The sequence below is a fragment of the Miscanthus floridulus genome, chromosome 1, assembly GCF_019320115.1.
Source record: "Miscanthus floridulus cultivar M001 chromosome 1, ASM1932011v1, whole genome shotgun sequence".
NCBI lineage: Eukaryota > Viridiplantae > Streptophyta > Magnoliopsida > Poales > Poaceae > Miscanthus > Miscanthus floridulus.
In genome coordinates, this window is record NC_089580.1 from 90,841,716 (window position 1) to 90,913,804 (window position 72,089).

At 46.2% G+C, this 72,089-nt stretch overlaps 1 protein-coding gene across 3 annotated transcripts; it reads left to right on the plus strand.

Annotated features, from left to right (window-relative positions):
* The first annotated feature begins 46,155 nt into the window (after positions 1–46,155).
* Positions 46,156–56,821, plus strand: LOC136537598 (F-box/LRR-repeat protein 15-like). Of its 3 annotated transcripts, XM_066529544.1 has the most exons (18): positions 46,156–46,951; positions 50,263–50,282; positions 50,370–50,530; positions 50,626–50,758; positions 51,139–51,238; positions 51,318–51,515; positions 51,780–52,050; positions 52,160–52,258; positions 52,340–52,428; positions 52,509–52,608; positions 52,706–52,876; positions 53,079–53,231; positions 54,053–54,213; positions 54,300–54,498; positions 54,926–55,389; positions 55,848–55,911; positions 56,206–56,295; positions 56,380–56,821. In XM_066529544.1, the coding sequence occupies exons 1-18, from the start codon at positions 46,551–46,553 to the stop codon at positions 56,455–56,457; spliced, it is 2,952 nt and encodes a 983-aa protein (XP_066385641.1). In that variant the 5' UTR covers positions 46,156–46,550; the 3' UTR covers positions 56,458–56,821. The 3 variants fall into 3 exon arrangements, with proteins under 3 accessions (XP_066385641.1, XP_066385633.1, XP_066385650.1); XM_066529536.1 differs by having other exon boundaries at positions 50,263–50,530; XM_066529553.1 differs by lacking the exon at positions 51,318–51,515 and having other exon boundaries at positions 50,263–50,530.
* Positions 56,822–72,089: the final 15,268 nt, after the last annotated feature.

Here is a 72,089-nt window from a genome sequence, read left to right on the forward strand (position 1 = left end):
GCCGACCGACTGCACTTTGGTCTTATCATCTCGCCCCCGTGTCCTACCACACCTGCTCCGGCACAGTGCGTTGCGGGCAATCTACTCGGCCTGAAAAATCTCCCAGCTTCGTGGTCGGATGGTACTTTATCCGGCCAGCTAAATGTAAGGCATGCGTTCAACATGACTCGAGGCCCAACAACGGTTGGTCCTTAATCGACACAGACGGAAACTAATAGCACCCCAGAACCCTGTCTGGTTGCCTCCAACTTTTTCGTCCGGTCTCCAATTATCCATCACACATGGTTAATTCCAGGATATCATTCTTTCCATAGCTAAATTCTTCCAGTAACCACCTATAAATGTAGGTGACCGGATATCACCGATCGCTACCGGTCTAAGCAAGGCTAAGCAGTTATTCGATCCTGACCTAACATGGTAAAAAGGTAATAAGGTAGGCAAGGATAGTAATAAATGCATCAACGGTTTCAATCAACTCCTACAACTTAATGCAACAATATATAACTCATATATAGAAAGAATTGCTTTTATAAATTAGGAGACTTATAATGCTCCGGGGCTTGCCTGAGATCCGACACAAGTCAGTTCAGTTAGGTTGCACCGTCCTGGTGACATCTCAGGTCCAAGCACTTGCATTCAGGGGTTCTTCCATCCTCTGGACAGCCCACCGTTACACCATCGTCTGTCTCCACATCATGCGCTCCACGTCCATGTGCTATACCTAGCGTACCTAGGATGAGATGCATAGATGCAGATGCATGAACATAAAGAATACACATGAAGGAATGCAATAAGCATACTAAACAAGCATATGTTACACTATACACACATAAGCATGTCATACAACCAGCTAGCTATACATGATCAAGTACTTCACAATTTAGCAAAACATTTTAGGCCTGCTACCTTAACTCTAGGTGTCCAAGATAACCATTTGCAATCATACAAACAAGAGCAAGTAGAAGCAAACAATTCTAGATACAAGCAGATTTGGACAGCAGCAAACAGTCACTTGTTTCAAACATAACTTAAGCTACAAACATCCCACAAGGATGATCTAAGACTTTATGAAAATCCATAGAAATTGTCTACAAGATTGATGTTTACATAAAAAGCTAATTACAAAGTTAAACAGGTCAAACATGTAGATGTTTCAGACCTGTCCAGACATGGACATAAAACTGATTGCAACTTCAGAGAAGCATAACTGAAGTTATACAAATCCAAATGACTTGCAAGAAGACATTCTGGAAATCTTATGAAATTTTCTACAATTCATATTTAAACCTATCAGCATGATTCCAAAGTTAACAAGGTTAAACAGGCACATTTATCAAGGCTGGTCCAGAAATTCCAGAAAGCTATAATTTCTGAAGACCAACTTAGAACAGTCATAACTCACAAACTACCTGGCCACCTACCATGAAAATTTAACACAAGCTAGTTAGGTGAGTTATCTACAACTTTCTTATTATCATCTTAAGATGATTCTACAGTTAGAAAGGTCAATTAATCCAATAATTGCATCGCTGTCCAAAACATAGACAGAAACTGACATGCCACTTTAAACAACTATAAATGGAGTTATACAGGTCCAATAAATGTGGTTCTAGACTTTTTAGAAAGCTTATCAAATTCTAAACAACTTTGTTGTAAACACCTAAAGCAAATTCTACTATTAATAAGGCCCCACAATACCAACAAGGTAACCCTGTCAGAGTTTGGGCAGAAAACAGCCACTGATATTTAAGCAAGTATAACTCAAGATCTACTTAACCAAAAATCATGATATTTAGCTTTTTGAAAATCTTAATAAAAGTACTACAACTCATGTATTATCACAAAGTCATGATTCATCACCTAACTAGGCCAATTAATTTAATCTTGCAGGCCTATTCAGAATAGGGGTAAGGCAATACAGGCAATTTGTTATTTTTATAGATCTTAAACTATCAAGCCTAAAATACTGAAATTTTTACCAGACATCACTAATCACATCAGTAACACTCCATAAAAATTTCACATTTATTTGAGTAAAATAACTGCAGTTATAAAAAGGACAAGACATGACTAGCATTAAGAACCTAACTGCCTAAATCTATTTTTACAGCTAAACCTTTAAACTAAAACATGTAATATTATAGATCTAGTGCACAGAGAATTTCACAAGGATTCCAAAAAGTCCTCATTTACTATTTTACGATTTTTCTACAAATTACTACGAATTTTCAAAGTGGAGCATTCAAATCTGTAAAAACCAGAGAAAAAGGGATTGAAATCTTGCATTGGGGTCCCTGCGGAAAACACAAATTAAACATGAACAAATTGATCCTTTTCGGCACTGTTCACTGGAGTCACTAGTTCTTCACAAAACCCCCTGGAAAAGCTTCTATTCACGCGCGTGGTCCATTGCTCCTTCTTCTTCACGGAGTCACAGCAGAGGCTTGGCCGGCCGACTCGGCCAGCGAGAGCCTGGCAGCGGCGGCGAGCGGCGGCGCTGCGCTCTACCCTAGGCCCGCAAGCGCATAGCTTGGACCACGACGACCTGAGACAGCACATCCGCGTACCACAATGGCAGCAGCGACGGCGTACCGGCGGCGGACGGCGACGGCGCTGCTCGCTGGACCTAGCCAGCTGGCTGCGAAGGAGGACCGTGGTCGAGCCGGAGCCCCGGGCTCAGCCAACCGCGTGCAACAGTGGTCCAGCTGCAGCCTGCGGGAGCAGCAGCAGGAGCTGGCCGACGGCATCAATGGCGACCGCGCCCTGGAGCTCGCGTGCGACGCCAGAGAGCGAGGAAGGGAGAGTGGAGAGGCGAGTGGGTGATAGAGGAGCTCGAACACTCGGTTTGAGGAGCGGGGGTGCGACAGGGCAGCAGAACACGCGGCAGCGGCGCACGGCAATGGCATGGCACGAGCTCTGCATGGATGCCACGCGCTCCCCCTTTGGGGCATTCCACCGAGCGGCTGGCAGGTGTCGGAGCAGGCCGGTTGGACCACATTATTGGGCTTGTTCTGGTCCAAACTAAGTCATGGGCCCTGAAGCAAGTTTGTTGTCCACATGATGACCTACAAATTTCATTTATGGACCATGGCCATTTGAGCAATGGATTAGCAGTTAATTAGGCTCCAAAGTGATAGTGTTGGTGTGTTGATAACAGTCACGGGAGCTCGCCTTCGGAGGTCAAAACTCAGTCAAACTCAGTGCAACTTTTTGCATGCTCTTCTCCATAACATAACCTTGAACTTTTATTTTTGGACTAACTCAAGTTTCTTAACAAAATTTGGAGAACGCGGGATGTCAACGTCGATGTCGGTGAAATCCGGACTGCAAACACGGTCGCGTTGATTTCAGCTTTTTCCCTTATACTTTGAGCACTGTTTGATCTACTTTGAAGCTAAATCATGACTTGGTCCTTTAACAAAGTTTGTTATACTCAAACTTTTCTTCAACTTTCATTTTTGGTCAAACCTCATATCTGGTCCAAAAGTCAACTTTATTTCTCGATCAACGCAAAGTCCTTTCTGCTACAAAATATAGGGTTTCCATTATTTTCGGACATTTTCTCCACCTTTGCTCAACACGAACCCTTCATAACTTTTGTTGTAGAGTTCAATTAGAGTTGTTTGAGCAAGGTTACAAGGTTTGGTTGACTTCATATGTTTCCAGTCACTTGATAAAGCAATTCATGCAAAGATATGACTTATCATTTCATGTGACTTTTTGATTTCAAACTTCATGAAACTTTTCCATGGGTCTAGATGGATGCATGTGGATGTAATGTACATGGAAGAAGCATGCTTAGAATTACTCTTGCATAATCTTAACAAGGGTCCATATGTAAGCAGTTGTGTGTGGCCCAAGTTTAAGTTGAAGCTCCATCATGTAGATTGGATCTTGACACCTTGATTACCACTTGACATGTCATGTTTGAGCTCAAACCCATTGCTTAACTGGTGATAAACACCGGGGGTGTTACAGCCCTCCCCCCTTAAAGGAATCACGTCCCGAGATTCGGTGCGAAAGACTTTTTAAGGGAAGAGAAACAGGTCATCTAGTTTCCAATATCAGTGATAGCATTGGGCTAATTAACTTTGGAGCATCAGAGAGGCTAATTTGGTCATGACACTTTCTGATACTTGCTCTTCGTCGTAAGCTATTGTCTGAAGGATTTCCTTCTTCGGCCTTCATGAAATATTGTTACTTTGGGAGGAATCCAAGATAGCAATGTCCTACGTACTTCGTCCTTGATGTACGAAGAGCGATACAAACGTAGACTAAATACTTGTAGCATCTACTTCCCTAGTGGATATAGCATAGACCATATGGACTTTGCACTAGATGATAATCTTCTGAAGGATACTCGTTGCAATGGTTCCATGTGTGTAGTTCTCTTTCTCTGATAACAATATTGTATGGTCTGAGTCTACCGAGTGAGTGGTAAACGTAATAGCTGACTCTATCGTTCTCGATGATCATTCCTTAGGGAGCCTTTGGATCCAGGTTGCAACAGTGATCTAGGTTGAATCTGATGCAACCTCTTGGGTAAAAACACATATAAGATACCAAAGGCATGTCAGCATTGGAGAACCATTGACGCAGAAAGATGTTAGCATGGCTTGGAGGACAACACAAGTTGCAAGTAATCACAAAACTAGGGACTAGTTCACTACCAAGCAGGTTGAGTACAATTTGCCTTCGTGGTGTAGTTGCACAACAAGTTGGGTTGACTTGCATCGTAGCAAAACCAGCCTTCTTACTACATTTGTCGTCGAGGCTTCCATTCTAAGGCCAATCAATATCTCAAAAACCATAATCCAAAAATCTGTGGTTTAACACCCTTCCAATCTGTTTTTGACTTGCAAGGGCACAATTTTGACTTCTAGAACACTTTGACTGCTTACGCATTGCTGATCTAAGAGGGCAAAAGCAAGGCACATAGGGGTGCAATTAGTCTTCTCAAGGGTATGGAGGGTTGTCTAATCAGCAATATACCTACAAGTTGTAATTCCTTGGCATGAATTACAAACACAACCGTCTAATGCAAGGGATGATAGCAGTTACAACGAAATTGCAGATTCTGTACCCTTTTTTTTCTATTCATATCTCACAAACTACGGCTCCCATATGCACAAAATTTGGTGGGCGGGTAGATCCATGGGTCTTCTAACTACTCACCAAAATCAACTCAACCGGACACCGTTGACCATCCAAACAATTTCATCTACCAAAACTGCTCTGTTCTGAAATAGCAGCAAACCGAGCCTGACAAGATATCTCTCAAATCCAACATTTTACTCAACCAATACTCAAACCAACTTAAGACATTGAAGGGCCCTAAGCAAGGAATGAGATCACCAAGTTTGGGGTCAATCCAGCTCCATTTGAGTCATTAACCGCCGGCTTGAAGATAACCGGTTTAGTGCCACAAAATCTAGACAGATTTTGTGTCCTCCCTTTTCTTCGCTCCACACGTTGAGGTGCGTGTTTGGCACTCTCTAACCTTTCTCATAGCAGTAGCAGTCTTTCTCTAGCTGAGGATGGAGGCTAGAGTTTTCCTTACATGCTTCTCTGGTAACACTTCAACCATCGTTCTAGACACCAACTTGACTATGCACAAGCATTGGACTTGTGGGCTGTTTTCGCAGGGCACAAAACATTATTCCACCTGTAGGGCATTTCTACATTGACAAGGAACCCTTCCTATATATCCTTTGGCACTTTATCCAATAGAGTCCGGACACATGTGTTAGTGGCACCTTGGGGCATAAAGATGCTAACTAAAAACTAGGGACATGCTTTCGCTAGCTCCTACCTAGCCGATACCACGTCTTGTACTATATACGTGATTGTCCAAGATGGAATTGACTTGATAGCACATTTGGAGAAGAAGTAGCACTTGCATTGCTGGGCCAGGTTTGCTGTTTCCTTGATCAACATTGTTCTATGAGATCTGGCCTTCATAGTTACCAAATAGTCATTATCTAACTGAAGACTAACTTTCCTACTGGTAACAAATCAGTTGTCCCTCAACACTAAAAAGGTTCCAAATCTTCACTCTTGATAATAAAAATTTTGGTCAAAGCCTACAGATGGTCGCCATTGAAGTCAGCAGAAAGGGGTCACACCAAAGAAGGCCGGTTCGTCTACGTGATCCTTATGCACCTAAAGATTGAGAACTTGGGCATGAACTCATATATACCAGGTGACCTATTACATCACATAATATCCTGGTCCATTTATCATCTGACTGGTAACTTGTTTAACCTTAAAGGTGGTGCATCTTTCTGATCCAACGAAAATGACATAAGTTGCTCACTAGATGACCGATGTCACTACAGGGACAGTCACATCGAGTAGAGTCACTTGTCTACCCTCTTGCAGTCTGTTTAGGTTCCTATTAGTGACCTGCTCTTCAAAGGTTAACCATTGGATGACTTCACAAGGGAGTCCTATTACATCTAGTTCGACATATATATCTCTTGACATGATAAGGAGAGATAACCAAGGAAGAGCTCAAGTGAGAATAACATATTGGTGTAGTTCTATAATGGATCATGACTAGAAACCTCGATACCAACGCGTGCCGAGCAGCACAGCCTTGTGTGTGCACCCACAGGAGGCTCTCGGTTTTGTCGCGGCACCGTAGATCGCTAATTGTGGCACCATTACTAAACATACAACCCACAAGAAATCTCACATGGCATAAATTGGGTTGCATAGGAGCAAGCACTATGCGAAGGAGGGATAGCAAACAAAGGTAGTCACAAGGTTAGGAGTTAACAAGCAGAGGATCCAAAGATCAAAACACAATGCAAGAGAGCATAGCTTAATTGCCAAAGACAACTGAGCAGGGGACTTCTTGCCGAATTTCCATATACGTCTTATGTCCACCCAAGTGATTACTAGATAAAGATTAACATGAGATTTGGTCTTGTTGAGTAGCAACATGAGACCAAGACTGATAGACATCCTGAGACATGGGAAGGTTGGAGACAAAATAAACAAGATTCAAGGGACAGAGCCAAGGCACTGACTAAGGATTCAATTGATAAGGCAACGACATGATCGGTGAGAAAAAGGTTCCAAAGCGGGGTAGATAGCGATTAGCGTTGCACCAGATCATTAGTAGAAGAAGGAGCAATGAGGTCTAACAAGGATTTTTGAGCAAGGTCCTCCCACACAGAAGCGGGACAACCACAAAACATGCGAGCAAATAAGGGGGGCTAAGCTTGGGTCAAAAATCAAGCAAAGGCATGGATAAAAGTCTTCATAGCACAACGTTCAATGGCTAGCAACCACGTGTACAGACTTAGGCTCCTAAGAGAGAACTTAATTGAAAATGACAACCATGAGATTACCAAAACTTGGACGTGGTTCTAGGATAGCACTCCTCAACACTCGTATGCTTACCGAGGACAAAAGGGGTGATAACTATGGCACTAATTAGATAACAAGCATACATACCCACCACTTGGCTAAACTAGAGGACATTATAGGTTAAGCATGTAACCACAATTATTTTTAGCAAGGCTAAGCACACACTTTTCTCAAGCACTTCCTATTCAAGCAACATGGAACAAGGCATTCTTGTTTAACTCCACACAAGGAAGATAGTGCAATACATCGATCACAAGTTACTTAGTACTTAGAACAAAGGAAGGGAAGCATATTTATGCACAAGCACAATCATGATGCATGCTCGTCCTATTTGTCCTCACAAAATTGCTAGCCTAAGGTGGCAATCACGTTCTATGTCGGTGGCATAACACGTACTCTCTCGATATATAGCTAGTCGTCAGCTACATTCAATCTACGCATTCGTGGTTAGCGTACCTGCAGGCAAATTCATTGCAGCCCATCCCCACAAGAGATAAATAAACGCACAATGAAAACAGTAAACTAAGATATCCCCCCATATACACATCCCCAGATATGTATACTTCGGTATCCATAGCTACCCGGCAGATATACCCACAATTAAGTACCTTCATATATACATGTGTGTAACATGTAAATATTCCAGTAACCACAGCTAACTCTCCCCTAGACCGATAGTTGGACAGTCATACTCTCACAATTCACACTTACCTGGGCGTAGAGGCAATTGATCCATACAGTACCATTCAAGCGAATGGCATCCATACAATAGCACGCCGTATGGACGACGAAAGAAAAATTGCAATAAAGTACATCCCTCAAAGTTAGTACTTAGATAGCCACCTAATAGTACTTAACTGGGCATAAAGGAAGATGTTGCTAGCATAGTTTTACAAATAAGTTTTGACAAATTTGCCTGTAGCTAAAGTTTTAGTTAAAATAGACTTTTTAAAACCAAAACTTGGCTTTTAAAACTATGTACCTGACAGTATTATGCTTAATCTCGCTCTGATACCAGCTGTGACAGAACCGCCCAATTTATACAAGATCAAGTATGGTTGTCCCCGCTAACATGTTGACACACCCATACTTTCACTCATATAAACCCGGTAGTCTGCCGAGTGTCTCGAAAGACCTCGGTAAATCAACATCACAACCAAGATCGCGTGATTAAGCAAATACACATCACATACATTGGGTTGCAGCGGAAATAATATTACAAAGGGGTTAACAAATAATAGTACAAGTTTGGGGTTTCAAAACTGCTTAGTGGAAACAACATAGCTTTCAAATGATTACATTAATATAAGTTCCAAATATATTGCTAGCTTAGTGACATCATCCGACAAAAGCATATAGATGAGAAGTAAGTATAGAATCACCGAGCCTACCGGTGGTTAGCCACCATCATCAACAGGTCGAGAACATCACCTGCAACAAGGTGGGATAAACCCTGAGTACTCGAATGTACTCAGCCAGACTTACCCGTCGTAAACCAGAAATAAAGTGACACCAAGGATTATGCAAGGCTTTCTTTAGTGGGCTAGCTGACTTATTTGCGAAAAGCATAAGCTATCATGAAGAAACCATTGTAAGTACTTTGCATCATCTTTATTATGACCTATCCATCTAGGTAAGCACCTGTACTATAGCAATCACTTGATTAACCAATAACATCCAGTTACCAATTTAGATTTAGCATATCCCATACCATCCAGATAACCATCATTGTTCCATAATAATTACTACGATGAAGTAACTCGAGTCAAGTGCTCACTATCCAGGAGCGATGGCGATTCGAATCGATTCCTAACCAGCTGGTGATTTATTCCTTACACAAACCTCACTCACCCACTAAAGTGAGATATTGATCACCGAGTCAACTTTCCAGGAATCTCGAGTTTGCCAGGAACCACATGTACCCGGGGGCCGACCGACTGCACTTTGGTCTTATCATCTCGCCCCCGTGTCCTACCACACCTGCTCCGGCACAGTGCGTTGCGGGCAATCTACTCGGCCTGAAAAATCTCCCAGCTTCGTGGTTGGATGGTACTTTATCCGGCCAGCTAAATGTAAGGCATGCGTTCAACATGACTCGAGGCCCAACAACGGTTGGTCCTTAATCGACACAGACGGAAACTATTAGCACCCCAGAACCCTGTCTGGTTGCCTCCAACTTTTTTCGTCCGGTCTCCAATTATCCATCACACATGGTTAATTCCAGGATATCATTCTTTCCATAGCTAAATTCTTCCAGTAACCACCTATAAATGTAGGTGACCGGATATCACCGATCGCTACCGGTCTAAGCAAGGCTAAGCAGTTATTCGATCCTGACCTAACATGGTAAAAAGATAATAAGGTAGGCAAGGATAGTAATAAATGCATCAACGGTTTCAATCAACTCCTACAACTTAATGCAACAATATATAACTCATATATAGAAAGAATTGCTTTTATAAATTAGGAGACTTATAATGCTCCGGGGCTTGCCTGAGATCCGACACAAGTCAGTTCAGTTAGGTTGCACCGTCCTGGTGACATCTCAGGTCCAAGCACTTGCATTCAGGGGTTCTTCCATCCTCTGGACAGCCCACCGTTACACCATCGTCTGTCTCCACATCATGCGCTCCACGTCCATGTGCTATACTTAGCGTACCTAGGATGAGATGCATAGATGCAGATGCATGAACATAAAGAATACACATGAAGGAATGCAATAAGCATACTAAACAAGCATATGTTACACTATACACACATAAGCATGTCATACAACCAGCTAGCTATACATGATCAAGTACTTCACAATTTAGCAAAACATTTTAGGCCTGCTACCTTAACTCTAGGTGTCCAAGATAACCATTTGCAATCATACAAACAAGAGCAAGTAGAAGCAAACAATTCTAGATACAAGCAGATTTGGACAGCAGCAAACAGTCACTTGTTTCAAACATAACTTAAGCTACAAACATCCCACAAGGATGATCTAAGACTTTATGAAAATCCATAGAAATTGTCTACAAGATTGATGTTTACATAAAAAGCTAATTACAAAGTTAAACAGGTCAAACATGTAGATGTTTCAGACCTGTCCAGACATGGACATAAAACTGATTGCAACTTCAGAGAAGCATAACTGAAGTTATACAAATCCAAATGACTTGCAAGAAGACATTCTGGAAATCTTATGAAATTGTCTACAATTCATATTTAAACCTATCAGCATGATTCCAAAGTTAACAAGGTTAAACAGGCACATTTATCAAGGCTGGTCCAGAAATTCCAGAAAGCTATAATTTCTGAAGACCAACTTAGAACAGTCATAACTCACAAACTACTTGGCCACCTGCCATGAAAATTTAACACAAGCTAGTTAGGTGAGTTATCTACAACTTTCTTATTATCATCTTAAGATGATTCTACAGTTAGAAAGGTCAATTAATCCAATAATTGCATCGCTGTCCAAAACATAGACAGAAACTGACATGCCACTTTAAACAACTATAAATGGAGTTATACAGGTCCAATAAATGTGGTTCTAGACTTTTTAGAAAGCTTATCAAATTCTAAACAACTTTGTTGTAAACACCTAAAGCAAATTCTACTATTAATAAGGCCCCACAATACCAACAAGGTAACCCTATCAGAGTTTGGGCAGAAACAGCCACTGATATTTAAGCAAGTATAACTCAAGATCTACTTAACCAAAAATCATGATATTTAGCTTTTTGAAAATCTTAATAAAAGTACTACAACTCATGTATTATCACAAAGTCATGATTCATCACCTAACTAGGCCAATTAATTTAATCTTGCAGGCCTATTCAGAATAGGGGTAAGGCAATACAGGCAATTTGTTATTTTTATAGATCTTAAACTATCAAGCCTAAAATACTGAAATTTTTGCCAGACATCACTAATCACATCAGTAACACTCCATAAAAATTTCACATTTATTTGAGTAAAATAACTGCAGTTATAAAAAGGACAAGACATGACTAGCATTAAGAACCTAACTGCCTAAATCTATTTTTACAGCTAAACCTTTAAATTAAAACATGTAATATTATAGATCTAGTGCACAGAGAATTTCACAAGGATTCCAAAAAGTCCTCATTTACTATTTTACGATTTTTCTACAAATTACTACGAATTTTCAAAGTGGAGCATTCAAATCTGTAAAAACCAGAGAAAAAGGGATTGAAATCTTGCATCAGGGTCCCTGCGGAAAACACAAATTAAACATGAACAAATTGATCCTTTTCGGCACTGTTCACTGGAGTCACTAGTTCTTCACAAAACCCCCTGGAAAAGCTTCTATTCACGCGCGTGGTCCTTCGCTCCTTCTTCTTCACGGAGTCAAGCAGAGGCTTGGCCGGCCGACTCGGCCAGCGAGAGCCTGGCAGCGGCAGCGAGCGGCGGCGCTGCGCTCTACCCTAGGCCCGCAAGCGCATAGCTTGGACCACGGCGACCTGAGACAGCACATCCGCGTACCACAGTGGCAGCAGCGACGGCGTACCGGCGGCGGACGGCGACGGCGCTGCTCGCTGGACCTAGCCAGCTGGCTGCGAAGGAGGACCGTGGTCGAGCCAGAGCCCCGGGCTCAGCCAACCGCGTGCAGCAGTGGTCCAGCTGCAGCCTGTGGGAGCAGCAGCAGGAGCTGGCCGACGGCATTAATGGCGACCGCGCCCTGGAGCTCGCGTGCGACGCCAGAGAGCGAGGAAGGGAGAGTGGAGAGGCGAGTGGGTGATAGAGGAGCTCGAACACTCGGTTTGAGGAGCGGGGGTGCGACAGGGCAGCAGAACACGCAGCAGCAGCGTGCGGCAATGGCATGGCGCGAGCTCTGCATGGATGCCACGCGCTCCCCCTTTGGGGCATTCCATCGAGCGGCTGGCAGGTGTCGGAGCGGGCCGGTTGGACCACATTATTGGGCTTGTTCTGGTCCGAACTAAGTCATGGGCCCTGAAGCAAGTTTGTTGTCCACATGATGACCTACAAATTTCATTTATGGACCACGGCCATTTGAGCAATGGATTAGTAGTTAATTAGGCTCCAAAGTGATAGTGTCGGTGTGTTGATAACAGTCACGGGAGCTCGCCTTCGGAGGTCAAAACTCAGTCAAACTCAGTGCAACTTTTTGCATGCTCTTCTCCATAACATAACCTTGAACTTTTATTTTTGGACTAACTCAAGTTTCTTAACAAAATTTGGAGAACGCGGGACGTCAACGTCGATGTCGGTGAAATCCGGACTGCAAACACGGTCGGGTTGATTTCAGCTTTTTCCCTTATACTTTGAGCACTGTTTGATCTACTTTGAAGCTAAATCATGACTTGGTCCTTTAACAAAGTTTGTTATACTCAAACTTTTCTTCAACTTTCATTTTTGGTCAAACCTCATATCTGGTCCAGAAGTCAACTTTATTTCTCGATCAACGCAAAGTCCTTTCTGCTACAAAATATAGGGTTTCCATTATTTTCGGACATTTTCTCCACCTTTGCTCAACACGAACCCTTCATAACTTTTGTTGTAGAGTTCAATTAGAGTTGTTTGAGCAAGGTTACAAGGTTTGGTTGACTTCATATGTTTCCAGTCACTTGATAAAGCAATTCATGCAAAGATATGACTTATCATTTCATGTGACTTTTTGATTCCAAACTTCATGAAACTTTTCCACGGGTCTAGATGGATGCATGTGGATGTAATGTACATGGAAGAAGCATGCTTAGAATTACTCTTGCATAATCTTAACAAGGGTCCATATGTAAGCAGTTGTGTGTGGCCCAAGTTTAAGTTGAAGCTCCATCATGTAGATTGGATCTTGACACCTTGATTACCACTTGACATGTCATGTTTGAGCTCAAACCCATTGCTTAACTGGTGATAAACACCGGGGGTGTTACAGGCATCTACACCCCTCGACCAATCACCCCTCGGCACATCGGAGAAGTACACCGCTCTTTCCTGCGAATGGATCTTTGCATAAGTGCATTAGTTCGTTGCTCGACAATGCTTTAGGATTAAAAGTGTCAGGAAAAAACAATCGAGATGGTTACCTGAGGAGGCAGATTTGTATAGTTAAAGGCCCTAGTTTGCTTTGGCCAGCTGAACGAGGTGTTGGGAGCGAATAGCTCTACGGCCCGCTCTAGGACAATTTGTTTTGTCAGTCATTCTGTCCTCTCTCGGGTCCCATCGTCATCGCCTCTATAGTCAAAGCCTGGGTGGGCCCTCTCCTTGTAGGGCTGGATTCGGCACACTATGAAGCTCGCCGCCACTAATTCACCGCTAATCTCTACACCTTCAAGTAGGTCGAGGAGCTCCCTTACTTGTTCCATGTCAGCGCTATTCGGTTTCTCCGACCAACTTTTCTTGTTCTCTAGGATATGGTGGACATCACAGCAGATTGCAAGGTGAATCTGTTTCATGTAGAACCACTTGGAGTTCCACCCTTTTAGAGAAGTGTTCAGTGGTACATTAATGTACTCGCTGGCAATTCCATCCCAGAGCTATAGATATACACCGCCGACCCCCTTGGATCCACCGCCGCCCTTCTTCTTCAACCAGAACAGGTGTCTGAAGAGGTTGAAGTGTGGCAGAACCCCCAAAAACATCTCATAGAAATGAATAAAGATCAAGATGTGTAATATGGTGTTGGGGTGGAGATTGCATAGACTAATCGCCCAGAACTCTACCAGATCCTACAAGAAAGCATGAACGAGGAACCCCAACCCATGCTAGAAATAATCCTCGGAGACTATAGCTTCATCCATGTTAGGCATCGAGAAGGGCTCACCATTAGCTGGCCACCATCCGGCGGTGACACGGTCAGGAAGCACGCTCGCCTCCACCAATCTCTCGAGCTCCACTTTCCCCATGCGCGATGGCACCCACTCTTCATCGCGACTGGCTCACACTCCTGCCTTCTTTGGGCTTGCCTTCTTCAGGTTCACAGCTCTCCTCTTCGGCGCCATCTCTCAGATCTGGATGGGGACTGGCATCGGAAGCGTGTGTGGATGCGAATCTAGAAATGTGAGGGCTGAGGATGGAGACGAAAAGGCAAAGTGGCGAAGGTATGAACGAGGGCTACGGTGGCGCAGTTATAAAGCACTTTCCCCACCCTTTCGCATTCGAGGGTTTTTGGGAAACCATTCCCGTGATTTGCACCCCTCCGAATTCTTCGATGCAGCTTGTTGGGCCATAACATGGGCTTTCATGCAACTATCTCCCACGTCGCTAAGTTATCGCTGCCGATGGCTATCACTCGCTGAATAATCGCTGACTTCTCTGCCATTTATTGGGGCTTAGTAATAGTTACTGTACAGCCATCTCTCCGGTTTTTCCACCATAGTTGGGTTTTTCATATATCTCCATAAACGGCTCGGGGACTGGCTACTAGCTCAGGTGGTCTTTTATTGTTTTTCTATTTCTGACCCTAGCACCATGTGACTGCATCATCTACTGTCAGGCTTGGGGACTAAGTGGGCACACTTCACCTTGCGGTGAATGTGCGCTCTTTCATTTTAGGGCTACGATCAAGGGATGGCTGCCTGCTCGGCTGGTCTTTTATTATCCTTCTACTTTGGACCTTGGCACCACATGACTACATCATCTACTATCAGGCTTGGGGACTAAGTGGGCACACTTCACCTCATGGTGAATGTGCTTGCTTTATTCTCGAAGACTCCGAGCCTCTTGAAGCTGAAGAAGACTATCTCCTTTTCTCGTGGTCGGACTCTAAGTGGGCACACTTGGTCCACTGCGGAGAAATTTTCATTTCTGAACTTGAGCTCCTTACACCCTTATGGCAAGCCATGCTTGGGTTATGCTACTCAGCTATGATTCGTGCTTCACGATGATAGTACATGTTGCTCGGCAAATACAACTACTCACAACTACTCAGCAACTCATCACGGTGATCGGACCGTGTGCTCGGCTACTCGGCTTCATTCGCACTTGCTCGGACAAGCTCAAGGCGGCGTTGCACAACAGGTACAAGGTGCTCGGGGACTAGCTATGGGGGTATGACCTCGGATATCCATGGTAGACCACATGGGTTGTGCCCTTAGGGGCGGTCTAACCCACAAGATGAAGCCTTGTGGGTATGACTCTGCTCGGCGCCTTTCACAAGATATCTGGAGGATATCCTAAAGATACTATGAGATCTATTAGGATATGTATGATCCCAATATTCCTGTAATCAGTTATTACTTTCCGATTATCTCTCCGATCTAACCGACTTGTAACCCTGCTCCTCGGACTATATAAGGCGGGCAGGGACCCCCTCCAAACTCACGCAATATCATACGACAGCTAATACAAACCAATAGACCACAGGAGTAGGGTATTACATCATACTAATGGCTTGAACCTGTCTAACTCGTGTGTCTCTGTTGCCCTCTTGTTCTTGATCTCATGCACCTCTGCCGATCAATCTACCTTCATGGGATACCCCTCGAAGGACTACCGACGATATTCTATAGACAATGGGAGTGCTTCTCCCCAAGCTTGCTCTTTTCGGTGAGGGTTCGGTGTTGTAAGTCCTTCGAACTGGACTTCTCCTTATGAAGTTCATTGATCAAGTACCTTAGTTCACTCTGAAGATGAGGATTCTTATGATGATGCCTCTAATGGTGATGTCACCTTCTTCCACCAAACTCGTCTTGGTTTTGAGTTTGGATTTTGGTTTGGAAGGTTCAGAAGCTTCACTTGTAAAAATTTGGGGAATCGATGAACTCCTCCCACACTTTGCTTCAAGTGTGTCCTGCTCATAAAGACAAGGTAGAGATCAAGTGCATGGGCTCTGTTGATGGGAAAACACCAACAGAACTAAAACTTTACTTATCCTTCTACATCCTTAGGCACATTGAACAAGATGAAGTTGATGTTATGTGCTTCGTTCATTTATAACATGGGTGATAAGATCAGAAGATTGAACATGAATGTAGCATTTAAATACATTTGGCAAAAAGGATTAAATTGCTTAACCGGTGGAAGGATTGTCTATCTACATAATGTATCAATCTTTACAAGATTATGACTATCATCTTCTAGAGATAAGATGTGCACTTTTTAGCTCATTTGGTTAAGACTATGAGACTAAGAAAGTGGTGCTAGGAACAATCTTAAAGAACTAAACGTGTTGAGTTAATCAAGTTGGATCAAGTAAGTTGTAACTCAAACATGTTTGTTTCTTATTTATGTGCCTACCAGAATCAAGGAAATTCTTTAAATAATGACCATTTACCTTAGGATGTTACCTTTATCATTGGAGCATGATGACACCATATGATGAAGGGTAGATGATTCGTAATGGTCCTTCCCTTTTGCTTGAAGTTTTCCTTGTTTGGCTAGCCTCGTAGTTTGAACTGTTCATGAGCTTCTTGTCTCCTAGCTTGCACCCTTTCTATATCATCCTTTTGTAATGCCATCTCTTTTTTATCTTTCATAGTTTGTTGGATCTTCCGCTCCACTCATTGTTTCATGCAGTTCTTCCATCCATGATGAATGAGTTGTGTCTTCTTTGCGCAATGTTATTGGAGTTCATCATGTGCCTTACTTCATCTCCAATTTGAATTCATCTCATGACTTACCCAAATTGAATTGAGAGTTTCCTGCAGGGGTTAGTCCAACAAAGTATCCAGTATCTACTAAAGTATACTATCGGCTCAAAAATCAACCTAGACACCACGTCTAATTCGATTTAGGAAGGCATTTTAACCTAAGCACCATGCTTAATTTAAAAGCCTTTAGAAGTAAAATCAGCACACCTTTTGATTCAAGAATTAAACTAGACACCTTATCTAATTTAATTTAGGAAAATAGTTTAAACTAAGCACCATGCCTAATTTAAAAGGTGTATGAAAAATACTTCAAAGCCTAAGCATATACTATAGCAAACAAAGGTGGTATGAAAGCATATAAGAGATTTATTCAAATGGAGACGAAAGAGCATGATTGTTCTTTAGCAGATTGAGCATGTCAACAACTAAGATAATTTAGCAACATGGCATAAGATTTTTTTCAGAGAAGCCCATCCCCCATACTAAAATTTTGCAAATGCAAAATCAAGTTTGGATGGATGTGATTAAATGTTGCATGATAATTGGTTAGACATACCTTGTGTCATCATCCTTCATTCTTTTTGCTTCAAACCTGGAATGGTTAGTGACAAAAATACCTGAAGGAATATTATCATAATTATATTTCTATGCTCATTTCACAAAGGCATCACAACAAAAGGTGAAAGCTCGTGTTATCACCCGAACGTGCTTGTTTTAGGACAGAAGCTCATCCTTGGAAAACCTTCTAATTGCATTTATACTTGGTGAAGTGGTTTCCCCTCCAATACCAACTTTTGGGTGCCTATCTCAAGATTCATGCCAACAAGATTTGCAATATTTATGATAAACATATTGTCGGTGTTTTGGACCGGCGGGCCCTCAACCAACTAGTGAAAATGTACTGTGTGTCCCTAGTCCCGGATGGTGATGCAAAGAGACACAAGGTTTATACTGGTTCAGGCAATAGGTGCCCTACGTCCAGTCTGAGAGAGCGATCTTGTATTCCTTGCACTGAGGTGCCTGTAGTAGGGGTTTACAAGCAGGGCGAGAGAGGGAGATAGTCCTAGGTCTCTGCGTGGAGCGGTGTGAGTTGCTTGAGATGTTGATCTCGGGCAGTGCGGAGGAGTGTGCGTATTACAGAGTGTTGCACGTTGCTTGCATGTGTGTGTAGGCGATGTCTTTGTCTGTGCGTGCGAGTGTTCCCCCTCCCTGCTAGAAACGGCCTCGGTCTCTCCCTTTTATAGTTGAAATGGGGGACAGGGGTGATACATGTGTTCGCTATGCGGTGTCCTGTGAGCAGAGGTAGCGTGTTCGGGCCCTGTAGCCTGTCACTATGGCAGCATGGTCGACGGAGCGGTCTTGTCCTTAATGCACTAGAGCAACGCACTGGTCACGCCCGATCCTATGCAACGTGGGAGGTCCAGTGATAGCTTGACACACGACATGGCAGACGATGTGTCGATCGTTGTATGTCGACAGCGTAAAGAGCCAATGCTCAGTTGGTGTAGAGGTCGAGCCATCGTGGGGGGCTCGGCGGGCGTGAATCCTGAGGCTGCCAAGACCCTAAAGTGGATTGCTAAGGCTCGGAGGGTGCAGTTGGTCCTATACACTGATTTTGAGACTACAGTGACCCAGACTTGACTCCCCACGCCGTGCGGTCCTTGGAGCAGGGGTTAGGTAGCACAGTGTAGTGCGGGCGTCAGTCGTGGGCATAGTACCGAGCACAGTGGCTGGTAACCCCTGCCCCATCCTATCCCAGACGGCATGGTGCTGATGCGACTTCCCATCTCGTCGGTCACTGCACTGTGTCGAGCTGTCATCCGGTTGACGTCGCAGGAGTGGTTGGTCGCGTTAGTTGGACGTGACGTTCTATCAGGGAGATCGGTCGAGGCGGAGGCGACGGGGTTGTTGCCGAGCCGACCTCGAGCGAGGCAGAGAATCAGCACCTCGTTCGAGGCTTTACGTGCAGGGCCTCGAGTGAGACAGAGAATCGGTACCCTACCCAAGGCCTTACGTGTAGGGCCTCGAGCAAGACGGAGAATCGGTACCCCGTCTGAGGCCTTACTTGCGAGGCCTCGAGCGAGACGGAGAATAAGTACTCCGTTTGAGGCCTTTCATGCGAGGCCTCGAGCAAGACGGAGAATCGGTACTCCGTTCGAGGCCTTTCGTGCGAGGCCTCGAGCGAGGCGGAGAATCGGTAGCCTCAGACAAGGTGGGGGTTAGCCAGTAGTTGTCTCTTGGCTTTGACTTTGACAAGGTCTAAGCAATTTTTTCTGTTTTTGCTTAGGGGACCCCTTTTTATGGTACCTGACAGTAGCCCCTGAGCCTTGGGGAGAGCGTGAGCGCTCTCCCTGAGGTTTTGATGAGACTTGGTTCACGGCAGCTCCTGGTCGGATGGTGTTTCGTACTCGAGGCCTCGGTGGGTGCGCATGAATGCACCCACCGGGTGTAGCCCCCGAGGCCCTGGAGGAGTGAATTTATTCCTTCAGGGGCTTTTCATGTGTTGAGCGAGGGGTTTTATTGTGTTTGCCGAGCCCGTGAGTGCGAGTTTGGGTCGCTGGGTCTCGGCTTGGTTGCAGGAAGAGCCCCCGAGCCTCTGCATGGAGCAAGAGAGCGATCAGGAGTTTCCCTGTCTTTTTTGTGCGGCCCTCACGCATCCTTTTCGTTCAAAAGGAGGGGTGGAGTATGCCAGGCTACCCTCAGTGGGTGCGAGCAATGACACCTCCGGTGAGCTGTTATCAGGTAAGTCCGAGTGGAGGCACGTGCCCCATTCGATAGGGGTCAGCTAGTGGTCCAGAGACGCACTCCAAAAGTACCAGAGGGCTTCTCTAGTGGGTCCTAGGGCCATTCGATTGGCCCTGGGGGCTCGATGCCTCCCTTCGGTGGGATCCCATTCAGAGACCTCCCTACTGGTCTCGGACACGACTTAGGGCATCCCGAGCGATCGCTTGCTCAGGCCTCAGCCATGTACGAGCTTGCCCATAGTCATCCCTGACTCTGTTGTCCTGGGGCAGCTGTTGAGACCCTTGGGGGCCTAGCCTTCGAACCCCTAGACCGTAACGGGCTCGATGCCCTTTATCGCATTTTGCTAAGCCTCCGAGTGCGAGTTTGGGTCGCTGGTATTCGACCTGGTTGCAGGAAGAGCCCCCGAGCCTCCGCACAGAGCGAGAGGGCGACGGCTTGGTTGCAAGAAGAGCCCCCGAGCCTCTGCACGCATGGACCGAGAGGGCGATCAGGAGTTTCCCTGTCTTTTTTGTGCGACCCTCATGCATCATTTTTGTTCGGAAGGAGGGGTTGTTTGCTGAGCCCTTGAGTGCGAGTTTGGGTCACTGGGTCTCGGCTTGGTTGCAGGAAGAGACCCCAAGCCTCTGCATGGAGCGAGAGGGCGATCAAGAGTTTCCTTGTCTTTTTTGTGCGACCCTCGTGCATCCTTTTCATTTGGAAGGAGGGTTGATTGCCGAGCCCTTAAGTGCAAGTTTGGGTCGCTGGGTCTCGACTTGGTTGCAGGAAGAGCCCCCGAGCCTCTACATGGAGCGAGAGGGTGATCAGGAGTTTCCCTATCTTTTTTGTGCAACCCTCACGCATCCTTTTCATTTGGAAGGAGGGGTTGTTTGCCGAGCCCTCGAGTGCGAGTTTGGGTCACTAGGTCTCAGCTTGGTCACAGGAAGAGCCCCTGAGCCTCTGCACGAAGTGAGAGGGCGATCAGGAGTTTCCCTGTCTTTTTTGTGTGGCCCTCATGCATCCTTTTCGTTCGGAAGGAGGGGTGGAGTATGCCAGGCTACCCTCGGTGGGCGCGAGCAGTGACATCTCCAGTGAGCTGTTATCGGGTAAGTCCAAGTGGAGGCCCGTGCCCCATTCGATAGGGGTTGGCTGGTGGTCCAAAGACGCGCTCCAAAAGTACCAGAGGGCTTCTCTAGTGGGTCCTAGAGCCGTTCGATTGGCCCTAGGGGCTCGGTGCCTCCCTGCGGTGGGATCCCATTCAGAGACCTCCCTACTGGTCTTGGACATGACTTAGGGCATCTTGAGCGATCGCTTGCTCGGGCCTCAGCCATGTATGGGCTCGCCCATAGTCGTCCCTAACTCTGTTTGCCTTGGGGTGGCTATCAAGACCTTTGGGGGCCTAGCCTTTGAACCCCTAGACCGTAACAGGCTCGGTGCCCAGTTCCTTTGTCTAAAAGGAATCAGGTGGGGGATATTCCCCTCCCATCGGCTGACAACGGCAAGTGTGCCTTTTGAGGTAGCTTTCTCGGGGAGACGGAACGGCGCTTGCTGTTGCTGCGGTCGGATGCGACGCGATGTCAGTGGATGGGACGTTACTATGCGCAATTAATAAGGAAAAGGTGGGTGCGTGGGCGATTTAATTAGATCTGGATTAACTGTGCCAGATCTGAAGGAAACTTCCCTGATTTCGTCGCCCATCTGTTTCGCCCCCTTCCCGCATAAATATGTAACGAGTCTCACCCCTCTCCTCCTTACCTCACCTGCATTCGCCTTTTCTGCCCTTGAGCCATTGCTAAGAACAGAGAGCGCCGGGGAGAAGAAGGGAGAAGGGGAGAGAGAGAGAGAGAGCCTTACCGCCGTAGCCGTGTTTTCCACCGCACCCATGGCCGGCGGCGCTGTTGTCCTCTAGGTGGATCCTTGGGGCCCGTCCAATGTGTCCGTGGAGACATTGTAGTCGCTCGTCGATGACGGCCTCCTCCACCCGGTTACCGACCCCGCCAGGCCGGAGTGGATTGCTCTGGGGGGTGAGCCAGAGCTGAGGCCACGCGACGGGTACATCGTGAGCTTCATGACCTTCCACGAGCACGGCTTCGGCCTATTGGCGGACCGGTTCATGCGGGCGCTCCTGCACTATTATGGCGTGGAGCTTCACAACTTCAACCCCAACTCCATCATGTAGGCGGCCATCTTCATCGCCGTCTACGAGGGGTACCTAGGCATTGCCCCCCACTGGGAGCTGTGGCCCTACCTCTTCCGGGCGGGGCATACCACCAAGCCGATGGGCACGACGGGCACAAGGAAGGCAATGAGGGCCGGCGGCTGCACTCTCCAAGTGCACCAAGACTGACAGCTCCTCTACATCCCGACCCAGCTCACGTCGTCCAATCATCGCTGGTACAACAGCTGGTTCTACCTCCACAACGACGACGGTGGACTTCCCTCCTACACCGGGCAGGTCGTGGAGGACCAGCCGGAGAAGTGGAGGTATGACGTCCCGGTGGTCGACCAGCCCAAGCTATAGCCACTCCTAGAGGGGCTAGAGAGGCTGCACAGCCGCGGCCTTACGGCGGCTGTGGTCGTGGTGGCCTTCCACCATCGGAGGGTGCTGTCGCTGATGGCTCAGCGACGGTGCCTGTTTGACATGACACTGGATGAGCCGATCGAGGGCGTTCGGATGTCCGTCGTCGCCCTCTCCGATGAGGAGGTTCTACGTCGGGTGAGAGAGATGGTGGAGGGGCGGGTGAGGAGCGGTGGTCTAACCCCGTTCACGATGCGCCCGTTGCAGGGGTACCTCTCCCTGGTAACTCACGCGCCGCTGCTGATCGGAACGGTTCGACTATATCATTGTTTAGCTCTTCCCATCAAAGAGAATGGAAACAACTTCCATCTTAAGGTTTCGTCAGACATGCCAGCGATATGCAAGCATGCACAGGTTTGTGCAAAGTCCCATAGGTGTGAGTATGGGTTTTCGTTGCCTTCTCCCGAGAAGGATTGTTTTCGAATCAATTTTATTAAACACGGGCGCAGCTCATAACCAGGTGTTATGATAGGCTCTAAAGATTTTGTGACTTTAGGCTTACGCTCGTGGGATTAGCATATTGATATATAGCTGTGTTGTCCATGCTAAAAGAAAAAAATTAAAACAAAAGAAACAAAAGATAAAAAAAAATTAAGCTAGGTTCATAGTTAACTCGGCGACCGTCTCCCTAGCAATGGCGCCAGAAAGATTGTTGGTATTTATTAACGCACATAGATAAATCCGTAAGTGTACGGATAACATTGTAGCTTTCACCTAGAAATATTCTAAGTATCGTATCCACAGGGAAACGTGTGAGACTAACTATGGTCTAACTTAACTAGGGGTAGCAATAAGGTTAGGATAAACAGGAGCGTAGAGAGGATAACTAAGGTTCTCTTGTTCTGACTTTGGTAAGCTATGTCTTCTACTATTCAACTAGGGACATTACTAGGGAAAGACACCAACAGAGGATGCTTTCCTTCGTAATCGGGTCCTACTTGGCCTACAAATGGGAGGTGGACTATAGATGATTCAACGAGGCTATAAGAGTCATCCTCGCGAGCTACCACCGATCCAGAATGCAGGGTGCATCCACGATTAACCAAAGTCTAAGCACCATGCTTACACTTATGATTAATACTTTACTCCCTCTAGAATAGGATTAAAGCACTCAAAAGAGTCACAATACTGATGAACAATATAAACAAGATGCTTACTTGAATCAGAAGTTGATTACCAGAGAAATCTCAGAGGCAAGCTCAGATCAAACTTGGATCCGCCAAGGTACAAGCCATAGAGAGAGAGCACCGATAGGCCGGCACCTCCTCCAAACTCTTCCCTCACTCTCTATCTCACTATTTCTATTTATAAGACTAGATCCTATGGAGGACTAATCTTCTCTTGATTGCTGGCTCTGGTCCTAAAGATATGAATTATGGTTTCAGGGATGGCTCTCAGGGAGGAGGGTATAAGGCTGTATATATAGGAGGTAGCATCAATTTTGGACCCTCGGATCAAAACCGACTTAAAAGGACGATGTAGATGCAATCTAAGAGGCGGTGGAGAACCGACATTCGAAGGAGAGCGTGACATGTGGGTCCCATGGGCCGGCCAGCCCCACATGTTAGCCCCTCGAGGTCTGCTTTGGTGGGTTGCCTTCCAGAGTGTTCTAGAGTCTTCCCACATCGGTGTCGTTGCGGATAAACGTGATTTGCTTTGATGAATAGGTCCTCCTTGATATTTTTCTGATTAAACCCTGCTGAAAACATAGATTCACCAAAACTCATGGAATTTGTCAGTTTTAACCCCTATACCTATGTTTGGTGATGGAATTAAGTATATATGCAGGATATGTTGACGGTTTATAATTTATGTTAATGACCGTCAACATCGGGCTCTAGAACTCGAAGCAATTTAATTGATTATAGAATTGAAAGAGTGGGAGGAGCATTTACCTGGGCTTTAGGTACGATCCGAGCAACCAATCCTAGTTCAAGCATGTTCGAGCGAAGCGATGTTTACGAGGTTTAGAGGTTTGGTCGGCTCGCGCCGAGTGGAAAATCCCTTATCCATAAATGGAGCCCCTACACGCTTTGATAGGATCCAATCGGTCAAACATAGTGTCGTAGCGGGGCTTAGACGAGGAACTTCCAAGGAGGGCCAAAACAAAATAGGAATTAAGACAACTGGCTTTTTGTTTGCCTAGATGGATATCTGGTTATTTGGATGGAGTTTGAGCACTTGATCACCTTAAGCTACCAATCCTATGTCCCCCTTGATAGTACAACTTTTCCTATACTCAATTTAAAAATAGAAAACATAAATAAGCTTTCATGAATCCTTTAGCCATATTCCATTGATTTTTTTGGGGGGTCTCCGTATGTTGTCATGCACCCACTATCACTTATAACCTGTCACATCTCATAATTATCATTAGAACCTTAATTACATGGTCATCAATAAACCAATACCCACTTAGGCCCCTAGATGCTCTTTCAGGCTCACTAACAGTTGGAGGGGATGAATGTCGACTCCAGCGATGAGGTGCCCTTAAATGTGTAACCGCCACCGCATCAACTACGACCATGGAGCCATCCATGCCATCCTCGTTCTTGGTCTTCGCTGTGGACGAGGATGATGACGACGACGTCGCCGAGTTCGACGCGCTAAGCGAATATGATGCTTACGAGGTGTGTGTTTTGCATTGACTAAAAATGAACGATTGGTTTATTTGTAAGTGATTGGTTTATTTAATGGTGACTGAACTTGTGTCTAAGATGCCATGTTGCTACCTTTTGTGGTGTTTATGTGGAGATCAATGTGGAGGACGAGATGATCCTCGCTGCCTTATGTCAAAGGACAAAGTCGCTGAACACACACTTGGCGAGATATCATTCTCTAGAAGTTCAAAGATAGATGCCAAGGTCGCAATGGGTGGATATGCTTTGCTGACTGTTATATACTTCTCCCATACTTGGGATTGTAGTCGGTTTAGCAAATTGCATGCTATTTTGAAGTAGGCTTAACTAAAAATTTTGTAATTAGCGGAGTTAAATGTGTTGGTGAATGCTAATAAACAACAATTGCAGAATGTAAAATTTGTGATGTCTGTATTTGTTTGTGCAGAAAGATGACCTTGTATAAAACTGAACAACAACATTATTGTGGTGTATAGAGAGTATGTGACTTTCTCTCTCTCTCTCTCTCTCTCTCTCTCTCTCTCTCTCTCTCTCTCTCTCTCTCTCTCTCTCTCTCTCTCTCTCTCTCTCTCTCTCTCTCTCTTTATTTCCTATAAATAAGCATTGCACTACTGAATGTGGCATTTGTAGGGTTGGGAAGTTCTTAAGCCAATACACAAGTGAGAAATTTTCGAAAGCCCTCAAGTGCATACCATCACTAGAGTGCTGGGGCAGATACACTACTGCTAACAGAGCCAGAAAATTGGTCTCCTAGTGTCGTGTATCAAGCTACATGCCTCTTTCTCTTCAATCATGAACACAAAGAAGCACTATCAAAATGGTGGACTTCTCCTAATATTTTTAAGTAGTGGTAAAACACTATCACTAGTCATAACATATGGGAATCTCACTAAGAGGCATTTAGTAGGAAAAATTTATACTTTAATTTGAATGCTAAAACACTAGGAGAAGCCCACCTCACTAGGAGAAGTCTAAAATTTTAGTTGTGAAGGCTGAGCGGTTCTATGAAGTTATTTACTCCCTCGTGCTTGTAGTGACATAAGGCAGAACAAGAGGCTGCATTTTGCGCTCTACCATGAAAAAGGCTCTTTATAAGCCTATGCCATTTAATGAGGGAATTTTATTTTCTCTTCGGAGATCAGTATTTAATTAAACATACTCCATCCATCTTAAAATAAGGGATCGAAATTTATCCTATGTCAAACTATCATAAATTAAAGTATCCTTTCTGGACAGGGTTGGTGGCGAAGGAGGAAAGCGTCAAGGCAGGCACATCATTCATTCTAAATGAAGACGTGCATAACTGGACACAAAGCTAGAAACACCAAATATTTTCTTCAAGGCCAAAATACATTTCTTATTTCGTCTTTAGTCTAGGTAACTTTAGATCTAAGGCTGTCTTATTGCGTGAGAAGGTCTTCTTCTTAAGCATAATGTCCGGGGCTATCTTACCCCCGCGGGTCGAGTTTTTTTTTTAAATATCAAGTTTGTTATGGTTAATTCAACTCGAAATTTTTGTAGAAGTTAACACTAGGATAAAACATTTTGTCATTTCTATAAATATCCTTTTTGTTTCTTTAATTGGGCTTGATATACTCCTAGTCGAGTTTTAATTTAATGTTCGGTGATGTTTTGGTTTATCTTGCTTGTCGCTGATCTCTTGATTCGTATTTTCTTGAAATTTCATCTACTCAATTACATTCAATGTATAAATGTTTGTTTATTTATTTTGTAGCATTCACCAAAAAGGAGTGATAATTTAAATCCAAACCGGCCAATGTTCTAGAGGATGGCAAAGTGGATTCTACATGATTACATCCGTCCTGATCCAGTAGCAAATAATACATATACTTGATTACGTTTTAGTCAAAAATATATGGCAAGGAAGGAGGATAAAGAGGATGAACCATGAACTTAATGGTCTGGCATATATACTCTATCACGCTTCTTCTCTTTCCTTGGTCATGCAGGAGTACCTGTGTGTTTTGATTGTTGATCTGTTTTTTAAATTGATACATTGGTCAATTGCAACTTTAAAAGTTGTTTTTGAACTACATAAAGAATTACAAGGAAGAATCACTTATTGAATGGAACACCTTGTCGACCAGCTTTTTAGGGTTTAGACTACGATTGTTAAACCCCAAGGTTTCCATTAGCCATCGACTATGTGAGCAACCCCATTCTTGGATGCTCTATGGTTCTCTAATTGCGTTAATGTGTCATTGTTGTTAATCTTATTTTAATACAATATCATTATTCATAGATTGTAACTGAAGTTCCATTCGTACGTGTCACACGTACATAACTACCTTTATTTTTACCTATAAACAATCGTTGGGGCAGGGCGTCTTCTAGGTTTATGGTAGAGTCCTAGTAGGAAATGATAAGTGGCTCCGATTGTTGGCCCACTTTGGTAGCCACCAACCTAACATTAACGATGCGAAGTCAAACTTAGATCCCAGCTGACCGTGGTCGCAGCCACCGAAGGAGCAAGCTGGATGACACGTGGGGCCGCCTTGGTATAGAATTATGCAACAAACACACTCAGCCTGTTCGGTTGGCTGGTTCGTATCGTTGCTGGTTCGTGAAGAAGTACTGCTGGCTGGTTTGTGTGAGAGAAAAATACTATTCCGGCTGAAAATTTACGATCGTTTACAACAAGCCACAGCCAAACGAACAGGCTAACTGCAAGTAGCGCACCCCATGAGAGACATAAGGGGCCCACTTGTCCCTTCCCTATCTCGTGGGCAAATCCGCAGTCAAAGCGCACGTTAGGCGCCTCTAACCAATCCTAGTATATATACCTGTACACTATATACACACTGACGTTCTGACCCCACTATCATACCCAACATGTCATCGACTGTGATGAACGAATAAAAGAGCCGCTCAATGTGGCCCACATGTCATCGGATTAACTCCTCCTTTGTTTTCGCCACACCGAGCCCCCTCCCAATCCCAAGTCCCAAGTCCCTAACCCCAGAATGCTCCCATCGAGAGCGGAACTATCCTGGGTCCGAGGTGCCCGAATTTTTTTTTGTTTTCCAGCCTTTTTTTAAGATTTTCATAAATACGTCGCTGACAGTATCTTTCAAAAAATAGACCTTGACCTCGACGCTATGACAATTAGCGCCAAGTTTACACGTCTTGCTTTGGCGCCGAGGTCCAAAGTTATTTTCTACGTGTCGTTGACGTGACTGCTTGCATGGCGTGAACGTGGCATGAGCTCAGCGCCGTGGATCTTGGCACCAAGCTCGGCACCAATTACTACAGCGCTGAGCTATGGAAATTGATAAATTTTAATTTTTATCATGACTTGGATATTGAGAAATGTGGTGTCGGAGATCAAAAGTAGGGTACTCGAAGAAGGGGAGTTAATACCCATCAACGCTAATTCATCATAGCGATTAAGAACGTAACTACATTTTCCAGTGAGTCCCGCCTCGTCCAAACCACCAAGGCTGCGGGCTCTATTTTGTCTGACGTCCGAGGGCTGGCTCCACCTCACTCGACGTCTGAGGACAAACTCTGTCTCGTTCGACCCCCGAGGGCTGGCTCCGCCTCGTCCGACGTCTGAGGGCCGGCTCTGCCTCGCCTGACGTATGAGGGTAAACTCCGTCTCGCTCGATCCTCGAGGGCTGGCTCCGCCTCGCCCGACGTCTGAGGGCTAGCTCCGTCTCGCCCGACGTCTGCGCACTGCTCCTTCATAACTACGCGTGTAGATAAGGCATGGCACTCAAGTCAACCACAATACCGAGGACCATACCATGCATGCCTACAGGAAAGTACTGTCAGGATGTGACAAGACGGGCACTTTAAGCCCTTCCAGGCATGTCAGAGCCCAAACAGTGTTGTAAACGCCGACATTTATCTTACAGTTTTGTGGGCGCTGCCATTTGCCCTCGAGCGCAGATCCTAACGGAAGCTCACGACAACCACTACGGACTAGGAGGAAACTCGCAACACCTACAGTAACGAACGTGCAGCCTCCGCACTGTCTGCTCCCTGTATGGCCGTGGATCAGCACCCTGGTCCGCTGTACCACCCGCCGGGGTAGGATGGGACGTGACAACTTGCTGACCACGCCAGGACATCATAGGATCAGCAGACGTGCTCCTAGCGGTGGGCTATCCTTGGCACCGCCTGCCATGCCAGTGGGGCTCGCACAGAGGAAAAGGAATACCCGGTATCTTTGAAGGACCTCCTTTGCCTCTAGTTTTTCTTCTTTCTCCCATCTGTAATCCTGCTCTCCCTTGGCCTATAAAAGGGACGACAGGACACCCCACTAAGGGATCAAAAAACACACCACGCATCACATCACACATAGCTAAGCAACAACCAAGCTCTCAGCATTTATTCAACCTTTCTATCAGAGACTTGGGACCTATCCCTCTCTCGCTCGTTTGTAACCCCTACTACAAACTTTTCAGTTCTAATAATACGAGCAACAGCCACCAACTATACGTAGAGACATTCTACCCAAACCAGTATAAACCTTGTTTCTTTTTTAGCAAACCATACGGGCCAGATGCGCAATAAACAAATTTACTCGTTGGTGTTTACTCGAAACACCGACAGTTGGCGCGCTAGGTAGGGAACCTTTGCATGTTTCGACATTAACATTAGGCCACGGATGGCTAGCCACAATATCAGCTGGGTCCCAGGTGCACACGTGCGCTTCGAAAACCTAGACTTCATCATCACGGTGGGAGGAGAGTTGGCATTGGCTCATGCCGTCATCCAACCTCTCTCCTCCATCGGCCTTGACTATGGGAGGCTTGAGCACCAGCTCGGCATCTCCCTAGGACCCCAGTTGTCCAGAGATGACCCACGCCACCTCAACTTCTCTTACGCTAATGACCTGGCGTAGCTCATCGAAGGGGAACCCCTCTCTCCGGAACACCTCATACAGAGCGCCATGACATTGTTTCCATTCGGTCTCCACAACACCACGAGGACCATTAGCCACCTTATGGCACAATGTATGATTCCACCTCCCAAGAACAAAGAATTCATGGGAGTAATCGAACATGTCGTGGAATCTTTCCATGACCTCCTCGTAGAGGAGCCAGAGTCGCCCTCTAGCTCTGACTCTAGCAGGGGAAGCCATCATCCCTCTCGCGAATGCTTTAGGATGGATACCCTTGAGGGACACTTCAAAAGCATTCGCGAGGAGAAGGCTACCCTGACGAACAACCTTGATGACGAGGCCAAAGGGGAGACAGCGGCACCACCTCGCATGTGGGTGGAGCAGCTAAAAGCCAACACCGAGAGATCAAGGAAGCACGGCTCTAGCTTGAGCAGGAATGCGTGGAGCTCGATCAGGAAATTGAGCACCATAGAGATGGTGGGTGCGCATGTGTCATGGCCCACGACGTGAACCGAAGGATCATCGCCGATGATGAGGCCTCCCTCATTTCATCCAAGCGAGCCACAACATCACTGCCATGGCTTGCTCCATGGCCTCCTAGAGGCCACGACGCCCGAGGATTGTCAAGCCCACCATGAGATTCGCACGCTGCTCGAGCGTGCGGCGGCACAGCAGGCCAAGAGCTCAATGTCTTGGTGACGTGAGCTCAACGCCATCCAGCGCATGCTCTCAGAGCGTCCTGGCAGGGACGCATCGGTCCACCAGGTGCCACAAAGTGGTGGGCAGCGTGTCACGGTCCCGGTGCATCAGTGTCTCGGCCGCAACCGTGACACAAACAACACCCTCGACGCTCATAGGCGTACTCACAATGACTAGGGAGAGGGAGCTAGTCGTGGCTATCACTCTCGCCGTGGCAGACACTACGACAGTGGCGAGGACTAAAGCCCAAGCCCTAACCTGCTAGGGCATCAGGCCTTCGGCCGATACATCCTCAACGCTGCCTTCACGCCAAAGTACTGGCCACCAACCAACATCCCAAAAGTACTATAGGGAGACAAACCCTGAACTATGGCTCGAGGATTATTGGCTTGCCTATCAAGCCAGTGGCGTGGATAATGACGATTTCATTATCCGCAACCTTCCAATGTTCTTGGCTGATTCGGCACGGACATGGTTGGAACACCAGCCGCCTAATAGAATCCAGAGTTGGGCGAACCTAAAGGAGATCTTCGTGGGGAACTTCCACGGCACATACAAGCACCCTAGGAACCCATGGAACCTCAAAAACTACCGATAGAAGGCTAGTGAGACCCTCTGTGGGTACATCCAGTGTTTCTCCCGGCAGTGCAGCGAGCTACCTAACATCGCCGACGCTGACGTTATAGGGGCTTTCCTATCCGGGACCACCTGTGAGTCTCTGGTTCACAAGCTAGGACACAAGGGTCCACAAACCACCAAGGAACTCCTTGACATTACCACCAGCCATGCCTTGAGCAAAGAAGCGATCGAAGCGATCTTCGATCGCCTCAATGGCAAGGCGAGGCGGGACAAGGACACTAGCGAAGGCGCCTCCAACCGTCTCGCTAAAAAGAAGAACAAGAAGTAGCGGCATGAGGGCTCTCTCGTGGCCGCCGCTGACCGCAGGGGTGGTCGAAAGCCCATGGAGAGCACTCCGAACCACTTCAAAAAACTACTCAAGGGGCCATGCCCAAACCATGCCTTCCCCATCAAGCATATGTACAAGGACTACACCCTCATGAAGTGGCTCTTGTCCGGAGGCTCCAATAAAGGGGAGCATAGGAAGGACCCCGACCCTACAATGGACGACACCGAGGGGAAGGACGATGGCTTTCCAACATCGGATGGCTGCCTCATGATCTTTGGAGGATCGGAGGCTTACAACTCCAAGCGCCACCAGAAGATTGTGTGCCATGAGGTCTATGCGACCGAACCAGCCATGACTGCTTTCCTCTAGTGGTTAGAGTCCGCTATAACCTTCGATCGGACCGATCACCCGGAGAGCGTCCCGCAGCCAGGGAGATACCCGCTTGTGGTTGACCCAATCATTGGCGCGAAGCGGCTCACCAAAGTACTGATGGATGGAGGCAGCGGCCTCAACATCATGTATGCCGAGATGCTCGACGCTATGGGCGTTGACCAAGCATGCATCCGGCCAACCGGAGCACCCTTTCATTTCATCATGCCTAGAAAGTAGGCCATGCCGCTTGGGCAGATCAATTTGCCCATCACCTTTGGGGTTTCGTCCAACTATAGGACAGAGACCCTCGCTTTTGAAGTGGTGGGGTTCCACAGAACTTACCACGCCATCCTAGGATGACCGTGCTACGTGAAGTTCATGGCCATCCCCAACTACACCTACCTTAAGCTAAAGATGCCAGGCCTAGGTGGGGTCATCACTGTCAACACCTCCTTTTAGCACGCCGACGAGTGCGAAGTTGAGTGCTGCCATCATGCTGTAGCGATTGTAGCCTCTGGAGAACTCGCGGACATCAGAAAAGAGGTCACCGAAGAAGTACCCAACCCCAAAAGGTTGACTAGGTCCTTTGAGCCAGCGGAGGGCTCTAAGGAGGTCCTCATAGACCATGGGAGCACCAAGGGAAAAAAGGTGTGCATTGGTACCACGCTTTCCTCTGAATAGGAAAGCACGCTCATCGGCTTCCTCCGCGCCAATAGAGACATCTTCATGTGGAAACCCTTGGACATGTCAGGCATCCCGAGAGAAGTCGTTGAGCATGCCTTGAAGATTGACCTAGGCTCCAAGCTGGTGAAACAACACCTATGTCACTTCAACGAGGGAAAACATAGGACCATCAGCGAGGAGATCGCAAAGCTTTTGGCGGCCGGATTCATCAAGGAAGTCTACCACCCAAAGTGGTTAGCCAATCCCATTCTTATACGAAAGAAGATCGAGAAATGGAGGATATGTGTTGACCTTACGGGTCTCAACAAAGCATGCCCAAAGGATCCATTTCCTTTGTCACGCATAGACCAGATAGTTGACTACCTTAGGGTGCGAAACCCTCTGCTTCCTTGATACATACTCTGGGTACCATCAGATCATGATGAAAGAGTCTGACTAGCTTGTGACAACTTTCATCACCCCCTTCAGATTGTTCTGCTATGTCACAATGTCGTTCGATCTGAAGAACATTGGGGCTACATACCAGCGTTGTATGCTCAAGTGTTTCCGGGACCTCATCAAATGGACTGTTGAGGCCTATGTTGACAACACATGGTCAAGTCCAAATGGGCTGACCACCTCGTAGCCGATCTTAAACAGACCTTTGCAAAACTTTGAGCAAATGGCATCAAACTCAATCTCGAGAAGTGCGTCTTTGGGGTCCCAAGGGGCATGCTGCTTGGTTTCATCATCTCTGAGCGTGGCATTGAGGCCAACCCAGAGAAGATCTCAGCCATCACTAGGATGGGCCCGATTTAGAACATAAAGGGAGTACAACGAGTTACAGGGTGCCCTGCCGCACTTAGCCGCTTCATCTAGCACCTTGGCAAACGAGGTCTCCCCCTTTATCGACTTCTAAAGAAGGCCGACCACTTCAAATAGACGTTTGAGGCCTAGGAGGCACTTGACATGCTCAAGCTGCTTCTGATGAAGGCCCCGATCCTGGTTCCTCCTATCAATGGAGAACTCCTTCTACTCTACATTGTGGCCACCACGCAAGTGGTCAGCACCGCCCTGGTAGTGGAGCGGGAAGAAGAGGGGCACATCCTCAAAGTACAGCGCCCTCAGTACTTCATCAGTGAGGTCCTATCTGACTCGAAGACCCGCTACCCCCAAATCCAAAAGCTTCAGTACGCCATCCTCATTACCAAGAGGAAGCTATGCCACTACTTCGAGTCACATCCGGTGACAATCGTGACGTCTTTCTGCCTCGGCGAGGTCATCCAAAACTAGGATGCCACAAGAAGAACCGCAAAATGGGCACTCAAGCTAATGGGTTAGGGCATTATGTATGCCTCTCGAACGGCCATCAAGTCCTAGGTGTTGGCTGATTTCATCGTGGAATGGACCAAGGTCCAAATGCCACCAGTGGTCATCGATCAAGAATACTAGATGATGTACTTCAATGGTTCGCTGATGAAGAAGGGTGCTAGCGTAGGGCTGGTCTTCATGTCGCCCCTTGGGGTATGAATGAGGTACATGGTCTGTCTTCATTTCCTGTCCTCCAATAATATGGCTGAATATGAGGCACTCATCAACGACCTACGCATCGCCATTGAGTTGGGCATCCGACGCCTCCACATTCGAGGAGATTCCTAGCTGGTCATCGACCAAGTCATGAAGGAGTCAAGTTGCCACGACATCAAGATGTCAGCATACTGTTGAGAAGTCCACCAGTTGGAGGACAATTTCGATGGCCTCGAGCTCAATCACATCCCGAGCCACCTTAATGAGGCGGCCGATGCGCTTGTGAAAGTAGCATCCGGCTGAGAGCCGGTGCCAACGGGTGTCTTCGCTAGCGACCAGCACAAGCCCTTGGTTTGCCACGAGGGGTTAGAACAAGGTGGAAACAGTCTATCCAATCTAGGCCTAGGGGCTGACCAACCATCGGCTACGTCTGGCCCCGAAGTCATGGAGCTCAAAGAGAACCCAGTGATAGAGCCTGACCCTCTGATCGACTAGAGGATGCTCTACCTCGACTACCTCCTTCGTGACGCGCTACCAATGGACAAAATGGAGGCTCGATGGCTCACACGTCGCACCAAGTCCTTTGTTCTTGTGGAAGGTGAACTCTACAAGCAAAGCCACACCGGGATCCTACAACGCTGCATCCCCATTGAATAGGAGAAGCATTTGCTAAGCGATATCCACAGTGGGGTCTACGGTCACCATGCTGTGCCTAGAACCCTGGTCAAAAATGCATTCCGATAGGGATTCTACTAGCCCACCGCTGTAGCCAACGCCGAGCAGATCATGCGCACCTACGAAGGGTGTTAGTACTACATTCAGTGGATTCACCTACCGACCCAAGCACTCTAGACGATCCCTATCACATGGCCATTCATGGTCTAAGGGCTCGATCTAGTTGGACCTCTCAAGAGGACACCCAGAGGCCACACCCACTTGCTTGTCACCATAGACAAGTTCACAAAGTGGATAGAAGCTCGAACGATCTCCATGATCAAATCTGAGCAAGCCATGTTATTCTTCCTCGACATCGTCCATCGCTTTGGAGTCCCAAACTCCATTATCACAGACAACAGCACGCAATTCACTGAAAAGAAGTTCCTTTGATTCTATGATGAATACAACATTCGGGTCGATTGGGCCACTATCACGCACTCTTGAATGAATGGGCAGGTCGAGCGTGTAAATGACATAGTCCTACAAGGCCTCAAGCCGAGGATCTTCAACTGGTTGAACAAGTTTGGCGCACACTGAGTCGCCGAGCTTCCTTCAGTACTCTAGAGCCTAAGGACAACCCACAGTCGAGCCACTGGCTACACGCCCTTCTTCATGGTCTACAGTTCTGATGCCGTCCTCCCAATTGACCTTAACTTTGGAGCGCCAAGGATCAGGGCGTACGATGAATAGGGAGCCGAGGCATCCCATGAGGACGCCATGGACCAGCTGGATGAAGCACATGATGTCACCCTCCTCTGCTCGACCAAGTACCAATAGGTGTTGCAATGGTACCATAGCCGACGAGTGTGGGGCCGAGCCTTCAACGTCGAGGACCTGGTCCTCCGCCTCGTACAGAGCAACGAGGACCGCCACAAGATCTCCCCACCATGGGAGGGATCATACATAGTTGCGAAGGTGCTCCATCCAGGTGCCTACAAGCTCAAGAACATTAACGGCGAAATCTTCACCAATGCCTAGAACATCGAGAAGCTACATCGCTTTTACCCTTAAAACGCATATTTTCTCTTATCAGTTTTGTTATCAAACTCTCTGATTTATTTAGTGACATCCGACCCCAGCAATGGCGAGGGGTCAGATCTCACTCAGGGGCTGATATGAGCATATCTATCTGGCACATTTTCCACAGGAAAAACTTATCTCAACAGGTAACACGAGTCGATCGGACGGCTTGGCCACTAACGAGAAATGGATAGGGAGCAGAATAGATCACGCTCGTATCTGGTAGAGGTTTTCCAAACCCATCACTCTTACCATCAAGGTAAAACTGGTGCCTAGGTTAATCAAACGGCTCCAAGCCACCGCCAAGAGACAAGCACCCTTACTTACTTACTTTATGTATTAAATTCCGATACCGAGCCTCTGACCCTAGCAATGGCAGGGGGTCAGACATCGCTTGAGGGTAGGCGGGAGTGTCTATTTGCTAGACATTCTCTTTGCTCGACCCCTCATGTTTAAAAACTGGAGGCACGGTGTGCGGGTGCAAAACTTTGGGTAAACTTGGTCGGGCCGCTAGGACCCTATGCCCCAGCGGCTACGGCGTTTTTGCCTACCAGCACGATTAGAGTCTTTGCCTTCGCACTCCTAACCAAAACCTCCATCTTCTCGGGAAGGGTATGGAGAGGCCTACCTATGGAATCTCCATCAAGGAGAGGCTGTTAGGTCACCCAAGTCAATCGAATGGCTTGGGCCACTACCAAATGATAGATACGAAAGAATGGGAGGCTTCTGCTGGTTACCTCGGCTCCGTCACGAACGTTGGACCCGAACCTCGCACGAACATATCCGATCAGAACTCCTAGAACCTGTCACTCATGCCATCGAGGTAACATTACTAACCCCCACTATTCCTTTATATGATCATTCATTCAATCATTCATACATTCATCTCGCAATCCAAGCGTCGCATATGCGATTGCTGCATCACAATGCTTCGCATAGCGTCACGAAGTGGTAGTCGTCTCATTTGATATGAGTGGCAAGTGATCGAGGTTCAAAGGCTGGCTAGCGAAGGGCTTAAGGCCGCCTCATGTCAAATAGAGCTAGGGGAGAAAAATTGAGATCAGCCCCAGCGGCCTTGCCCGACCCCGCTCAAAAGTGGACAGGGACATCTCAACCATTCTCGTTCGATTCTAACCTCGAGCCAAGCCTATAGAATCTCCATCGAGGAGAGGTCAACGGGCCACCCGAGCCTATCGAATGGCTTGTGCATCTACTAGGAGGCGGGTTAAGAAGTAGTGGAATGCCACATGAGGGCTCTACTGACCCTATCAGCGGATGACAGACCCGAATTCCACTCAAATGTGCCTGTTAGCGAGCTCGCCGAGCGTGACACTCGAGCCATCGAGGCAAATGTCGTTAGCTCAGCCCCTTCAGTTGTAGAAATCGAGGATGGGGTGATGCATGAAACAAGGCCAACCCCTACTAAACCCATGGGGCTCGGGGGCTCGAACCGCCCAATCCTAGATCAAGAGACCGAGGTTCGAAGTTCGGCTCCCGAAGAGCCCGAGGTCGCCTCGTGTTGATCAAAAGCCAGGGGCAAAATGCAAATGAGCCCCAGCGGCCTTTGCCCATCCCGCCTAGAAGTAGACAAGATCATCTTAACCTTCTCGATTCGATCCAAACCTCCAGCCGAGCCCATAGAATCCCCATTGAGGGGAAATCTGTTGGAAGACGGGTTAAGGAGCAATGGAATGCCTCATGAGGGCTTTGCCAACCCTATCACAAGTGACAGAACCAGATTCCATTTGAACATACCCGTTAGCGAGCTCATCGAGCGTGTCACTCGAGCCATCGAGGCAAGTGATGTTAACTCAACCCCTCCAGTTGCGGAAACTATGGACAGGGCGACAGTCACAAAAAAGAGCCGACCCTTGACCAAATCCCTACTATGCATAGGGGCTCGAGGAAGGTTGGACTTGCAAGGAGACCGAACACATAGTCGTAGAACAAGAGATACTTTCTCCCACTAAGTTTCTCTATCCTCTCCTCGATTTTCAGTGACATTCGACCCTAGCAACAACAAAGGGTTAGATCTCACTCGGGGGCTGATAAAGGTATAAGTACAACTTTTCTAAAACAATCGCCATGTTAGACCTCTTCCTCATGCTAAGTCTGGTAGTAAGCTTTGTGGAAACAAACAACTAAGCATCACTGGTTGGACTGCAAAAAGCCTATGCCTCGCCGGCTCCGGTGTCTTTGCTCACCAGCATGATTAAAGTCCTGCTCTTACACCTTGGGCCCTACGGTCTTAACGAATGGAAGGGGTGGAATACATGAGCCTTCTCTTTTCGCATGCAAAAAGGGAAGGAAACAAATTCAATCAAACAAAACAAAATGGCAAAATTGTTTTTATGATACATAAGGATCGGCACTTGTTCATAGATTACAATAAGTTTTCATCTGACCTATTTGACTAACTAGCCCCTCAGAAGGGGAGAACTATGTCTTCAACTCTGTCTGCCAGGTCCCGCGCAATAGGAGCTACCGCCATCTCTATCTCGTCCAGCTCGAAGGCTTCATAGCCAAGTGCAAAACCAAGGCCCATCGTCTCCAAGTCGATGTTGTCCGTATAATGCGAATGAGCAATCACAAAAGCTTGGGTGATCTCAGCATGAAGGGCTTCCCTTTTGAGCTGGCATACCCACACCGTGATACCTATGGCACGGGCCCCAAATGAGTTGGTCCCCTCTGACCATGCCACCTCCAGGTCATCGCAGACCACTCTGAGGTCAGCGCGTAGGAGATCGTGCTCGTTGCTCTCCGCCTAAAGGCTCCTTCATGCCTTAGTGAGCTCCGTGGCTAGTCTGGTGGAAACGCTCTTGGCCTCCATCCTTTAGGTCATCGCGGTTCTGAGCTCAACCTAGAGGGAGTCGATCCTCTACTGTGCCTTGTTGTCCTCTTAGACTGTCTGGTCGCGCTCCTCATAGGCCGTGCCACACTTCGAGCGGAGCCTCCCCGTGGTCTGGAGTAGCTCGTCTCACTCCTTGTGCACCCAGGCAACCACCTCGGCATCCTAACTCACCCTCTGCTCTAGGGCAGCGAGCTTCTCCTCAGCTACTAACTTTAGGTCTTGGTCCTTCTTGGTCTTGGCCAGGAGGTCAAAGATCTGTTGGTGGGCCGCAACATCCCTCTGAAGTAGCTCATCCCGCTCCCTCTTGACTCTAGTGACCTCCTCCTCATCTTGTAGTGCCCTCGTCAATAGGTCCTAAAAGGCCTTCTTGGTTTCCTCCTCATGCTGACAGGCCTCGGCCTCCCGTAGTCGAAGATTCTCCGCCTCCTCGGCAAGGGGAGTCAGGTTGGCCACCCTCTATTGGGTGGCAACCAGCTGGGCGATCACATCCCCACACAGCCGGGCCTCTTCAATGAGGTGGTCCTAGCTCTCCTTCTGCTCATGAAGGAACTAGGATTTCTCCTGGCTATGAACGATAAGGAACTGAAAAAAGATGATGGTTAGAACACAAAAATACAAGAAGAAAGAAGAGGGAAAAAGGCAAGATTAAATGAGTACCCGGTCGGTGGGAACGACGATGTCGCTCAGGGTGCCCCTGGCCTAGTTCAGAGCTTCCAGCATGGCCAAAATCCCCTCATTGAGATTCTCCTGCTCCATACTCTCAACAGCGTCATCGAGGGAGAAGATTATCGACGTCGGGTCTTGTGGATCTATCCACTAGAGTAGAGGCTCACCCTACGTGGGCCAGTGGCTGCCTCCTGATGTCAGGGCAAGGGCGACTCCCCGTTGGTCCTCTCCACCACCGTCATGATGCTCAGGGACCCCTCGACCGTGTCCCCCTCCATCCAGCCCACGTCGAGCGCCGTCATTTGGGCCGCCGGAGGTGCGAGTCGCACCACTGCCTTAGGCGTCGCCCCATAGGCGTCTAGCAGTGGCCCGCCTATCACGACCATCACCACCTCCCCCTGCATCGGTGGGGCCTCGTTCGCTTGCATCGCGCCCACCGCGGTCGGTGCCGCGAGTGTGGTTAGAAGCTCCGATCGACCCATCGTCGGCAGTGGCACCACCTCTGTCGCTGGTTTTTCAGCTACCTCCGAGGGCCCCCTTTGAGCCCCCACATCTACCTGTCCCACTGAGGGCATAGGAGTCCTCGCGGGCGGCGCCTGACTAGCCGATGAGGCAGTAATGCCGGCGCCGCTCCCACCCAAAAAGGGTGCGACGTCGACCGACAGTCGCCGCCTCGCCTGGAGGGCGATGCCCTTCTTGGGCGCCAGCGCCAAAAAGTTGCCCCGTCTCAAAATGATGCAAGAGATAAAAGACATAAGTCACACCAAAAACAGAGAAAATAGAGGAACCAATGACTTACATCAGCGCTGTTGGGTGAAGGATATGTTTAGGGGATGAACCCCTAGGTCCTTGCTCCACCTCATCAAGGCAGGGCCATTTTGAGCCCGTCGCTGCTCTCGGGCAGAGGGGCTCGCCTCCCTTGCATCTAAGGGCACGGCGGTAGAGCCACCCCCCCTCCATCGACACCTCGGGTGTAGCGGTAGATCCGCCCACCCCGGTTGGCTCTTGGGGCGCAGCAGCAAGGCCACCCCCTCCACCAGCACCTTGGGCGTGGAGGAAGATCTGCCCACCCCTGTTGGCTCTCGAGGTGCGATGGCGAGGCTACCCCCCTCTGCTAGCACCTCGAGTGCGGTGGTAGATCCAACTGCCCCTACTGGTTCTGAGGATGGGCTGATGGTCTGGCCCGCCTCCTCTGGCCTCACGGATGTGCCTCTCGATGCATGAAATAGGAAGGGTCCCTGCAAGGACGAGTGGATACCTGTCAGCGCATCCTCGCTCTCCAGGTCATCCCACTCGATGTTAGCAACTACCTCGTTGTCTTCCTCCTCATCGTCATCATCACTGTCCATGTCCTCCCCTCGCTCCCATGCCCACAGCTTCTATTGCTTCTTCCTCCTCTCGTCCTCCTTCACCTTCCTCTACCGCTTGGCCGCTACGCGGTTGGCCGCCGTCATGGATGGGTCCTTCGGCAGTGGAGCCGGGTGGTCCATGAGGATGAGTTTCCTCGACCGATCCCCCTATCTTAATATCAGCATCAAGGGGTTGGGAGTTCAGTCAAAAAGGAGGCATGAGGAAAGAAAACTTACAAAGACGATGTACCCCGGCTCTGACCGCATCAGAGGGTGCCCCGGCACCAGATACACGAACTCAAGGAGAGTGTCGGCATCGTCCCGTGGAGGCTCCATCGCCTCCTAGATGTGTTGCGCTACTTTAGAGGGGGAGAGCGCTCCCTCGGCAAGCATCGTTCTGTTGAATGATGCCTCGGGCGCCATCGCATATAGGGGAAGCACGCGCCTCATCAGTGATGCCACCCTCCTCCTGTGGTAGGTGTCGATGATCCCCGACCCCTTCACGCCCTTCTCATTCAGGATTTAGATGGTGGTGAGATGGTCTCAAATCCTCTTCTTGTCTTTCTTCGGGACTCCCCACTTCCTCCATGAGTTCGAGACCTCTTCGATGAGGTGCCTAGTAAACTTTGGCAAGGGTCAACTGTGTCGTTCTTGATGTAGAACCAATGCGAATGCCACCTCTTGTTGGAGGTTGACAAACGCATCGGCGGGTACTCGCTGACCCGGTTGTTGCGGAGCTAGATGCCGGTGCATCCCATTGACGTGTTCAGCTCTAGCTTCTTCTCCTGCTTCTTTTAGGAGGGTGACGGCAAAGAAGTACCACCACAGGTCGAAGTGGGGACTAATCCCTAGGAATCCCTCACATAGGGCGACGAACACTGCAATGTGCTAGATTCCATTAAGGTTAAGGTGCTATAGCTCTACCTTGTAGTAGTGCAGTAGCCCTTGAATGAACTTATGGGTGGGGGTGGCGAATCCCCGCTCATGGAAGTGAGCGAAGGACATGACGTAGCCGTCGGGTAGTGACAACATGTCCTCCTCATTGGGTAGCCGCCACTCCTCGACGGTGGTCCGCGTGCAAAGAAGACCACGGTGGACAAGGCCTTCCATGCATTGGAAGGTGATGTCAGAGCGGCACCATGGCTCCATTGGAAGATGGAGGTGGGAGGATTCAAACTCGACGGCGGCAAAGACTCGAATGTAGAGGGCTTGGGCGATTGGTGGCGGAGGCTGTAGATGCGAATGTAAGGAGGCAAAGTATGAAACCCTATAGGCGAACCCTTTGGTTTTATAGGGGCGACGGATGCGAGGAAACCAACTGTCTACCTAGATCTCTGCACCTACCACGATCTACCGCAACATCACGTCGTAGGATATGCGCATGCAATCCCTATCCTTTCCTACGGGGAAATCATCGGACATTTCACCTCACCGGGCAGACCGAGACTCGTTACGAGTAAAATGAATAGACCAAAAGCGCATCTATGGCCCGTCTGGGCCTAGGAGTCCGACGGTTGGCCCATCAACGGGTCCAACAGCCGCTCCAAACACCCCTACAAAGGGTGGAAAGAGCTAGGCTCCGCAAATGGCCAGCGCCTAGGCGCACAAGCGCCACGGGCATATCGGCCCACGATTGAGTCTCAGTAAAGCTTACCCTGGTCGAATCCCTGCGAATAGGATGCCGAGACCCCAATCGAACTATCTAACTAAACAACCATCAAAACTCACAACCACACCCACAAAGGGTCTGACCTCAGCAAAAGGGGAATCACCATCCCCAGGGCACGCCATGGGCGACAAGAGAAAGCCAAGGCCCACAGAGTCCTCTCTTTCGAAAAAAACCTCCGAAGGCGTATTCTACTCCTCTGCAAGCTCGTGGGCTATACCCATCGGGTGCGCTCGTGCGCACCCACTGGCAAGATAAAACATCCCCCAGACGATTCTACTTGAATCACCTAGGGCCCAGGGGCTATTGTTGAGGACCAAAAGTATGGTACCTGAAGAAGAGGAATTGATACCAATCAATGCTAATTCATCAGAGTGATCAAGAACACAACTACATTTCCCAGTGGGTCCCGCCTCATCCAAACCACCAAGGCTGTGGGCTCGTTTCGTCCGATGTCCGAGAGCTGGCTTTGTCTCGCCCGACGTCTGAGGACAAACTCTGTCTTGCCTAACCCCTGAGGGCTGGCTCTGCCTTGCCCGACGTCTAAGGGCTGGCTTCGCCTCGCTCGATGTCTGAGGGCAAACTCTGTCTCGCCCGACCCCTGAGGGCTGACTCCGCCTCGCCCGACGTCTGAGGGCTAGCTTCACCCCACCCAATGTCCGAGGGCAGGCTCTGCCTTGCTCGACGTTTGAGGACCGGCTCTACCTCACTCGACGTATGCGTGCTGCTCCTTCATAACTACATGCGCAGATAAGGTAGGGTACTCAAGTCAACCGCAATACCAAGGACCGTACCCTGTATGCCTATAGGAAAGTACCGTCAGGATGTGATAAGACGGGTACTTTAAGCCCTTCTAGGCATGTTAGAGCCCGAACAGTGTGGTAAGCGCCGATATTTGTCTTACAGTGTTGTGGGCACCGCTATTTGCCCTCGGGTGCGGATCCTGACGGAAGCTCACGACAACCACTATGGTCCAGGAGGAAACTCACGTCACCTATAGTAACGAACGTGCGGTCTCCACACTGTCTGCTCCTGTATGGCCGCGGATCAGCACCCTGGTCCGCCGCACCACCCGCTGGGACAGGATGTGACATGATAACTTGCTGACCATGCCAGGACATGACAGGATTAGCTGATGTGCTCCCAGCGTGGGCCTATCCCTAGCACCGCCTGCTATGTCAGCGGGGGTCGCACAGAGGAAAAGGAATACCTGATATCTTTGAAGGACCTCATTTGTCTCTGGTTTTTCTTCTTTCTTCCATCTATAATCCTGCTCTCCCTTGGCCTATAAAAGGGACAGCAGGACACCCCACTAAGGGATCAAAAAAATACACCACGCATCATATCACACATAGCTGAGCAGCAACCAAGCTCTCAGCATCCATTCGACCTTTTCATTAGAGACTTGGGACCTATCCATCTCTCGCTCGTTTGTAACCCCAACTACAAACTTTTCAATGCTAATAACACGAGTAGCAGCCACCAACTGGACATAGGGACATTCTGCCCAAACCAGTATAAACCTTGTTTCTTTTTTAGCACACTATCCGGGCCAGACGTATAATAAATAAATTTACTCGTTGGTGTTTACTCGAAACACCGACATGTGGCTAACTCTAGATTTTTTATAGTGACTTATTGTTTGATCACTTAAAACAGTCTAGAAATACTTAGATAAAAAATGATCTAGGGTTTATCTTCATGAACTAGCCTAAAAATGCTTCTAAGTGTTGGATCAATAGTTAACTCCTTTTTTCATGATGCTGTTTTGACTAGGGTAAAACTATAGCTTCTTTTCTAGATATGAAGTTTGACCTTTAATAGAAGTTGTAGTTTGAGTTGAGTATAACAAACTTTGCTTTTGGACCTAAACCTAAATCAGTCTTTAACATGGCCGAATTGTGACGCTGTTTTGGCCCCTCTAAATCTTTCTAATTTCCCTTATTGCCGGTGGTGAATTAACATGTTTGCGACGTTTTACCTTCCAAATTTGTATATTTCCAATAGTTGCCTGTAAGTTTGTGGTGTAAACAATTTCAAGGACCTCAAGTCGTAACCCAGCGAACTTCCGCTCATCATTAATGCCTATACAAAGCGCATCATCTTGAACTGGCTTGATACAAAGACGTTTCATGGGCCCATTGGTATGATGTACTAAATGATCTAGGATGACCTGCATGTCATGCTGTTCCTGTAAGGTTACCTCAAGGTCCAAGTTTTGGACATCGACAAACTCCTTGATCGAGCTGCATGATGGTAGTATATGTATATGCCCGTGCAGCTTAAAGCAATAACTAAGGGTCTTTGGCGGCCGAGCAATTATGTCATCCAGAGAAGGAAACAGACCATCCATGTTCTTATCGAGTTGCACTGACAAGGACTCCAGATGGTTGAGACACAAGATGGTAGAAAAAAACTCATGGATATTGTCCAGGTTGGATATTGAGAAATGCGGCTAACACTGGAGTTTTTACATTGACTTGCTGTTTAATCACTTAAAACAATCTAGAAATACTTAAGATAAAAAATTTGCCTGACAAAATGAAACTACAGCACATCCGGATGACACAGTACAGAGCTCGGCTCCTACAGTATGGCGGGGCGATGCAGGGCTCGGCTCTATGCGTCTATTGCATTGCTAACCGGAGATGCATCGGTGCATGCAACGAACCGTACGTGTATGTGTAGGCATGCAAGCACGGACACAACACACCTCATCTGTAAGCATGTCATGACCTATAAGTAGGGATAAAAACGGATCGGATACGAACGGATATCACTGATATTACATTTGTTTTCATATTTCTGTCTGGATTCGGATTCGAATACGGATAGTGTCAACTATGTCGGATAGGATACGATTGGATATCGACATCATAAATATGCGATTTGAGTATTCGATACGGATATGGTATCGGATGTTGGATATCCGGACTCGGATACGGACAGATCTCAACCCCTCTAAACGGATTCGATTTCGAATACGGTCGGAAAATATCCGTACCGTTTTCATCCCTACCTATAAGCACGTGGAAATATGGCTAAATCTAAAATTTATGACCGTGACTAAATCTGATTCTTTGCTAAGTCCAAACTTGACGAGACTTATTTTGTTGTCATCTCCTCAGAGAGTATTCAAACTCATAGTACGGTATCAAATTGAGTTGCTATATAAATTTAGAAGATAAAATATTGCAAACATGTCAATTCACTACCGGCGATAAGGGAATTAGAAAGATTTAGAGGGGCCAAAACAACGTCACAATTCGGCCATGTTAAAGACTGATTTAGGTTTAGGTCTAAAAGCAAAGTTTGTTGTACTCAACTCAAACTACAAGTTCTATTAAAGGTCAAACTTTGTATATAGAAAAGAAATTATAGTTTTACCCTGGTCAAAATAGCATCATGAAAAAAGAAGTTAACTATTGATCCAACACTTAGGAACATTTTTAGACTAGTTTATGAACATAAACCCTAGATCATTTTTATCTTAAGTATTTCTAGACTGTTTTAAGTGATCAAACAATAAGTCACTGTAAAAAAGCAAGAGTTAGCCATATTTCTCAATATCCAAGTCATGGTAAAAATTAAAATTTATCAATTTTCATAGCTCGGCGTCAAGATCCACAGCGCCGAGCTCATGACACGTTCGCGCCATACAAGCAGTCACGTCAACGACATAGAGAAAATGACCCTGGACCTCGGCGTCGAGACGTGTAAACTTCAATTGTCAAGGTCAGGTCTATTTTTTTTAAAGACTGTCATGTGCGTATTTATGAAAATCTTTAAAAAAAACTGAAAAACAAAAAAATTCGGGCGAGGTGCACTGAGCAAGCGCAAAGCCCACGCAAGAAGACGGCCCAGCAGAAAACTACCCCTCACTGCCATCTGGCCCCAACACCCCGGCCCTACCCGTCAGGCAATAGCACCGAACCATACAATACGGCCGCGCCCCCGTCCACCCCTTCGGTCCCGAGCCCGTCCCTCTCAATCCCCCGCACCCTCTCCTTGCCCCCCGCTCCCTGAGCGCTCGCGAGCCTACGGCCACCACCGCCGTCTCCGCGCCGCGCAGATCCGCCCGGCTGGTGCGGCCCCACTCGAGCATACGTGTACGGACGCGACGAGACGCAGCTCCCGCCCACCTCGCCGAGGACTCGCTCCTGTGTCGTGCGCGCCAGCACTACCGGTGGCCGTGCGGGGCTGGGCCAGGCCGATTCGGCCGAATCCGGTGGAATTCACCGTGCCGTGTTGTCAAATCGGTGAGTCCCGTCGGGTTACGCGTGGGGGAAGGCGCGTTCGGGTCTGGGCGGCCGGAAATGGCGCCGGGGATGGTTCTAGGGTTTGGTTTTGGTCTTTTGGCCTGAGGGCATGGCGGATGGGGGCCGGATGAAGGGCGTGCAGGGCGCTGGCGGTGGCGCTGGCGACGAGGAAGAGGGGAATGAGGAGGCGCGACAGGAGCTGGAACTGGCGCTGTCGCTGGGGCGGCGAGGCTGGCACCTCCCGCCGCGGCAGGAGCCCGCTCCCCGCTCACTTAACTGGACGGCGGTTCTACCGGAGTGGAACCCCGATGCCGCTGGGAGCTCGCAGGGTGCGGAAAGGGCCTTGGGCGGACAATCCATCTCTTCTCTCGGCTTCCGTGACATGTTGGGTGGTATCCTAGACGGCCCCCATGCGGGTGGCAGTGTGGAGGTTGGGTGGGACAACCTGGACGAAGAGGATGAGGACAGAGACCTGCAGAATAAACGGCTCAGAGTACGACGCTTTGGCGAGTAAGTTATGCGAATGTTGCTTCTCATTTTTAGTATTTTGCATGCTGTGGAGTTTTAGTTCGTTTATATGTTTTGTTTCTCTAGCTCCTATTGATAATAGTTTCAGGAAAACCTGCCTAGTGAAATTTAAACGAAGCTGCACTTCATGCATTATGTAGTTGATTGATGTGGCATTGCAACTTGAGGTCTTGTTCTTTTGCATGTACGTGGAGGATACCCAAGATATGTCTTGAACTCAAGCATGAGAATTGAGAATTTATGCAGTTCATTTTTGGATGTTCGTGTATGTTGAAATGCTGAGCTCACTCTAACAATGGTATCAAAGATGTAATGCAGTTCCCTGAAGTGTTGTTATTGTAATCCCTGCCTCCCTGGCATTGTTTTTAAGGCGATAAGTCGAGCCGTGGCGACCTGCCCATTTGAGTCGACTAGGCGTTTAAGGCGCGCGGCGAGGCGACGCCATATGATCATCTTAATATGTAATGCTACTAAAATTCAGATGCAAATCATACCTTAATATTGTCAAGTCTTAGCATATAATACCATAATAAATAGTGCTACCAGAGTGCTAGTGCACAACATAAAGTAGCAAAATAGTTCTCATCACTCAATAGCAACAAATTAGTCTCTAATGACATAATATAACTTAATGACTAGTGCTGCTAGGGCAAAACAAATATAAATAGCATAACTGCAGATCTGAAATCTAACGTGAGCATCATCTAGGGATGATCATTTAAGCAGTTTTCCATCTCTACTCTAATTGCAATGGTAGTTTTCTTGCACATCATTGTATCTCCAAAGCCACCCGCTAGATGCTTCTTCAGCCTTCTTATCCCTCCAAAAAGTGAGACACCACATAGAGTGCAGGCCACTACATCTTTGTTTTGAAGGTTTGGCCAGTAGCCATACTTCCATCCTGGATCCGCAGAATTTCCCTTCCGAGCTAAATCAGTCCTGGGATCATAATTGTTGATGATGGAAGATGGACTTGCCATTGTGCTATCAGCTGTAAAAACAAAGAACTTGAGCACTTCCAGTCAGCATCTGTATAACAAAGCCACAAGCAGAGGAAAGACATGGAAAGAAACAGAGGAAGAGGAGGGAAGCAGAGCTGCAGAGGAGATGTGAACTGCAGAGCACATCCAAGTCGAGCAGAGGCAGTGCACATCCAAGTCAAGAGCAGGGGCAGTGCACATCCAAGAGGAGGGAAGCCGAAGGGAGAGGAAGTGATGCTTTACGTACCTATCCTGTGACCTTACGAAGAGAAGGGGAAGGCGCCATGAATCAATCAGCAGAGATGAGGGAGGACCAGAGGAGGGGCAGGAGGCACAAATCAAGGTCGCAAATCAGTGGAGAAGAGGAAGGGAGGCTCGAATCGAGGAAAGAAGCATGTGGAGAGATGAGATAGGGACTTGCGGGAGCTGTAGGCCCGCGCCGCGATTTCCCCCGCGCGCGCAACTTCCGCGGTTGCGATTCCCGCACGTGCGCAGCTCCTGCGGCTGCGATTTCCCGCGCGCGTAACTCTCGCGGCCAGGCGTCGTCCGATTCGCTCGTGCGTCGTCCGCCTCAGGCCGCTCGGAGCTCCAACGTCGCCTAATCGCGCCTAGGCGACGCCTTTTTCTACAAGGCGGACGCCATTCAGATGCTGCTCGTGGTGAGGCCGACGCCCAGCTTAAAATAGCGCCTGGACGCCTAGGCGTCGCCTTAGAGACGACTTAAAAACCATGGTCCCTGGTTTGAAATGATAAAGGACCCACAAATGGATCAATGGAGAAAGTGCTTGCTCGGGCGTTAGCAGTTAGCACATATTTCTTGCTGTAACAAGTACTCCAGTATAAAGCTTTACTGGGCCTTGACATGCCACTTGAATTGTTTTGAAGATCTGAATACCTAGGCTGCGTTGAATTTATTGCAGGATATTTAATCTAGTTACCCCCTCGTGCTTGTTAATCTTCTTTCCTAATTGCCGCTTGGCATTTATGCTCCATCAAGTAAATATGACTCACATTTGAAAGGACTATATTCTATCACATACTTGGGAGACAGTAATAAGTTTGTAGTCCTTAGGCAAAAAAGCAATATGCTGATTTTTAGATTCTTTTCATAATGACTCCTTACTCACAAATTTTTTCCCTTCAACTGTATTCGTAATAAAAAAACTAAGTTACTCTGTTCATTCCAAATTGTAAATTGGTTTGACTTTTCCAGATACATAGCTTTTGCTAGCACCTAGATACATGTTATGTGTAGATACTATGTATCTAGAAAAGCCAAAACGACTTGCAATTTGGAATGGAGGGAGTATATATAATGAAGATACATCTTGTCATCTACCATAGACACTCCTAAAAATGTCAGAGATTCTTGTCTTACTAGAGATGTAGATGAATCATGCCATGCTGAATAAGATTTTGGTTGGTGTTTCGACCTCAGTCTGTCCTTCATCCAAGTATAGCACTTTGCTTTTTAAATATTGTTTACTACGTTGGTGCTAACTTTTTTGTATCATTCCTATGTTGCACAATGAACATTTTTTCGGTGGTATTGAAATTATTCTAAATAGTCTTGTACACTATTTGCATGTTTTTGTGCATGATATGATATGATATCTTTGGATATTGATCTTCTTGCTTGTTTTGGTTTGTTTCCAACTGTTGTGTTGTTGTGAGCTACTCCCCCCATTAAAAAAATGTGGATCCTTTTAGTTCTGTCCTAAGTCAAACCTCTATAATACCACCAAATGAATGCACTATCAAGACTTCATGGTGATTTTAATGAACCAATTTGATGTTGTACAAGTTGGTAGAGTCTTACCGCCTGTGACCGGAAGGTCCCGGGTTCGAGTCGCGGTCTCCTCGCATTGCACAGGCGAGGGTAAGGCTTGCCACTGACACCCTTCCCCAGACCCCGCACAGAGCGGGAGCTCTCTGCACTGGGTACGCCCTTTACAAGTTGGTGCATTTTGAAAAGTTTGACTTGCAAAAGAACTAAAACAACCTACATTTGGGAATGGAGGGAGTAGTATTATGGTGGTTAGCAATAAAGTGACACAGCTTTTAATTGTCTTTGCTATGAATAGTGTTTGTTGTCATGTATACATTGTATGCAATCTGTTTTTGATGATACAAGTCATCCAGTAGGGAGTAGAAGAAAGTCATTTGTATTGTTTCTGCTTGGAAACACTAATGAGATTTGGAGAATTTTCTCCTCTCGTTAATCCAAACTTCATTGTGATTAGAGATTACCATATCGATGACCTGTCTATGCATCATTTTGAGTTGTGTTTAAGAGGTTCTTTTATTTTGCAGAGAAAGCCCACTGCATTCTGGTGCCAATGCTACTCCCTTTGGCTTTGAATCGTCATTTTTGCCCATTTCTGATGAATGTGTTCATTTAAAGCTGTCTCGTTTCCCAGAACATGAATTGGAATTTGGCTTGTCACTTTTCCCAAATGATGGTAGTGAGAGCCCAAGGGATGCCAATAATGAGCAAGTTGATAATGCAGAAAACTCAGGTGGAAGAAATTCTGAAGATGTTGGAATAAGAATGGATCTCTCCGACGATCTCCTGCACCTGGTGTGCCCTGAGTTCCATTTTCTTATAGTTTATCTACAGAAATATTGCTTCTGCCTGTTTTGGAATGGACTAATTTCTTAGGTTTTCCATGGCAGATATTCTCCTTCTTGGGCCAGAAGGATTTATGCAGAGCAGGTGTTACCTGCAAACAGTGGCGATCTGCTAGTGTGCATGATGATTTCTGGAAGTGTTTGAAATTTGAGAACACTAGGATATCACTGCAGAACTGTAAGTCAGTTTCTTGGTATCTACCACATCACTACTGCCAATAGTTGGAAGTCAGAATAGTGTGCTTGCTATTTATTTCCTACGACCTCACTTTTGCAAATGACAGACACATCGACTTCATAATTCAAACTTGTCTGTTAATTTTTTAGAAATTCATAGGAGGGAAATACGATTAGGTTAAAGCCTGTTGGTTTGAAGATTATTACTATGATTTGTAGTTTTTAATCAATAAATATGAATTACCGTACTGAATTCTTCCTTGAAATTAAGTATCTATTGTTTTGGAAGGCTATGGCTTGTGCTTATCATTATTTGGCACCTTTTGAGATCCCACAGGATTTACCTGATGCTATTCATGTTTTAATGTGTTGTTTTTGCAGTTGTTAATATTTGCCGTCGTTACCCGAGTGTAACAGAACTCAATTTGCATGGTGTCATAAATGCAGAAACACTAGTTCTGGAAGCAATTATGTTTTTAAGGTCCTCCCCTCCAATTTCTTCCCATGTTAGCACATTCTTCTGTCTTACTATTGTATTTATTGGATAGAGTATCTTGTAGGCATCTGAAGACGTTAACAATGGGCAAGGGACAACTGGGAGAAGCATTTTTTCTAGCTTTGGCTGAGTGCCCATTATTGATTGCTTTAACAGTAACCGATGCTTCTCTTGGGAGTGGCATCCAAGAAGTAACTGTTAATCATGATGGATTGCGTGAGCTTCATATTTTGAAGTGCCGTGCACTCAGAATATCTGTTAGGTGATTATTTTTTTTCTCGGTAGTGTATATGGTTTCATGAAGGGCGGGCCTGGTGCAAGCGATAGAGTCTTACCGCCTATGACCGGAAGGTCCCGGGTTCGAGTCGTGGTCTCCTCGCATTGCACAGGCGAGGGTAAGGCTTGCCACTGACACCCTTCCCCAGACCCCGCACAGAGCGGGAGCTCTCTGCACTGGGTACGCCTTTTTTAGTGTATATGGTTTCATGTGTCATCTAGCTAATAAACATGTTACACTACCCTCCAGATGTTCCCAACTTCAAATACTGTCTTTGAGGCGAACAGGCATGGCTCATGTATCACTCAACTCTCCTCAGTTGCTTGAGTTGGACTTCCAATCCTGCCATAAGCTTTCTGATAATGCTATTCGCCAAGCTGCTACAGCTTGCCCGTTGTTGGCGAAACTAGATATGTCATCTTGTTCTTGTGTTACTGATGAGACACTGCGTGACATAGCTAGCTCATGTCCAAGTCTTTCTGTGCTTGATGCATCAAACTGCCCCAACATTTCATTTGAGGTTTGCCTTACTCTAGGTTCTGTTTATCATTTGTCTGACAAATTCTGCATATAACTATCAGCAGAAAAATACCTGACATGTACTTTTGGTTTTGGTGTCTGATATGTAGTCTGTGAGGCTTCCAATGTTAATAGACTTGAAACTGCTAAGTTGTGAAGGAATCACATCTGCTTCCATGGCTGCAATAGCTTACAGCCGTCTGCTTGAGGTAGTGATTCAGTTTCTTTGGTACAATTTTGTAAACTTCCTGCTACAAGAACTAATTGGGCTTCTTTGCCATCTGTGGCAGGCACTACAGCTTGATAATTGCAGCCTGTTGACATCAGTGTCTTTGGACTTACCACATCTTAAGAATATAAGTCTCGTGCACTTACGCAAGTGAGTAGAGACTGGTTTTGCATTATATTTGTTTCTTTGTTAATTTTTCTTATGTTTTTTTTAAATTGTTTCCAATTTAGGTTTGCTGATTTGAATTTGCGAAGCCCTCTGCTTTCTTACGTCAAAGTTTCCAGATGTTCAGCGCTCCATCGAGTTAGCATAACATCGACTACGCTTCAGGTGATATCTATTTTTGTGTAAAATTTTGTTATGGCATTTGTTGAGTTATTTGGATACTCCTGAACATGAAGGAGTGCTAAGTTGGTGTTTTCTTCAGAAATTGGTGCTTCAAAAACAAGAGAGCTTATCCAGTTTGTCATTGCAATGCCACAACTTGATTGATGTGGATCTTAGTGACTGTGAGTCATTAACAAATGCGATTTGCGAAGTATTTAGTGATGGAGGTGGTTGCCCTATGCTAAGATCATTGATCCTTGACAACTGTGAGGTATGGCAGTGTTACGGTCATTCCCCTTTGTGCCGTAACTAATGTATTTTAAATGCATGAGTGTTATTCCAACTTGTGCATTGTTATCATTTTTTCATAGTTCTTGCATTCTGTTTGTTCCTATTGTTCTTGTATTTTCAAGGTATTAGTGACAATCTATTTCGTTATACTGAAATTCTGACGCCATTTTCTCTTTTTACAGAGTTTGAGCTTTGTAGAACTGAATAGCAGTTCTTTGGCCTGCCTCTCTCTTGCTGGTTGCCGCTCGATGACATTCTTAAGACTCTCGTGCCCAAATTTGCAACATGTGAATCTTGATGGCTGTGATCACCTTCAAAGTGCAGCATTCTGTTCAGTAAGTCTATTGATAACTTCTGGTCCCGAGGTGCAGTGTGTGAATGTGTAGACTGTTGGAGTGTCAGTGAACTTGTTTGCTGATATTAGGTAGAGAACTAGAGATTGTCTCTACTGAGTACCTCAAAAGAAATATGATTGGTGTGTGGCCTATTTTAGGCAAGCCTTGGAAGAGAACTTATATTTACTCTTATTGTACTTGTTTCATATATATGTACATTTCAAAAACCTGCACCTATTGACGTATGTTGCAAAAAACTACATGTCTTGATGTATATTTTCAGAAAACTACAACTATTTTGTCACTATGCTGCATGGAACTACAACTTTCTCATTACAACTTGTTGCTGACGCCATGGGCCCACCTGCCATTGACAATAATTGAAGCATGATGCATACAGGCCTGAAAACTAAGCTATTATTGACAATTATTGTTAGAATGATGAAAATATAAGTTATAGCCAACAAACCTGCTAAACCTTCTTCCTCATTTTTGCAATACTCATGACCTAGTGAATTGGGCGTAGGAGAGTAATTTGGTGATTTTGTGGGCTACATGATCTGGTTTTAGAACACTATTCTGTCACGATGAACTTGTGAGTTTTGACAGCTGTTTAATTGATGAAGATAAGGGGAGAGTGGCTCTGGTAAAAAAAGCTAGTTAGGTTTTCAGTTCTAAAATTGAAAGGATATTCTAATATAGATGGGAAGCAAATTCTGAGGCACAAAACTGAAGCAAAGACGCAATTATGCCCCTTCAGTTTCTTACACTATTCAGCATATATGGACATTCCGACCATGATTTAATGGCTTCTTTTGTAGGTGGGCCTTGAATCCCTAAATCTGGGAATTTGTCCAAAATTAAGTGTTCTGCGCATTGAGGCCCCAAATATGTCTATATTGGAGCTGAAGGGTTGTGGTGTGCTTTCCGAGGCTTCCATCAATTGCCCTCGCTTGACATCGTTAGATGCCTCTTTCTGCAGGTTGTGCCACACTTCCAGTATTTTTTGCTTTATGTCATCAATTGCTACCTACAGTTGCTGTGTTCATTCTGTTTTTGCATGTTCAGCCAGCTTGTGGATGATTCACTGACTCGAATGGCAGAGGCATGTCCTCTGATTGAATATCTTATCCTGTCATCATGCCTATCTATTGCCATCGATGGATTGTCTTCATTGCATTGCCTTCATAAGCTGACCTTGCTTGACCTGTCTTATACATTTTTGGTCAACTTGAAGCCTGTTTTCAACAGTTGCCCGCAGTTGAAGGTAAGCTTGACTGTGTTCCTGTTTGGAACACTTATGTTGCAGATTTTGGAATACGGTACATTAAGATGGAACCTTGTTTTAGCTGTTGTTATTCTATGCAAATATATAATGCAGCATAACTGCATAATGTTTATTCATATGTACATGTATGTAATGCTATTAAATGTTTTAGTATAGTTTTTCATTTTATGTAATATGATCTGGAAAAACAGAAAATAACTAAGATCTTAATATTGTTGATTGAATTAGCTTTGGGAGTTCACTTTATTAGCATCTGTTTCTTATATGAGGTTTTTTATTACATGTGATTAATTGAAAAGGAGTAATTTTGGAATTTGAATGATAAGATATAATAACGGATTTGTTCATACAAAATGGAGTGTAGTGATGTCCTCTGTTGTAATGGTATCTGTTTTTCCTTTGGCAGGTATTAAAACTTTCAGCTTGCAAGTACCTCAGTGACTCATCATTAGATGCCCTCTACAGAGAGGGTGCTCTTCCATTACTTGTTGAGCTAGATCTGTCCTACACATCCATTGGACAGAATGCGATAGAAGATCTTCTTGCTTGTTGTACTAATTTGGTTAATGTGAACTTGAACGGATGTACAAACTTCCAAGAATTGGTGTGTGGGTCAGATGATAGCAGTTCTGTGGATATGCCAGTTGACTTTTGTCCACCTAGTTCTTCACCAATCAAGAGTGAAGAGATCAGTGAGCGATCTGGTCGCCTGCTTGAAGTTCTCAGTTGTACTGGGTGCCCTAATATTAAGAAAGTTGTTATTCCTTCGATAGCAAACTTTCTACATCTGTCCAAAATTAATCTTAATCTTTCGACCAACTTGAAGGAAGTGGATTTAACATGCTCCAACCTTTTCATGTTAAACTTGAGGTAACATCAATGTGCATTTGTGCATTTTCCAGTGTTATGTAGTATTGGTTTTGTATTTATGACGATTGGGTGAATTTCATATCTAAAGTTTCGGGCATTCCTACTAGCAGATATAGCATGTTTAAAATCATGTATGTAGTCCACGTGAATGAAGTCAAACAAACCAGCAAAATGCAATGTCACATTTTTTCGAGATGTAAGGATCAAAATAGACAATCACTCAATCCATCTTGTTTATCATGTGCCAATAGTACCACTTGTGTTTTTTGAATATTGTATCAAAGATGAATTTGAAATCGAATTTTTTTAGGTTAATGTGTACTATGCACATGTCTCTTTTTTAATTTGTTTTTAAAAACATTGCAACATTTTCAAGACTTTTTTTTGTTGCTAATGGGATGCCAGAACTCCCTGGTAACCAATGAATTTCTCTTACGACAGTTATTTCTTTCTTTCAGCAACTGTAGCTCACTGGAGGTGCTGAAGCTTGATTGCCCAAGATTGACCAACCTCCAACTTCTGGTACTTTTTTTTCAAGCAACATTCTGTTTTGATGTTTTTGACCAGCAATGACTAGTTCTTGCACAAGATGAATGATTCAATGCCGTTTGTGTTTATTCTCACGTTTATAGTGTTAATTTAATTGCAAGAAATGAGTTAGGTTTAGCCCTTGGTTTGTCTCTCTTGGCTTTTTTAATCGAGAAATTTCACAAAATGTTGGGCATGTAGTTTCAAATTTTGCTGAGTATATGTAGTGTGCTATTTTATCTTCTACTGTTTCATCTACCTGATTGATGCAATCTCACTTTTTCATAGGCATGCACCATGTTGCAAGAGGAGGAATTAGAATCTGCAATATCCCTTTGTCGTGCGTTGGAGATCCTTAATGTGCATTCTTGTCCAAAGGTAAGTTAACATATCTTGTGCAGAAGTCCAATCCTGTGTGCTGTGTTTTGTGTTGGTCTTCTAAGCAAAGCTTTTTGCACACAGATCAATGCTCTGGATTTTGGCAGACTCCGTTTGATTTGCCCCAGTCTGATGCGCATCCAGAGCAGCCTCATCTCATAATACAGAGGCTGCTACCATATAAAGGAGTGCAATTCATGCAATAAGCCTCTCTGTTCAGATTTGAAGAAAAAAGCAAGTCAGGAAAAGCTTTCCTTGGTGCTCTTGTACATAGTACCCAAGCATTGCCGGTATATTGCATGGCATGGTATATTAGGAGCCAGGGGCGATGTGATCCTATTTCTGCAGTCCATTCATGGTGCTGTAATAAGTATTTTTGCGAATCTGTTTTGTTGTCGGAGATAACAAAATATCAGTTCATGTTTGTTTGTCTTTATTCCTTGGAAGTGTACCGATGGAGCTATCAGATCTGTATGCTGGTTTATATGCATCAATAATCATCTTGTTTGGATCTAGAATTTTGCAATCGCTTTGCTAATGTGATATGGGGGGTGTAGCTTTGTACAGCTATTTTTAATTGTTCGCAGATTGAAGTGCAGTATTATGAAGCTTAGCTGTGTCCATGCAAGGGAGACGACGCACGCACAAGGTGAGCTAGAGTTTTGAGGGTCTTGTTTCACGCTTTGCCAGTGGAAAGTGGACTTACATGCTACCTTGTTGATAGACGAATAGTTGTGGCATACCTTTGCACATGATCATCGCTCGTCCCAAGTTCTCTGGTCCATCTTGTTGCTTGGTTATTAGTAGTAAGCTTTTAGTGTTGACGTGGTGTCTAGATTATAGTTTATATGTGTTTGTGCCTTATTCTGAATAGATTGCGGTAGCCAGCAAGCGATGCAACCTTGTGTTGACCCTTGCATTGGTTCCTCCAACATGAAAGCCTGTTAACGGAGTCTATATACATGTGAAGGTGGAGGTTTTGCCAACCCAAACCTATGCTCGCAAATATAAAGGGGGTGTTTGGCAGGGCTCTTCTTTAGAGAAACAAGAGCCGTTTTGGAGGAGCCACAATATAGCATTGTGGCTCCTTCAAAACGGCTCCGACTCTACTTTTTACTAAAAAAAACGGCTCCTCCGGAAAAACGTTTGGCAGGGTAAGGGCAAGAGCCGGAGCCGGTGAGGAGGCCCTGTCAAACAGGCCCAAAATCTGTCCATTAAAAAACTCGTGCCTTGTCACAGGTTTAATTTTGTGTCTAAACCCATGCGCACTCGGATCATGCGTACCCAACGGGTTGTCCATGCCCGCGAGAGTAGGCACACCATGTCACCACTAGTCAACTGATAGTATAGTATATATTTAGAATTGTCATATACTCATGTATGCATACTGCATAGAGCAATGAAAAATAACATAAATGTGAAACACATTTGACTAACCATACAATAGCCAACCACCATAGTTCATATATCAATGGCATACATATATCAACTAGTCGGGGATCCACACTCTTGGATGCAGTGCTATGCACAAGCTCGAGCACAAATGTGCAATCTAGATGCCTGTCGCCGCCATCGTAGTGTGGTGGTTGGGGAAGGGGAAAGGAGTGAGCCAGTTTTAGGTTTGGGATGCGTAAACCGTCTCCTATAGTCGCTAAATAGACTAGCTTAGAGAAATTTAGGGTGTTCTAGACCGATACGTGCTTCTCTACTATGATGGACTGAGTTTAAAAAAAAAATCAATGGATTTACGGGTTTAGGTAGTGCACCCCTAGATCTACTCTCAAATCCGTTGGGTCTGTCTTTCTGCCCATTAATAAACCCACGGGTAGAGAAATTAACCCATACCCTTATCTTAATAGGGTAAAATCTGTCGGCTTTCGAGTACTTGTAGTCATCTCTAGGTGCACGAAATTCTCATCCTGTATATATGGATACCGTGAAGGTGTTGCTGCTATTGTTGTGGTGTTCATCCACGACAACCATGCTATCTTAATTTAAGGACGGTTGACTACTTCCTCTGTATCGACTGGAAGTCTGGAATGATGTTGGATTAGGCTATTCCAACTCCTTTTCCATTACACTCTATGTTATTGGTAATGATCTATTATCTCTTACTAGCATGATTTCCTAGTTGAACTTGATTGAGAATTTATTCTGCGCTACCATAGTTTACCCGTTCCAACAATATTAAATCTAACCAAGAAACAAATCTTATATCAAATGTGCGTACAACCATCAACAAAAATTGAAAACTTCTTTATGTCATACGGAAGATTTGTTTAGGGAACTTTGAACAAGAGTTTCATTCTCATTTAATAGGTTGCCATCAACAAATTTGATGACATGAAAATAATTAAATAAGGGACAGAAAGTGCTTCTCATTTCATTATTGGATGACTTTCCAATTCCTCTTAATTTCTGGCAACCAAATCTCTATCTCTTTTATAACTAAAAAAAACATCAAATGTGCGAAAGGACCTATAGATAGTGGTTACAAGAGCCTTAGTAGCAAATATTTTAGGATTTAATGGCATTAGGTTTTCAGTAGTAGGCAGTGTTCCTATCAACAACGAGGTGTCTTTTGTGACTTCATCAATCTTGAGTGTGCGTGCATTGTGAACGTCTGTGTTGTACCGTGTGATTTAAAAAGCGTCAAATGTCAACATCTAGCCGGTAAGACGAAGGAGCACACGGCCCAAGCAACGTTCGGCGATTTTTCCCTCCTCACGACACGATTTTTCTAGTTTTGTTTCAACGGTTCTTTTTTTATTAGTAATGCTGTGGTGCGGGTATCCAGACGGATGGACACTGCCTCCAAGAAAGATCTCCCACTCTGCCTCGCGCGCTCGTCGCAAGCTTCGCTCCCCATACGTCGACGGCAGAGGCGACCACCTCTACTTCCTCCGCCCGGGTCCCGCTCGCCTCCGCGATGCCAGGATCCGCAGCTAGAGTCGCTCCTCCTACCCACCCCTACCCTCATAGATGCCGCTGGTACCGGCATCCTCCTCATCATCTCCTCCTGTGGCTGGAGATGGCAAGGGCATCGCGGCCGTGCCGTACTTCATGCCCGCCTTGAGGCTCCTTGCGCCCCGGTGCCCCCGACGAAAGAAGCTCGCGTCGGCCAAGTCCGTGATGCTCCTCGCTCCGCCGCCTCCCAACCCAATCTGCCCATCGCCGCCCACTAGAGTGTCACACCTGACATGTTATAAGCATATGTTTTAAGTGTTTCATATGTATGTTTGCAAGTGTTTCATATGGATGTTGCAAAAGTATATCAAGATGTTGTATATGTTGCAATGTTTCAAAGGTATGTTGTAAATATTTCATCTATTTTTTCAAACGTAAGTTGCTAGTGTGTTTATCTGGATGTTGCATATGTTTCGCACTTATGTTGCAAGTGTTTCATCTGGACATTGAATATGCTTGCAATGACTTTCAAGTGTTTTTTAGTTGTTTTGAAAGTGCGTTTCATCTGGATATTACAAAATAGATCGGGTGTTGCACATGTTGCAATGCGCCTGAGAAGCGGATAGGGCGCGAGCAGTGCCCCCGCATGGTCTGGTAGCGTGGGCCCCGTGGGGGTGCGTGATATGCTTGTGCGGGTGGGGGCGTGCTGGCGTGAGCGCGGGCGCATGCGCATGCGCGGAAAACAGAGTGCAGACACGGGCGTCCGTCTAGACATCTGAGCGCTAGCACTACCGTTTTTTTATTAACACAATCACCACGCATGCATAGTCCTACACCCATGCGTGCCCCTGCGACCACAAAAGAGGAAACCGGAAATGACATTCACGTCCTCGCGCAATTTACGGTAAAATAGGAAACCACAAAATAGCAATTGATGATAAAATAGGAAAAATGCAAAATAGGACATCTAGAATTGTTCACAGTCTTTGTTGATTCCACGGTTGTCCTGCCAATCTCCTTTCGAAGGCCCGCTCCGGTTTCCTCGATGGAGTCAAGGAAATTTACAGAAAGAAAATATGGAAAGAGAAAAAAATACGGAAAGAGAACTTAGAGAAATAAGAATACAATTGTGGTTTTGATTTCCACGAGTTTCCCCTAATCGCGATTGCATGTCCTCGTCTACGGCTGTTTCCATTGTGGAGTTCACATGGCAGTTTAGCTGCCGCACAAAAGCCGATATTATGCTGACAGTCTCCAATGGGAGCGCCGAACGTCCGATTCTTTTTTTTATATTGTTTAGCCTTTTTTTTGAATTTTTTTCACAAATATACCTCTGGATGTAAGATTTTAAAATCTAAACTCTTACCTCGGCGCCAGCGTTTCTGGCGCTGAGCTTACACTGCTCGGCGCCATCGTTGCTGGCGCTGAGGTCTTGGGCTCGACGCAGACGTGGCGGTGACTTGCCAGGTAGCTCGGCGTCATAGATTCTGGCGCCGTAGATCCTGACGCCGAGCTTGTGTTTTAACCCCAGCCCCAACCTTCCTGCCCAAGCCTTCTCCCTCTTCTTCCTCCTCCCTCTTGGGTTATTTCTCTCCCCACTTCGTTCTACCTCATGAATCGGCATATTAGACCTTAAAAACTTTAATTTGATCCATAGATCTTTGAGAGCAAGGTATCATCACCCCCTCCTAGTTTTTTTCGCATCGATTCGGTATATATTGGTCGAATTTTTGAACCTAAGAATCGTCATTACTTAGGGTTTCATACAATTTTTAATATTTGTATTATACAACCCTAGGTTTAGGGTTTAATGTTAATTGCTTTTGGTTCTTAGAACGACATTGGTTGTATTGTAGTTATGGTTCTCATTGACATTAATTTGTGATGTTTTAATTTTTGTTTGTTAAATTACAACCGTTTTATTAGATGCAAGAAATGTATCAGGAGGAGTTTTGATGAAAACGGGGTCGTCCTCGAGAATTATACCCCGACGCGTCTAGCAAAAATGCTCCCGTCCCTCTTGACCTCCCTGTCCCTAACTGTGACTGTAGTTTCCCGGTCAATGTGTTTCAATCGAAACATCCAGACACAGCGGCGCGTTGCTTCTACACATGCAGTCATTTTAATGTAAGTAATTGTTTCTACTATCTTTTTTTTCTTCATTTGTGTAAGTAGGCTACTAATATTTTGTTGGAATCTTGTTGTGTAGGACCATGAAAGGTGCTTTTTCTTTCAGTGGATCGACGGTGTAGACAACTTTGACCCTAGGTATCTCTTTTTCGACAATTGGTGCAGAGGGATACATCCACATGAGCACTTAAAGCGGTGGGTTCCACCCCCCCCAGCCCCCTAATGATGGCTAAGGAGAAGCACCTAGCCGCAGTTAGACGACTCGAGGAACCTCCTCTGTATGAATGTGGAGATTGAGCTGTGATAAACCCTGGGAATACGTTGAAGTTTATGTGTCCGAACAAACACGAAGTAAGTAAAAAGTGTATCTGTTTAAATGTTTATCCTATAGGTGTGCGTGTACTAATGTATTCTCTTGTAGCGTTATGGATTTACAAAGTGTCATTTCAATGAGTAGCTCTACGGTCCTAAGAATCCATGGCCGGAGTCACCAAAGGCAAAGGAAAAGAAGAAAGAAAGGTTAATTTACAAAGCACCTCCAGTCAAGTGTGAATGTGGTGTTAAATCCAACTAGGGTCTAGTCCCTTCGAAGCTTGAAATAGGCCATTATTGTGGCCATATGGTTGACTATGATGAGTTGATTATTTTTATGGTAAACATAAAATTATATTTTATTTCTTTTGCTAAGACATATATGATATAATTTTTCGTTTGAACAGAGCACTAGAAAATGTAGGTGGGAATGTTATGAGGGTCAAGCTAAGTTCTTGGATGAACTGAAGGGGAGGCAAGTAATTGCACGGAAGAGAGGATATGGACCTGGCTACGTCAATCTATTCGTTAAACATCAAAAAAAATAAGATGCATGAGTTTGCTAGACAGCGCGGTATTCGTAACCCGATCGATGTTGGGCTTGATAAATGGGGATTGGAGAGATAGAGGACGTTAAAGGAGAAGAGGACAAGGAAGGAGGCAAGGGAGAAGACAAGAGTACAGATGCAGGTCTTGAACGAGCATGTTGTTGCATTATGTGCCAATGAGTGCTTGACAGCATTTTTTCATTACCTGATTTTAAATGTAATATAATCGCATTGCTAACTGATTGTATTTTATACATGAAGGGATTGGATGCAGCGAGGACCATGCTACAGAGGTGGCTCATGCAAGGTATGAGGAAAAAAAGTTAGATGAGCACAGAACGCGAGCTGGTCGCACCGTTCAATCACCAATTATGTTGTCTGATGAGGGGGACGAGGATGAGGACGACACTACCAGGTTGAGCGATCTCATCGCTCTTGCTGAGGTGGGCTTGCAGACGGAGGAGGCAAAGGACGGCACTAGCGGACTGAGCGAGCTCATCGCTCTAGCAGAGACGGCTTGCAGGCGGAGGAGGCTGAGGACGACACTAGCAGACTAAGCGAGCTCATCGTTCTAGCAGAGGCGGGCTTGCAGGCGGAGGAGGCTGAGGACGACACTGGCAGGCTGAGCGAGCTCATCGCTTTAGCAGAGACGGGCTTGTAGGCGGAGGAGGATGACGACGCGTTCTTCACTCATGCCGTAGAGGCCACAGATGAAGCGGATGCCGCTTACTACAAGCAACACGTAGGTCAGAGCAATACAGGTGAGCCTAGCCACAGCAACAAGGTTGTGGTAGACGACTAGTACTCGAATAATGAGTTGCTTACTTAGTATATTTCAGACTGAGGATTTAAAAGTGCATTTGCCCCCTATGTGGATTTTGGTGTATTGATCACATCCAAATTAGGGACTAATGTGATCTTAATGAGATATGTCACAACTATTAATCCCATGAAAAATTCAAAGAGTTGATAAAGATGAAATGGTATCCCTCAATTCTTAAAGTTGTAAAGGCGGACGAACTCAAAGCGCTCTCCAAAGGTTTTATTTTTGTTTTTGAGTTTATGTTCCGCCACACTATAAAGAGGGATGCAAACTTAGTTGGTCTGGGGAAGATAGAGTGTTCAAGCATAAAAATAAAATCAAAAGAGAGACACTCTAGAACTCCATGAGTACGTAAAATATTTTTCAATGACTGTTGGTGTCGGAAGTCCCGACGTAAGCCGGAACTCCCAACCGTCGGAAGTCACGACTCATGCCTGAAGTCCTGATGCCCAGTGACTTAGCCTACACAGTGACTGTGGTCATCGGAACTCCCGACAGTCAGAACTACCGACACCTGGGTTTTTGCTGGCCGGCTGTCTGCGCACGTCGAAAGTCCCGACAGTCTGTACGATACGACTAGACTATACTCGTTCTAATGAATTTATATTTTATCTGTGTACTACATTTATGCCTTTTTAGCAGTGTAGTATAATTAATGATTCACGAAAAAAAAATCATAAGAGTTTTCCTTGTTTCAGGAGCATCCACAGTTACAAACAGAGACATCATTATATAATCCAAATATTTAATCGTCCAAAGAGCACAATGCAAACACAACGAACATCACAATCAACATAACATGTCCTGCATAGTCCAAATAGTCCACAATGTCTATACAATCTCAAATAGTTATAGGAAAGTGACTACAAAATCTATAATAGTACATACTAACATCTACCACAAACCCTCACTGCCTCCTAGTCTTACCCCTACCCTTGTGACCGAGAGCGCTGGTACCTAGAGTGTAAGGGTCAGGTGGACGGCGTCGCCTAGTGCCTGGAGGCTATGTAGGCTGAGTCGAGGGAGCGTCCTAGAGTTGAGAGGGGCCAAGCTCCTCGTGCCTCTGGTCCACATCGTCGTCGTCCTCGTCCTCATCCTCATCCTCGTCCTTGGGCCCTGTAGCTGCTTGGCTAGAGGAACTAAGCCTCCTCTACCTACGGAAGTAATGTACACATCTTGCGCCATGTCTGTCCTATAACCACAACGAGCAGCTGCACGGCGTAGCCGACGTGACAACCTCTATTGTATAAAATTACGTTAACTGAAAGAATCTAACATATTAATAATATGTTTGAAAGAATATTTTGAATCTTACATCTAGGAAGCTACGTGTGTCATCGTCTCTGACTCTCAGACAAAAGCGCTCAATGTCTTCAATGGAGCATTTGAGGGTATTGCCCTGCAATAAAGTTCTCAGTAATAATACTTCTGAACAGATAGCAATAGGTTTTGTTTTGTTTTGTACAACAATCTAACATATTATAAGGATGCTACGGCTCGAAGGTGGCACTAACTAAAATAGATACCTCTAACACATAATGTAATGGTATGCAACTTAACGTAGAAAAATAAAGCAACTGACTTACCACTCTGTCCAAGATTGGTCCTGCCTCCACCTGCCTTCCTACACGAGTAGATTGGTCGTACGCCGTGTCTTCATTGTCGGAGGACTCGATGTCGGCGTAGTCATCTTCTGTCCAATGTACCCTCAGCCTGCAACGTGTCGCACCCTAGTACCAGGCTTGGTACTGCCTGAACTCACAGTTCGTGTGTGGCTCGTTGTTCTCGCCCACGTTGTCGTGCATCTCCTCCCATTGCTCAATGTAGTACTAGTGGTGCTTCTCCTAGTCAAAAATCTTTCTGTTCTTCTGACGATCCAATCTTCACGTATGTCATCATTACTTGAATCCATGTACATGTCACCATATTAATGGAAATGGACCATCATGAGACATTTGAAATAGTAAAACACTTACTTGTGTAAGTCAATGCCAGTTGAGAACGGAGCCGTTGGCCAAAGCTGTCTCACTCCAAATTGGCGTGCAACTCTATCTAGCAGGTGAAACTCGATAGCATAGAAACAGATTAGAGGGCACCTCATCCTATAGAAGTCATCGTCGAACCCACACATGTTGCTCAAATGAAAAGGAAGTACCCCCTCTCCATTGTACGGCTCCCACGACACCTGCAACATGTCCAAACAAGATGTTAGATGGTATACTAAACCATTTCAAACCAGCATGGGAAATAAAATTTACTTACACTAGACACCATGAGCGTGTCTAGCTCGTTCGTGAACTCAATGTCCGCCCGCTGTAATCTCACGTGCGGAACCCTAACCTGATCCCAAAGGTACGCCCACATCGACTGCCAACGTGGAGGCTAATCTGGGAACCACTCACGAGGAGCTAGAACCTCAAGACGGCCAACTGGTAGACGAGCCCACATCCACAACTGAAGCAGGTACATGCATCCACCAAGTGACACTGTAGACGAAGTTCGACGACACCCCTCGCAAAGCTACCGGTAAAGAAAACCTAAGACTGTAGAGCCCCAGCTATACTAACCCACCTGGTCCTAGTCACTGAGGCAATGGACCCACATCTATGATGCAGTGTCACCCATGGCATCGGGGAAGAGAACGCAGGCAAACAAGTGTAGGATTCATGCCCTATAGTAGTACCCAACTGTCTCCTCATCTGCCTCCTTAGGGCACTGTGCGAACTATTGCAGAAGCTAGGAGATTAGAAATCTAGAAATGCGAGCCCCTTGCTCATCAACCTCACGCCCAAGGAAGGCCTCTACTCGTGCTCTCTAGCCTTTTGACCTGCACTGCCCAGTGACTACAGTGCCATGAATCCTCAGGCCTAGCATCTTCTGACAGTCCTAGAGCGTGACTGTCATCTCCCCGAAAGGTAGGTGGAAGCTATGAGTCTTTGGCCGCCACCTACATTTTAGACAAAGCAAAATTACATGTCAAAAAGGCAAGCGCGTGAACAAATAGCCATGAATGGAGGCAATGATTGAAGATAATACCTATCAATCAACGTAATTATGGTCGCTGAGTTGAACTTGGGCAACCCACGACAAACCTAAAAAGAGATGACATCCAGGCTAGCTCTTTGTAAGAAAGGTGTGCACCTGTCATCGTACTGCATGTCCAAGAACCCATTGTGGGTTCTAGGACAAAGGAGCGAAAGGTCCTGCATGGAATAAAACATAGTCTCATGTTACTTCACAAACATATGTATGTTCACAAAAATTTGAACAAAACGTATAGATTAATACCTGCCCCGCCGCTATGAGACGTCCTCGATGGGTCGCCTCATACGTCGGGTCGAGTAGGTGGAATTGCGTCATCCTACAAAAAAGTCAATGAACTAGAAATTCAATATACAATGAAACATGAACTTAGAAATATACAAGTAATTGACACAATTACATGTATAAATTGAGACATGCATAATTAATTAAATGAAAACGACAAATATGAAATAATGAAAACAACCAATAGTCACACCTCACTAATCTGCCAATGGCAACTGCGTGAATTATGGCCAAGTCTACCGCACTCGTACTGCTCGGGGTCAGTAAGAAATGGGGTTCCTCTCACATGCCTCGTTCTTTCGGGTATCTGATCCATACCCATCATGTGCCTCGTCCTCTTTCTTGATCTACACTTATTCCAACGGTAAGCTGGATCGCAATATACTTTGGCCCATCATATGGAGGACACTCTCTAGGGTCCCAGAAAGGCACGAAGCAGGGGCTCCATGTGTGCACAAGTGTGTCGACACTGAACTCGTGAGGTATCCTACTCTCGATATTATAGTTGCGATGCTTAGCTGCTGCCATCAAATGGGAACATAGAAAGTGGTACTGCCTTAGTTTACCACAAGTGCATTTGAAATCTTGGAGGATAACCATATGCATCCTCGACTCTCAGACCTTGTCGTCGGACGTTGTACCGCCCCTATGCTCGACTTGATAAGTCCCTATAGCGTGGTCAAAGCATGTAACCTCATGTGTGCTAGCCCTTTCATTTGCCTTCTCTAGGTGTGCCTTTGGTTTCGGAGCCCATATCTCTCCATCACTCTGCAACTTCAATGCATGGGCGTGTCTATCGTTGAACCAGGCAACAAGCTTGTAGAAGGTGAATTGAATGATTGCATTCATGGGCATACCATGTATCCCCAATATCAACTTATTGAATGACTCTGCCATGTTGCTGCACTGAAACTCGTACCTCCATCCACCGGCGTCGTGAGCTATTGTCCATTTCTCCAAATCCCTCATCAATCCTGTGAGCCATTACCTTCTGCATTTGATGCGGTTCTGACCTGCTCTAACTTTTTCTGAAAGTACTTGTCCTCAAGCTATGAGCAGCCTCCTGGAACAGATCAAAGTTATCCTTCACACCATCCTTTCGGAGTAGATTCTCGGCAAGGTGCAGAGTACACCAACGATGGTGCAAAGGTGCATACCCCTCTATCTGCTCTCGCATGACATTAAGTATGCCCTGGTGCCTATCAGATATAACGCCAACCTCCCTGTCAGGCCCAACCACATGTATTCGGACTAGCCTCAAGAACCATCCCCAACTGTCATTGTTCTCCTTCTCAACCAAAGCAAATGCCAAAGGAACCAACTTGTTGTTCGCGTCACAAGATATGGCTATAAGAAGTGTGCTCTAGTATTTGCCAATCAAGAACATACCATCAATGGAGAAGACGGGACGACAGTGCCTAAAGGCCTCAACACACTTAGGGAAGCACCAAAAAGCACGGAATAATATCTACCTCCCATCCTTCCATGCATTCGGTTTTGGGATGTACTCATAATACATGCCTGGATTCACCGCTTTGATTGCATTGAAAAGTACTGGTAGCTATTCGTACCCATCCTCCCAGTCCCCATATATCATCTTCCACGCTCGCTGCTTAGCCCTCCAAGCTTTACCATAAGTTATCACATAACCTCCATACAACGCCTCAACAATCCTGATAATTGTCCTAACCTTCATGTTGGGTTCTCCCTATAACATTTCCATCAACCGCTTGGCAATGAGGGTAGATGTCAACTATCGATACTTCAGTGTCAGCTCATGGTCAGCACAATTGTGTGGCCCGACAACTTTTGTGATCTTCCACTTTCCGGTGACCTTTTGCTTCCTTACACAAACCCTCCATGGGTAGCATTCCTTGTCATACACAACTGTGTAACGGTGCTCCGCATATGAATGCAAGACCTTATAAGGTCTCTTTCGTATCACTGCAAACGCCTGCAACCACCTCTTCAATGCAGGGATGTCCTTGAATACCCTCCCATTCTTAATTACCATGTTAGGGCCGGCCTTAGGAGCTTCTAGGAGCTCATCATCACGTCCTTCTATATACGCCTGATCGAAATGAGCAAGATCGCTGAACTCGTGAACTCTTGGATCACGGCGGCCAGGAAAGATACGCCTCAGCATCTAAACATCACTCTCTATCAGCTCTCCAATAGGGCGATCGTCATCAGAATCAAGAGCCCTTACCATCTCATATGGCTCTGAACCATTCATAATTTCAACACTATTGGAGTCACAGAATCCATCTCCACAGTGCACTTGCGCAACAACAGGGGGCACATCCACATTCTCAGAAATATCTTCTGCAACATAAGTAGAGAAATGAGGAAAGAATGAAAGAAATAGATGTAAGGAAGGGGGTAAGCTCCCAATAACCATGCGGTTAAAACACTTATTCGGATGATTCTATGTCAAAGGGATCTCATGAGGAGGATCTGCCACAACAATATGAGTCTGACAAAGCATCTCCAACTACCTCATTGAGGGCAGATTGAGTATTGAGAACCGTAGGTGCAACCTCTACATCCATATCAGGTTCCGGGACGGGAGGGTCGATGTGTGCCTACTGACTCATTGGTGGGGAAAACCCATGAGGGATGAGATCAACTAACACCCGACGCACAACCATATCCAAACATTGCAGCTGGCTCTTCATAGCCGATCTCACATAATTCTTCCACTGATCCGCACACCCAATTAGGATCATTTGCCTGAGGATGTTGGGAGGAGAACCTAGGTTCAGTACACCCTCAACTGCAATGCCATCATCATCATCTCCAAGGCAATGCAGCTCCTCCCGAGCCTTTACAACCATCTCACTAAATGAAGGCCTATCATTGAATAGCACAGGCACGCTTTGCATGTCTACAAACTCAACATATCCATACCGATCGCATTCAACGGTGCCTCCATGATATATAGTCACTAGGTTGTCCATCCAGTTCAAACACATAACGAGACACATGTCTTTTAGTCCAAATTAGATAATAGATAGTACCTAACAAGTACTTTCTAACTACAAACTAAGTAAATATGATAATAACTACGTGTGTATATATATACAGTGTACTCATAAAATAGCTATGTCTATGTACCTTTGTATCTATGTTTCTATCTATCTACATATCTAACAATATCTATGTACCTATGTTTCTATCTATCTACATATCTATCTCACTAGATTACTAACTAAATCAACTACCTAAGTCATCACATTAACTAGTAAATAACAAATAATCGAACTACTACATTACAATCAAAGCTAACTAAGCACATACATTGTATATTCATAATTTTTATCTGGCGCGGCCGGGCGCTGCATGGCCCGTGGACGACGCGGTCGTGGTCGCGGTCGCGGGTGCAGGAGGGGACAGCCGGCGCGGGCACAGGGCTGCCGCGGCCGCGGGCGCGGGCAGGGACGGCCGGCGCGGGCATGGGCGCGAGGCCGGCGCGGGCGGTGACGGTCGCCGAGGGCGCGGGCGCGGACGGCCGGCGCGGCGGCGCGCGCGCGGGGCTGCACGGGCGTGCGAGCGGGCACGGCGCGGATGGGGACAATGCGGGCGGAGACGGTAGAGAGAAAGAGAGAGGAAGAGAGAAAGGAACCTCGGACCCATACGTAAGAGGGCTTGGTGCCAGGATTGTTGGCGCCGAGCTGGCTGCCATGTCAGCGTCCATGGCGCCAACGTGGCCCCGAGCTCGGCGCCAGCAGCAATGGCGTCGAGCAGTGTAAGCTCGACGCCATAAGGGTACAGATTTTCTGACACCGAATTAAGAGTCCAGATTTTAAAATCATAACTCTAGGGTCATATTTATGATTTTTTTTTAAAAAAACTAAAAAGTAAAAAATTCGGATGGAACGTCCGCGTGGGCTACCACGAAGGACGACCGACAGGAAAGTGGCGACCGACAAGAAGTATGGTGTATCGTCAGTGCGCAGGTTGCCCTTTGCGCCGCTCTGCCCCATCCTCACCAACCTACACGAGGTCTTTCTCGGCACCAAGCTTGTGTTGTGATCTTCTCCATCGTGTCTCTCGCCGTCGCCGACCTAAGTGACAATCTCAAATCCTGGGCCTGGCTGCTTAATGCCAGCGGCCAGCGGATGGCTGCGTAAGGCCAACATCCAGCATGATTAGGATCGGCCAGCTAGTTGGCTTGCGGCACAGGGCGCACGGCTGTAGCCCACTGCCCGGCCAGCCAGCGGCCGGATGCGTACGTGGCCAGCATGACCAGCATCGGCCGGATGGCTTGCAGCAGAGGGCGCACGGCTGCAGCCCACGGCCAGGCCTGCGACCCTACTGAGGTTGGCAATACACTTTTTTTTCGAAAATTGCTGGCAGGATTATGCCAGGCAAATATATCGATAGAGAAGAGGAGTTGGCAATACACTTCAATTCTACTATAAATCTCGGCCAAAGAAAGAAAGAAAATTATATGTTTTCGCAATTGAAACCTGTGATCTTAGTAGAATTATGTTATACTTTCCTGGCTATGTACTGTATAAGATTGTTTCAACTATGAATGAAATATTATTTATTGACGTGGCATACTTGGAAACAATTGCAATAAAATGGAACTATCAATTGAGACTGGCCTGATTATATAGACTAGGAAATATGCCCGTGCATTGCAACCGAAGATATAAGTTGTATATACATTTGAAGCTTTTCATGTTATAAACCTATATAAATGGCAAGAGGAAATGTGGAGTAAGCCGGGAGACATGGAGGGAGGATACCATCATTTAGGTGATAACAAGGGCTGAAGAAAAATGCTAGAGAATAAAAAGATAACATTAAAAACGGAAGGTGCACATTATAGACTCTGGTGCAGATGTTGGGGGGGTCTTCATTTTTTTTTTTGAAAATAATGGAACTGAACTGCTTCTCAATATAACACACAAGAAGATTAACTTAATAGTGGTCTACCAATTTTCACTTGGCCAATCTGTGGAATATCCAATTGAGCAAAAGGTGACACTATCTCTACATCTGTAAAGGCTTTTTTCCAATGTTTCTCTAGAGGCTCCTTCTGCAGTAGACTACTCCCCTACCTCTAAATAGCCAGCAGGAAGTATTATTGCAACCTTGATTAAAATGGAAAACTGCAGTACATGATTGCTATGTTCGGCAATAAACTTGACATTTACTCATGGTCTGCAAGATTGAAAAATTTTGACAAAAAGAACTTGGAAAACATGGTACGTAATCATTGGTACTGCATCAAAAGATATGAAAACCAGAACCCTATCAGCTAGAGAGTTTGTCGAAACAGAAAAACCATTCCTAAGACAAAGAAGAAAAGAAAAACAATGTAATAAAAACATAGAGCTCTTTTACAGTGGTTGGGGGTACTTCTTGGTTCCTCTTAGTTTCTAAGTAATTAATTAGCGCTAATTAATTTTATGAGTGGAAGGTTAATAGGGTAATTGCGGCTCCCCTCCCCAGCTACCGCTCCCCCACACGCACCCGAACCCGCAGCCTCGCCCACGCGCAGCCAAAGGACGCGAGCAGTTCCGTGGACGCGAGGCTTCCCTGCCCTCGGCCTTAGCCGCGGCCGCCTCACCCTCGACCTCGCCGTCGCGTGGCGCTGCCGCCACTGGTCTGCCCTTGCCACCACCGGTCGCTCCTCCCTCCTCCCCCCGGCACCCCTCGCCCACGCGCACCGCCGCCGCCGCACGACTTCCTCTCGCTGTACGCCACCGCTGCCGCCGCCAAGGACGCTCCTC

What these genes read in the sequence shown, in the direction of transcription:
- LOC136537598 (XM_066529536.1), top strand. Translation starts at nt 46,551, where the DNA reads ATGGCGGATGGGGGCCGGATGAAGGGCGTGCAGGGCGCTGGCGGTGGC. An exon ending in GCACTCAGAATATCTGTTAG is followed by an intron (nt 51,516 to 51,779) that starts GTGATTATTTTT and finishes ACTACCCTCCAG; the next exon opens with ATGTTCCCAACTTCAAATAC. An exon ending in AAAGTGCAGCATTCTGTTCA is followed by an intron (nt 53,232 to 54,052) that starts GTAAGTCTATTG and finishes CTTCTTTTGTAG; the next exon opens with GTGGGCCTTGAATCCCTAAA.